The sequence below is a fragment of the Mus pahari genome, chromosome 12 (assembly GCF_900095145.1).
Source record: "Mus pahari chromosome 12, PAHARI_EIJ_v1.1, whole genome shotgun sequence".
NCBI classification, from domain to species: Eukaryota; Metazoa; Chordata; class Mammalia; order Rodentia; family Muridae; genus Mus; species Mus pahari.
Window position 1 is genome coordinate 52,625,955 of NC_034601.1, and position 71,919 is coordinate 52,697,873.

The following is a 71,919-nucleotide window of genomic DNA, read 5'->3' on the forward strand; positions in this document are numbered from 1 at the left end:
TAACTCCAGCTGTGTCAAGTTGACACAAAGCTACCCAGTACAGAGGTTTTCTTCTTTCATTTTGCAACTAAAACTCAGTTAAGTTCAGAAATAACCTCAGAAAAACAAGCAGATGTTCTTACCAGTGGTTCTCAACCTTCCTAGCCCTTCAACCATATAATATAGTTCCTCATGCTGGGTGACACTCAACCATAAAATTATTTTCATTGTCTCTTCATAACTGTGATCTTGCTCCTGCGATGTATCATAATGTAAATATCTGTGTTCTCCAATGGTTTTAGAAAAGGCCACACATTGAGAACCCACTGGCTTAGACATTTTCAGTGATGAAACTCTTGAGCATAAAGAGTAGATATGTCCTAAAATGTACCTTTAATTTCATAACCTAGGATATCAGTTAGATTGGCAAAATGATGAAAGTTGACATTTCTCCAGCAATGTTTGATAAGACTTATCACTGTGTTCTTTATTTATGACCCTGTTGTGAAAAGACATTTAATGTAAACATGAATTGAGACATTTTTCAGGCTAGGCAGACAATTTCTGAAAGAATGTCAAGTTTTCTGATGAATACCTTTAAGGAAAAATAAACACAAGAATATGTGTTATCTTTTTATAGGTGAAAAGGACAAATAATTTGATACTTTATATTTAATAACAATTCTTAACACTAAAGCTTTAGATACTTAATAATTAAACTTTTAATACTAAAAGACAATAAAATTTTAGTTACAATAGTTCAAAACCTATGTTCATTCGATTCTGAAATATCAGCTGTCAGAATAAATACCAGCATAGAGAATGAACATTAACTTTTCTGTCATCCCTGAGAATGCTAGAATGAGAGCAATCTGTAATTCTTATTTTTAAATGTATGCAAGAACTCTGTTGTGCAAAAGAGAATCAAATGCTAATTAAAATTACAACTTATTCTATACATATCCTCTAAGACTCAAAATTCTTAATATCTTCAAGTTGTTGATATTTTCAATTTCAGATCACACAGAATAAATTTGAAGAAAATACTAATAGCCTTGTGAATTTGGATATAGATAGATAGATAGATAGATAGATAGATAGATAGATAGATAGATACATAGATACATAGATGCATAGATACATACATAGATACATACATAGATGCATAGATAGATACATAGATACATAAATAGATACATAGATACATAGGTAGATACATAGATAGATACATAGATAGAGACATAGATAGATAGATAGATAGATAGATAGATAGATAGATAGATAGATAGATAGATAGATAGATGATAGATAGATAGATGATAGATAGATAGATGATAGATAGATAGATAGATAGATGATAGATAGATAGATAGATAGATAGATAGATAGATAGATAGATAGATAGATAGATAGATAGATAGATAGATAGATATGGAAATTTATCTCATAGGTTTCACCTTTCTATTAGTTAATACAAACTTCCTAACAGTTCTGTCCCTTCTACCATGAATTATTAATAGAGCCGTCAGCAAGGGAGCATCAATTTCTATGCCTGGGACAATTTGGGAGTTTTTTGTTGTTGGTTTTCTCTGACAGAAGAAAATTTAACTTCATAACACTGAAAATTATGAAAATATCTGCACTCTCACCCAGTTCCTGCAAAACACTGGAAAACTGGAACCTTGCTCATTTTCTGGAAGTACCATGCAAAGCACAAAAATGGCAGTGTTATTTGTGTGCAGATTTTCCTCAAAACCTCCAAACTGGAAACAAACAGTATGTTTTTCTTTCAACTACAATGAACCCACACTTTAAATAAATAATGTTGAAATTCCCCTGAATATTTCCAAGAGGATGATGTCAGCTTTGTTCTACTGGGCATTGCCTACAATCATTAAATCATCCACACAAAGTTACAAATAGCAGTAGGCATTGTGTCCTCAGATGCTCTATAGAGACCTGTTTTGCAGTTATGTTGAGCAGAGTTTAGAGTGAATTTAGTTTCCTTCCTGTTATTTTCCCATAATTTTGCATGATCTGAATTACCTAATTAACTTTATTTTCATGTGAAAATCCCAAAGGCACTTGACATTTAACAAGTTCAAACCTGAGGTGGTCTTTTTCTCCCCTATTCCCAAACCTGATTTTTCTCCAGTATTCCTAGGAAACCAACTCTTCTAGATTGTATCAACTGAAGATTATTTGGCATCCATAGATTTCTTTCCTTCTCCACTACGAAGCTCAAAACTTAACTCAGAAATTATTCATCACTAGCTTGGAGTTATATAACTTCCGAGCCATTCTATCTTAGAACAGAGCCATCAAATTCAATTTTCACACTGACTTAAAAGTGATCTTAAAATGGGCTACTACCAGAAGATGGCCTAATCGGCCATCATTGGGAAGAGAGGCCCCTTGGTCTTACAAACTTTATGTGACCCAGCACAAGGCAAGGCCTGGGCCAAGTAGTGGGAGTGGGTGGGTAGGGGAGTAGGGGCAGGGGAGGGGGGGTATAGGGAACTTTCGGGATAGCATTTGAAATGTAAATAAAGAAAATAAAAAAAATTTAAAAAAAAAAAAAAAAGAACATACAGGATGGGCAAAAGTCATTAGTTAGGGGACTAGGGTACCTGAAATGCCTCATTAGCATGGGGAAGTATTTCAGGAATCTCAGGTGCTGGCTGAACAGGTTCTTATCAGGAGAAAGGAAATTGTTCTTATAATCTAATTGAGGCTACATGCCATTTCTCAGGTAGAAGCATATGTGGAGACTTAGAATTCTCTAGACAAGGTCAGAGAAGGCAAAGTCCTGATATTGAAAACCCAATTATGTGCTGAGCACCAAAAGGTGATTGGGTCAATGGTAGAATGTCTAGGTCAAACCATCAGTAAAGCTAATTTCCTTAATGTATTACTAGAAGGTACAGAGAGCTTTGTGTATTGGAGCACTGTCGTGACTAGGTGATTAAGGGACAACATAGAAAAGAAGTAACATTGACCTATGAAGGGTGTCCTCAAAGATGTCCACAATTGCCCACCACAGACACTAAATACATAGAACAGTACAGACAGTAAATCCAGATGCATGCCTTCCAGGCCTGAGATTCCATTCATAATAAAGGAGGCTGGAAACACCCCTGTTTGATTAAGCAGCAGCACAATAATGCTGGCATCATCTAAAGTGGTTAATGAAGTTAGGGTTTTTATTTGTATGACAGTCCCACCTTCCAAGATTAAGATAAATGAGAAAGATAAATAAAAAAAAAAAAATGGGCTACTACCTTTCACTGCCACTCCAAATACAAACTCTCCTCTTAGGATTTAAGATTCCTCATTGTTTGTAACATAACAGCTAATTATTACTATTCTTACTTATTCTAGACCCCAGGCTGAGACATAGACACAATAAATAACTGAACAGAGTTAAACGGGTGTTGACAGTGTGTCAGTGTGCCTGTATACCATTTTACTGTAACATCAAATGCTTCACAGTTCTTCTGTAATGTCTTAGTGATCTGAAAGAAGCTCAGTTATGGTTTTATGTCAAGTGCAATGACTGTGTTCTTAATTGGAAGAAAATTCAAGCCCACCTGAGGATACAGAGTCCTGGAGGGTTTTGATTTGACCACTCAACCATTTTCCCAACTTGGCTCTCTTCAGTGTCTATTCTCTCAACTGGATAAAGCCAGAAAGACACACTTGACGACATGTTTTGCACATTAAATGAGTATTAGCTAAAAACTTAACTAGCATATGTTACTCTCAATTCAAAACCAAACAATTTGATCACATTTAATTGCAAAGGAAGGCCATATTTGTGAAAGCAAAAATGTGGATACTAATTAGATGATAGGGTTTTTTTTTTCCCCTGTGGCATCTTCTCTAGCTTTACCTGTTATCAAGTTTTCTCACTTACAATACACTCTCAAACCCTCTTCAAAAGAAATAAATCCCATTTCCATCCAGTACTTAGATGTAAAAAAGTCTAAAAGATCCAGATAAAACTATTCTCTCTCTCTCTCAAAAAAAAAAAAAAAAAAAAAAAAAAAATGAGTGGTAGTCATTATTTAGATACCAAGTACATGACAGTTGCCGTGCTGGTAATCATTGTGGTTCATAGTCATTACAGGTGAATAGGGCTATTGATTGCTTCTCTACTTTGGAAATTCTCACAGCACATTAAAGTACTATTTATTAAAAAAGTATCTACTCAACAGGGAGGGTCCTTTAAACCAGATTCATTTCAATTCCTTTGTGTCCTATGTCCAAAGGGTATAGTGCAACAATAGTGATGTACTTTTAATTAATTTCTGAGAGGCAATCAAGGGCAGCATAAATAGCCTATATTGTTTTGGGATTCTTTTGGAGTGCCCTGACAACTAGAAAGGGTGATTCTAACTTCTAAGGTCATGGATCTTAGAGGAGAACCAACTACTGTCAGTTTCCTAAGTCAGTATAATTCCTAGCTGCATTCTAAATACCTATCTCTATACCAACAGATAGATGTATCTTCTTTGCCTCATCAAATAAGCTTTTCTTTACAACAGATGGAGGCTGTAGCAAAAACCCATAACTGGTCAAAATGCAGGGGAAAATGTCTGAGATGTCCAATCCCAATTGATATTCTACAATCCCTACACTTAAGGCTTGGGAACATCACCGAAGAAGGAATAAAAGGATTTTAATAGGCAGAAGACCAGGAATTCTGCTGTGGTATTTTTGTTCTCTATATATGACAAGGAAGATACACTCTTGAAATCTCAGCTTAAACAAGTCCCAAATGATGACAACACCAGTTGACCTGCCAAAATGGATGGCTTTCATGAGGCTCCACACCTAGATGAAGGTGTCCAGGTAATAAGTGCTGAAAGAGGGAGGCTCTTCTCTAGGACAATTATCCAGTAACAAATGATCAATAAAATTATATTCATACAAGCAATAGTCAAAGAAGTCATTAGGTTTTATTTTTATATTTATTTTCATACATATATATGCAATAATACTGAAAGAAAAAAGAGACCATTATTTGAAAGAGAAGGTCATGGGAGAGGTTGGAGAGAGGAAAATGAGGGGGGAATGATATAATTACATCTTAATTAAAAATAAAATAAAATTTTAAAGAATGTTCTCACAAACCTGGTAAATTATTTTTTATTTATATAACACTTCCTTTGAATTATGAAGATTTCATTTGAGGATATGAAAAATTTGCATTCACTTCCATAAGTCAAGAAGCAAGTGTTTCATTCACACCTAACATCCAAAGCATGAAAGCAAATGTTTATGAAAATTTAGACAATATTTTATTTGTTCTTTATATAAAAGATATGTATCCTGACCCAGGAACCCATGGAATGAGACTGGCTAGAAATACAAAAGTAAGTAGCTTATCACTAACTCTTCATAAACGATATTCTGGCAGAGATAGAGAACTAAGCAGTCATCATTATTGACACTGTCATATATCATAGACACAGAATTCAGGACACTTGAGTACCTTCACTCAGTCTGTGAATGATGACTGTAGTTTGATGAATGGGTGACTACATACAAACATTAAAAACCTTTGGAGAATATTACACATTTCTTAGAGAAAAGAAACCAGAATTTCAATATGACAAACAACACTGGGTAGAGACCACAAAAATGGAATCAGTACCTTGACAATAATTGTGCTCTGGTATGCATTTTAGTACTAAACATAAAAGCAAATATGTAGAAAGAAAAACAATAAATACCCAGAAATAAACACATGAAAAATGTATTTGAATATGTTACTGAATATTAATTAGTACTTTAAAGAAAGAGTTCCTTCTAGTGGCTACAGTGTAAATAAGCATGAATGACATTATGCTGTAGAAATTAAGACAGAATGGAAAGGAAACTATTACATGATCTATTACAAACAGATTCTTTGGAATAAAAAGATGCAAATACACAGACATAAAAAATGCAACTTTCCACAAAAAAACAGGTAAAGAAAAAGTGGAAAATAGTGAGGGAAAGCAATAAGATAGCAAGTGTGTAGGACAGGCATGCTTACAGATGGAATGCAAAGTATAAATCCTTAAGCTAATGAAATTGTATGATAATTATGGTTTTGTTTTAACAGTATGTTCTTAGTTTTTCTTGTAAAAAGCATATGAAGGATGGTAGACATGTTAATTATGTTAATATTCTTTTAGATAGTTAATACTTTCTGTTTATCTGAATGCCATAGCATTGTATAATAAATCTTAAATGTATACTATAAATTTTATTTTAAAAAATACAAGTTGCCTAGCTTTGCCCAGATGGAGCTAAATATTGTCTATTGACATTCTGCTTTCATATATATATAAAACCTTTGGAGAATCCAAAGTCCAACTTAGTAAAAATAAATGACTTTATTGGAGAGAAGGTCAGGGTTTACAGGAGTATGTGTGAATTTAAAATAACAGCATCCCAAACAACAACAACAAAAAAAAAAACAACCCATCTCGGTGACAATTTGATGGAAGTAGTAGTATATTGGGGTTCCACTTTTAGTTAATCTTACACTATCTATCTACTCCAGCATATCTCACACCTGCATGAACCTGAGATGCAAACAGGAGCCGTGAGCATAATCCTAGACAAGGATCTGCTGACCTTCCCTCACTTCCTCCCACTAGAGTCTTCATAAGGTCCTTGCCATTACTATAGAATGAACTGCTGCTATGTTGGTTTGCTTATTTTGTTACAAATGGCAAAAGGAATTAGGCATTCTGTTGGTCACTACAGCAATCTCTCTTCCTTGATGACAATAATCATGCAAATATAAGAGATTTTTTTTTCAATGCATCGAGTGGCAGAAACACTTGGAAGTATACAAGTCATTAGAGAAGTTAGCATTAATACAATGAGGAGAATAATAGTCAAAGAATTTTTTAAAAATCTACAGCAGAGATTCTCAAGTAAAATCAAGATCTGGTTCCTTTCTCCATCCTTCACCAAGAGTGACAAACGAGTCTCAGGCTCCAACTAAACTACTCAAAAATTCCTACTATTTGAGATTTGAACATAGCAAGGTACGGTTTGTAATTATAGAGTTTGAGTATTACAGTTCATTATCTTTAGTCACTTGAATAATCATTCATAAGCTACTATGTAACTAATCTAGCATCCTTACAAATAACATTAGGAATGTATTACCTTGGTTCTTCAAGCCAGTAAGCTAATCTAAAACTGTAAAATAAACTCCAGATTCCTAATATAAATTAACAATTTCCATAATACTCAAGGAGATAGTATAAGAATCATTTTCCTCTGTGGTCTATCTTAAAAGATCGGGACATTTTGGTATATTGCCTACATAAGTGTGCTGATGCTTGTATAGTTTTCTCAGAATATAAACATGCTTATAAATGAGCGCTCCTATTTAGTTTGCTAAATCACCTCAAATTCCTTTCAGTTTGCAATGTGATTGGATTTTAGGACAAAAGCTTCTGCTCTATCAGCATCATCAAGCAAGGCTCAGCAGCAGTCCCAAGACATCAATGAAGACTTGAGTAACAGTGATGGCCAAAGAGAGAAAATTAAATCCATGTGGCCATTCTAAGGACTCAGGAACTATAAATTCATCTTTAGAGCACTAACATGAGCTTTGAATTTAAATAGAAAAAAGTTGAGACAAAGTATAAGAGGTATACATAATTAGTTATGCTACTCAAGATGTGGGCACATTCATCATTGTCATAGTTCTAGTCATACAAGGTGATGGGAAGTCCCTATGACTCAAAGAGAAAATGTGGATCTCAAAGATTATTTCTGATACCCCAGAGTCCAGCTTTTCCCTCACAGATAATTTTCTTGTGAAACTTTGCTTTCTCTGGAATCCAAGGTGACTGTATAATTTGAAAGAGCTTATCTCTCAGTACTTCCATACTAAAGGGAATGAAATGTGCTAGATAGACAGCCATGGTTTACATGCCTTCAGACTTATGAAGGTATCCGACCCATAGTACAAGAGATACACATAGAACTAAGGCTCAAGTGTCAGAGTTTTCCCTGCCTTTGGTTGCCCTATGACCTCAAATAAGTGGGTCAAGAGATATACATGATTAGATATTCCATTGGGTTGTCACGTCCATCTTCAATATAATAGTTTTCATCTCCAAGTTATATGCATTCTTGTTCTTGTTCCAAGAAGATGACCCAGGACAGAGTCACAATAAGTTCAAAGCAAATACTTTTGAAGATGTTAAAATATCCTTTGTGTAAACCTTGCATTAAACTACTCATTGTACAGACAAATTGATACAGGTGATGAAATATATGAGTGGGGTGATTCGTCCTCAGTGGCCAAAGTGTGATTTACCCAAACCACAATGTCAGAAATATCATCAAAGATGCTCCCAGGTGACTATGCAGCAGGACTATTTGATTATCTGCAGATAGCTCCTATTCAATTACCATCAATTACCATCCTGCACAAGAGAGAGAAAGAGAGAGAGAGAGAGAGAGAGAGAGAGAGAGAGAGAGAGAGAGAGAGAGATTCAGATTCACCACTGCATTTTCTTGGTGGATAATATATTTAACCTGCTGAAATTCTGATGAGATCACCATGCCCCAAATAGTATTAAGACATTTTTTTTCCTTCTGGGGAATCGGAATGATACTTCAAACAATGAAATGATTTCACAACATGAGTTTTGTTTCACAAATCAATGGGGTGACATTATTTAATGGATTTGTTATTATTGTTTTTTTCATACCATTTGAGGAAAAGCCAATTTCATCAGCAGCATTCTAAATTTGGAATTGGCATTTTTAACCTAAATCAAAGGTGTGGTATGATCTAACATGGTGACTCTTTCCCATATTACAGCCATTCGTAATATTTAAGTGAATCCTCATACAGTTAATAATGTAAAACCCTTATCCTTATTAGTAAAAGTTTATGTTCATATAGTTCTTATAACCCTAAAACAGACACATACTGTAAAACATTGATGCATTTATTATTCTAAATGCCTTCTCCAAAAACAAAACCTGTGACCCTCCACTGGATAAGGACATGTGCCTTGTTCCTAGTTATCTCGTGACTAGCCTGTATCTGTAAGCTAAAAACACACATCCTACATCAAGTGCATGTAAGCACATAAGTCACTTAAAACTCAAGTTAAACTGGAGAAACATTCCCTGGAAGCAGATGACCTCAGACATTTTACAGCTTCTTAATGTGATAGAATAAGACCACTGCCAGTCTATTTGTGTGCTGCCATTATAGGTTGTATTAAATTCTGATGAAATTGAATACATCACACCTTACTGCTCGTGTACAAATGGCTAGAGAATAAGTGAAATGTTCCTTAATGAGCCTACGTTAATGAGGAGACTGATATAGTTTTACTTTGTCCTGTTAAGAAGATATTTATTTACCCTCAAAGCTTTTGAACTCAGGACAGAATTAACAAGTTCTCACCAGTTATATTGTGCATCAATTCTCATCTACAAAAGATTTCTCTTTGACATTAATAATGTCTATTGTATTCTTTAGGATTTATCCTATAACTAACTTGTGAAATTAAGTAGGAATTGGCTCATCAGAATTATAGAAATTATAGAAGGTTCTTCTACACTTTTAATCATTACTGATTCTATATACCAGGAGAGGAGGAAGGGGCTGTGATTGGAATGTAGAATGAATTAAAAAAAATTATTAAAATCTTTTTCCTCGGCCAAATGTTCTCTAATCCCAATTTCTAAAGAAATCTTTCCTTCCATTCAAACCTGGTATTGTAAGCCACTTGTTCCTTAGTTCTCCAGTAAACTCCTAAATGTGACGTGAAACTATCCATATTACACATAAAAGCTTAATATCATCAATACAGCACACAACTTTGTCTAACGCAGCATCATTGCACAGGAGAAACTCTTAAAACTTGCTGTTGTATTGTTGGATTGGGACCAACAGCTCTCAATATGCAGATACTAAACAGATATCAGTCCAAATGGAACCACCAATACTTGATTTTTTTTTTTATTTCCAGGAAACCTCCTTAGAAGCCCCTGCAGTATTTGCTATCCATTTTAAAACTCTGGAACACATTTGTGTGTTAGATATTGATTCCTCAAAGCTATCAGAAATATTGTAAACACGAGTTTCTGAAAATAACCCTGTTGATATGGATACTTTCCTCTACATTTATAAAACTGATACTAATATCTTTGTTTTCATAGTATTACAAGATAAGTGCAGCACACTCTTAAAGTTCAACAGATAGGCACATCAGAGTAGTTAAGACACAGACAAACCCCAAACCGAGGTCCTGGATAAGAACTTAAGTCATCAACCCCATAGTTCACCATTTACTGAATGAGAGCTTATACATGATTATGAACAATAACATATGCTTCATACATCCCAACTCTAGTATTGATGATTTATCATAGGAGATAATGCCTATAATTTCTAAAATATTAATAATCATTTAAGTGATTATTAGCCCTCTTAGTTCATTTTCTAATAGGAAAGGTAAATATGAATCATGGAAAACTATGAATATAATGTTAGATTTTTTTAAATTTTTAAAAATACTCATAGTACATGTTTAAAACATTATTTTTGCACCATCTATCTTTTCTCCGTTCTGTTTTTTTTTCTTTTACGTTTAAAATTAAAATATAATCCTATCATTTGTCTCCCTTCCTCCCTCTGAACCTTCCTATAAACCCTTCCTTGTTCTCACTCAGATCCATGCCCTCTGTTTTCATTAATTGATATTAATGGGAAGATTATTTCATGCATGCTCAGCATTCCTTATTCGCTATGATTCTTTTCTATATTGTAGTTTTCATTATTTATTTACATTTCAAATGTTAACCAGCTTCCCAGTGTCCCCTCCGCAAACCCTCTATTTCCTCCCATAACCCATGCTTCTATGTGTGTGCTTCCCCACCCACCCACTCCCTCCTCACCGCCGTAGCACTCCCCTATGCTGGGGCATAGAGCCTTCACAGGACCAAGGGCCTCTCCTCCCACTGATGCCAGATAAGGCCATCCTCGGATACATATGCAGAAGGAGCCATGGGTCGCTCCATGTGTACTCTTTGGTTGGATGTTTAGTGCTCGGAAGCTGTGGGTGGGGGGTGGGGGCAGTCTGGTTGTTTTGTTTGAGGCCTCGTGAGCTTTCCTACATCCACTTTCCAATGACTGTTGTCCTTGTTTGGCGCCTGTTGGACAGATATATTGCTAAGACTTTCTGAGTGTAGCTTCTGATGCTATTAGGAGACACACTCTCAGAGCAGACTCCCTGACATTCTGGCTCTTATCCTTTTTTGATCCCCCTCTTCTACAATGTTCTCCAAGCCTTAGATCTGGGTCTATTCTATATCAGCTGGTTGCCACAGCTGCATTTTGATTGATGGTGGTTTTCTGTAGTGGTCTCTGTCTTTTGCAAAAAGAAGTTCATGGGAGTTGAAGAATACAGTTACCTGTGGGTATGCTGGAAAACATTTAGAGTTTAGTTAGGTATTATGCTGAGTTAATAAAGCGGTAGTTGTAGGTTCTTCCTCAAGAACCATGACTTCACTAGCCCTATGTATTTAGCTAGGATTCCAGGGTCATGCATGGCTTTCCTATCGTTGAGCATGCCGTAAGTCCAATTAGAAAATGTTTGGTACTGTTCAGGTATTCGTGCTGCTATTGCCTCCTTAGAGTTACTGTACAGTGTTGGTCATTGTGTGGTTCGTAGATATCATTCCTAGGTAGACTTACACTTTGCTTTCTAATCCTTTTAAAGCTTACATGGTGCCTTCTGGAATCATGAGTTCCTGTTCTCAGGGAGGAAGCTTTCAGGTCAGTTCTAGCTCAGGCATGAGGTCTTCAGTGACAGGGGCTTGCCTTCTTTGTCTTGGGTGCAAGCAAGGCCAACAACAATAGCCTAAAATGTTTTGGAAATTGTTTAGGACACTATGACCAACAACTACTATCAAGGCTTCTTTCTCATGCCTGGTGTTGAGGATTTTGTTGGATGGTATTTGGTTCTTGGAGCAATCATTAAAAGCCCAGACATAAAGTATTTATTTAAACTCTACATGTATAGTTATACACAGACTGAACAAGTTTCCAACCTCATCAATAGTGAATGAGGGTTCCCTTTGTGCCACGCTTCCTCCAGAACTTATTATTGGTTCTCTGATCCTATTCTCAATTTACCTGGAAAGTCAGTTACATCTAAAACATTAGAATAATCTCAGTGGAATATATTTTTATTTTATTGTTATTAATTTGTAATACTTTTGTTTTCAAAAGAAATAAAACATGTGGAAACAAATGTTATAATAGGTTCCCTAGTAGTGACTTCATAATTTTTGCATACTATCTGGAGACTGGCTATTCTACTGGGATTCTTTTAGTGGCATTGAGGAAATTTCAGAACTAATATCACAGGTAGCATTTAAGATGTGAAAAAGAATTCAATCCAAACTTCTCCTAAGAAAAAAATACCATGAAGAGAACAATTGTCTATGCTATCTTTTTCCTTCACTTTAAGAGTTCTTCATGATGATTTATGTCTCTCTACATCCATACATCTCCTTATAGGAACTAGGTGAGGATACAGTACTTTTTGATGTAATTATATTTTTGAGAAGAGTGTTTTAGTGCTAAAAGATTGTTTTACAAAGTACCAATATACAAGAAATATATTTGTTAAGGTGATTTTCCTACAAAATTATAATATGAAAAAAAAAGCAGTAGTGATTGGAAAAATACCCTGAAACATCTTGTCTGATCCTCTTAATCTTTATGACTACAAATGTAGATATTTGCAGATCATAAATTTGAGCTCAACTGAATTCATAAAGAACTCTTAACACTAGTCTTTCAGCTATGCTGTTATTGGCATCAGTGAAAAAGAAAAACAGAGGTTTATAGATTGCTGAGGTTATGCGTCTAGGTGAGTTCAACACTTTGCAGAAAAAAATAAAATTTAAAAAAAAATTCATTAACTAGAGAAAACAAATAACCAAGTAATTCAGAGGTGCCATTGAGACTAAAAGATTTTGAAATTCTAACTATATAAATAAATGCTTCTGTAAGAATTATTGACCCAATATGCTGAATATTTTATTAAGTAAATGTATTCTGATACTAATATTGCAATCTTCCAGTATCTGAAAGAGGTTTTCCAGCTGCCGAGATCACAGAAGTGTGTGACACCTGAGGTGACTCAGTTCTGCACTTACCTGGTTCATGGTTTGGATAGTATTACTAGAAATATGCAGAAGGGACGAAATCACTATCTAAAGAGGCAGCTTCATTGCTGAATTTTTGGAAGATATTAAATGAGGATAAATCCCCAAATGTCTTTTGAGACTTGGTGTAGAATACAGAATATTTATTAGACTCACTGTCAGCTTCTCTGTTTAGTTAACAGGCTACCATACCCAGTCAGACTCCAAAGTTGTTTTTCATATTCTCAATAAAAATGAAAAAGAATAATTTCTACAGTATAACTTCTTTGTTTCAGAAATGACTTTGGTAAACATATATGTTTTTACCATCTCAAGGTTACTTTTTTTCAGCCTTTTATTCTCAATAATTTGAATATCTGAAGTATAGTTTATGTTAATAATCATGCGATGTGTCTATGACTAAGTGACAAACTATGAAGCCAGTTTGGATTCCCTTTCCTCAACCCAAGTTTAAACACAATCTATCCTAAATCTTTTATCTTCCAGTTTGTGAAACTTTCAAATGCTTTTTGAGAGTTCATTTGTCTTTGTTTGTCTTTGTCATAGACATTGCATACTAATTTGATTCATTGTATTCAGATCTAATTTTCTATATAAAAAAAACCTTACTATTTGAACATGTAAATGGAATCCAGATAATGAAAACACTGAGGATTCTTTCTACTGTGGCTATTTCCTTTCTATTATAATATTTTACTGATATTTATATATAATATACAATTACATAATCATTATGTATTTACATAATTTCCCCTTGCTCTCCAACACTTCCCATATACTCCCTACTGTGCTCTCTTTCAAATTCATAGCCTTTTTCTTTAATTGTTGTTATGCACATATATGTGTATACACACACAGACATATATCTATATATATGTTCATATATATATATTCCTAGTTACATAAAAATAATCTTCTCAGTCTACATTCTGTTACTTATATGCATATATTTTCAGGGCTGACCATTTAGTATTGAATAAACAATGGGGGTGCTCTTCCCTATGGAAGACATTTGCCCACTTAGCATTTCTTATTTGCACAAGATTATTTGTTGCAGATTGTGGGGTTTTTTTTGCAGTGTTATATTCTAATTTTGATAATCCCCCTTATAATAACTATTACAGGAGCAACTGGAGAGTGGCTACATTCTCTTTAGGTGTGTATGTAATTAATCTACTAAAAGATATCGTCAGCTACATATTTTTGAACTGGCAAGTGTAATGAGAGATCTTATATTGATATTTAGCATGCAAACAAATCACTAGTATTTATGTGAGTGTGTGTGTTGCCTCTTAAAACACTTATTGTAATATATTAGTTGTATCACCTCATTATCACTCCTGAGATAAGAATGACAGTGTCGTAATGCAGAAAATACTAAGTAATTACTTTCTTAAAGGAACTAATTACTGCTCAGAGTAATTGTATTGGGAAAATTTAAAGTATTTATTTGACATAAGAGATTGATTTATCTTTTAAATTATGCTTTTGTTTGTCTTTTAAAACTAAAGTCCTTTCTGCGTATTCTGTTCAGTATAGAGTACATAAGAAGTGGTTTAAAATTGATTAAGCATTTTTGGATTTTTATCAGTGTTCTTTAAAGTGACTGTGGTATATAATGCATTAAATAACTTTGACTCTTAATTGTGTATAAAGCATTACAGTTATTTATGCAACTTAGAGTGACTGACTATATTGTAAGGCCTTATTGGTATCTTTAGGGTATTCCCTAGTATTTCTCATGAAAACATATCATTAAAATTCTCTATATGTCAGCCAGGTGTGGTGGCGCACGCCTTTGACACCAGCACTCAGGAGGCAGAGGCAGTCAGATTTCCGATTTCTAGGCCAGCCTGGTCTACAAAGTGAGTTCCAGGACAGCCAGAGCTATACAGAGAAACCCTGTCTCTCGAAAAAAAAAAAAATCTCTATATTTCAAAATCATTTTTAAAATCTTTGTATGTCAGATGTATTTGTGAAAACAAAAATATCCCATACTCATACGTTGTTGAAAATCAGGGTCAACACCACAGAGTAAACTAAGGCAAGGCATAGAGTCGGTGACTGGGAGCCCGTCCTGATAGTAGCTGAAGGGGACCACTGGTGATGTCAGCCAGCAAATAGAGAAAAAAAAAAGAGGGGAAGAAAATCACACACACACACACACACACACACACACACACACACACACACACACACTGTGGATGAAGCAAGACAAGCTTCAACAACTTCACACATATGCATACATACATACATACATATATACATACATACATACACATTCACACATTGGGTGGATGGAGCAAAGCTCCAACCAACTTTATGTATTGTACATATATACACATATACGCATTCAGTGGATGGAGGAAACTCCAATGAGCTGCCTCCAAAGTATTTATTTTTTCTTTTAGCCTTTTTATGTATCTAAAATAAAGTTTTCTACATAAGAAAGGGATTACCTATATAAGAAAAAGAATATGTAGCCACAAATTATATATTCTCTAAAACAAAGTTATTATTCACAAAAACATATTCTTCAAAAAGAGATTAAAATCATTACCTAAAGGGAAAGCACAACAGGATTATTAATTATGTATTTTTCTCTTGAAACTCATACCTAAGTAAACATTTACCATCTATCTTTCTCTCCACAAGCTCATCATAACCCAAAAGCAATAACTGTTTTGTCATTGATTAACAAAGTTTAAACAAACCATTCTATTGTAGCAAGTTTTTTCCCCTATGCTTAGCTGATGACAATTTGTATTTACCAAGAAACAGATTATCATATATCTTATATCTTATTTTCGAGGTCTTGATATGTTAAATTGGTTAATCATCTATTTTCTACTTTTATATTCATAATAGAATTATTTACTCTTTAATCATAACCCTATTTTTCATGATGGACACCAAATCCTATGGCCACATCCCTAGATCAAAAGATTCAGAAACTCAGACCAATCCTAGAATGAATGTTTTCTTTGATCATTAACATGTCCCAAACCTATTTTTCTTTTCCAGGTACAAATATGCATTTTAATGCATGAAAGCTCACTGTTTCCCCTTTGCAACATATGCAGCCCTCGCTACAAGTAAAGGGGCACATTCTATTCTTAATTCTAACTTTGTTATAACATAAGCCATCTCCTTAAATGCTCTATCAGTAACCCTAACTTCCTAAAAACTATTTAAATCAAATCAAGAATTATGTTAAATTATTATTTCATCTAAACAGTATTACTTTTATGAAAATTCATCTTCATATTGAATCTACAGTAAAAGCTCCTACTGCATGTTGTTTGCCAATAAAGTTTGATTAATGAGCATGTGAGAAAGAAGATGTGATACTGACATCAATCGTATCTTGCTTGAAACTTGGTAATATTTTCATCTAAATCTCCTTCCAGTGAGAAGCCTGAGGTGATGTTATGGAGGTGAACAGGACCCTCGTGACCGAGTTTATTCTCAGAGGAATAACAGATCTTCCAGAGCTGCAAGTTCCACTGTTCTTGTTGTTCTTCTTTGTCTATGTCACTACCATGGTGGGCAACCTTGGCTTGATCATTCTCATCTGGAAGGATTCCCATCTTCACACACCCATGTACTATTTCCTTGGAAGTTTAGCTTTTGCTGACGCCTGCACTTCATCCTCAGTGACTCCCAGAATGCTTATCAACATGTTAGATAATGGTAAAATGATTTCCCTCTCTGAATGCATGGCCCAATATTATGGTTTTGGATTCAGTGCAACCACAGAATGTTTCCTCCTGGTAGCAATGGCCTATGACCGCTATGTGGCCATATGCAATCCTCTGCTCTATCTTGTAGTGATGTCCAACAGAGTGTGCACTTGCCTGATAAGTGGCTCATATATAATTGGTTTTCTGCATCCACTTGTTCATGTAGGCTTATTATTTAGGTTAACCTTCTGCAAATCCAATATAATAGATCATTTTTACTGTGAGATCCTGCCACTCTATACAATTTCTTGCACTGANCCATCNATTAACGCATTTGTGGTCTTCATTTTTNCTGCTGTGATACAAGCTGTTACCTTCATGAGTATTGCAGTCTCNTATGCCCATGTCCTCTTTTCCATCCTGAAAACAAAGTCTGAGAGGGGCAGAAGAAAAGCCTTCTCCACCTGCAGTGCCCACCTGCTCTCGGTGTCTCTGTTCTACGGGACTCTCTTCTTCATGTACGTGAGCCCTGGGTCCGGGCCAAGTAAATATAAGAATAAGATGTATTCTCTGTTTTACACCATTGTGATTCCTCTACTAAACCCCTTCATTTACAGCTTAAGAAACAAGGAAGTTTTAGGGGCTCTGAGAAAAATCATAAAGCCATAAATATTTTTCAGAAAAAAATGGTGTTTTTTTTAAATACATCAAAATTTCTGATCTTGTTATCAAATATGTGATATAATGCTAAATAATACAATATAATCTTTATTCTCTGCAATTGTAATAGAAATATTATAGATTTATAAATACTTAATGGACACTTTAAAGGTAGATTTCACCTATAGGTTATTTTTAATCCATACAGATAGATAAAGAGTAAATCAGCCAATTAAATCTCCTTGTAACACAAACTCTAGTGTTTACAGATAAACTTCATATGTAAAATGTATAAATTTTAATAGTGCTTTGAATTTATATTCCCTAAATAAATCCTATGTTTATACAAATCCTTTGTTTAAAATATATTTATCCTCTACAAAATATGTTTTACAACTTTAAATGCATTTTATTTCATGGTTCAAAGTGACAAATAATCTGTCATAATAATGTGACAGTTCGTCTGTCATAATAATAGAAAACTTGGATTCCATATTTGGTGCTCAGATATTCTCAGTTTTAAGTGAAATGCTTTTTTCATGTGATAACTGCACAGTGTTCACAAAATGTGTGTATGTGAGTGTGTTGTGTAACAAACTATATTTCAAACCTCTTTTCAGTAATTCATATAATGACTATATATATGACATATATATATATATATAAAATGACATATATATGACTATATCATATATAACTATATCATATCATTCTATGATCAGTATGTAAACTTAAAATAATATTGATCTTAATAATAACCTTAAACCAAATGTGAGAAAGTATACTTTCTTAAGAATTTAAACTGTTTATTTCATGTGACTATATGTTCATGCATGCATATGTATATTCGTGTGTGTGTGCGTGTGTATGTGTGAGAGGGGTGGTGCCTGCTGTGTATGTGTGTATGCATGCATACATGCCCCTAACCAACAACTCAAAAGGAAGTATCCCACACCTTGCACTGGTCTTTTTTACTGGCAACTCTTCTGGAAGTAGCACTATCCCACATGCAGGGTAATTCCACTTAAACTTATGTGTGTGCATGTGTGTATATATATATATATATATATGCGTGAATATGTATATGTGTGTGCTATTACAAGATTTTACTACATGGCTATTTCAAATGTTCTCTGAGCTTTGACAGGAGGGATTTGATGGAGATTTCCAAATTAGACTCTTTCTCTGCATAATATCCACTTGTGTGTCTATTCCCACAAGTAGATGGGAATCTGCTGCCAGAGGAAGCCTCTCTGATGATAACTGGATAAGGCGCTAGTCTATCAGTATAGCAAAGTATCATTAAGAATCATTTTAATTGTTTGGTTTTTGTTCCTGTCTTTTGTTTTGGGTTTTGTTTTTTTTTTGGTTTTGGTTTTCTTGGTTTTGGTTTTCTAGTTTGGTGTTGATTTCTTTGTTGTTGGTTTGTTCATTTGTCAGTCATGTTTGTTCTTCAGGCTATCTAATCTCTGGTTCTTGGTTACCCAAACAGTGTCAAGTATTGGTTTTATCCCCTGGAGTGGCCCTTAAGTCAAATAAAACTTTGGTTGGCAACTCCCACAAGTTCTCTGCCACCATTACCCTAGCATATTTTACAGACAGAATAAATTATAGGTCAAGGGTTTTGTGGCTGGGTTGACGTCCAGGTTGTTTTAGGTAACCTACAGAGTGCCTTTCTGCACTAAACATGCTAGAATGTAGAAATGAAGGATCCATGTAGACATCAGCTCAACTTATCCATGTTCTTTGAGTTTGTGGATGTTGTCTGCAGCAATGTGGTCTGACTGTCAGTTTCCAGACAACAAACCTTTGCTTAGCACAAGCCTGGGTTGTTTGGGGATCTTCATGTGAACTCCGTTGGCTAGCAACGTAATTGAATGCCACCCAGTCCTGCCACTGTAAACTTTGCCTGATTTTGAGAAATGGACAGTTGAATTTCTATATCCCCTGTTATAAATCCTCAGCAGGATAACCTTCATAGCTTCCAGGGAATCTCCACTGTACCAGGTTTCTACAACACACACCAAATTCACAACTCTAAAATCTCTCCCACACATTCTCCCTCCATCCCATCATCCCCATGAACACCTAATAACACTCACTCCTATTGCCATGTGATAAAATAAAATCTAATCTATTTCACTATCTCAGGGAGATCCATGCCTCCCCCATTAGAGACTTCTTCTTTGCCTAACCACTTGGGTTCTACAGATTGAGAATTTGTTATAATTTACTTGATGGATAATATTACTGTATAAATGATACAAATCATGTTTGTAATTCTGGGTCTCGGTTACTTCACTAAGGAAAATTTCTTTCAAGTCCTATCAACCTGTGTGGAGGAATTTTAATCCAGCAAGATGACTGTTCTGGTAAGGGGTCCTTCTAGGTCTGAGTAATACAGCTGGAATGCCAAACATTTAATCTCTCTGACTAGAATAAGACACTCTTTTGTTACACACCTTTAATCCTAAATAATGATGTCTTATTGAGGGGCAGACAAAGTGACAAATCAGAGAAAGATTTGACAGAATAAGTCAGAGATAGGCGACAACAAACTCTTTTGAGAACAAACAAGAAAGGAAGGCTGTGTAAGAACATTACAGAGTGAGTCAGGAGTAGAGTGCAGTTCAGTGAGTGCAGTGCTGTTGAGTTCAGGTAATGTGCTGAAGTTCTGTTGAATTCAGTTCAGTGCAGTTCAGTTAAATGCAGTTGAGTTTAGGCAGTTCTGTTCCGTTCCATTCAGTTTATGCAGTCAGTGCATTCAGTAAAGTTTAGTTTGTGGAATTCAGAGGCAGTTTTTTTTTCAAAGCAGAGCAATTCAGTGAGAAGTCAATAGAAGCCTGTTTGAATCAGTCAGCTTGGAGAAAAGTTTTGCATCAGAACAGCTCTCAGTTGAACCATCTAGGCAGAGTTCAGAAAGAACTAGAAAGGATGGGATTATTCAAGAGTAAGCCTCTGAAAAAATAATTACATCTAGTGGGAGAAAGCAAAATTTACAACTTGCCTGCAAATTTCATAATATCATTTTTAACAGCTGCATGATACTATATTGTTGAAATATAACATATTTTCTTCTTTCATTCTTCTATTGAGGAAGATCTAGGTTCTTCCAGTTTTTGGACTATAATGAATAAAGTCTCAATGAACATGGCTGAGGAAGTGACCTTGTAGTAGTGTGGTTGAATCTTGAAGTAGAACAATTCCAAATTTTCTAAAGAAACACTATATTTATTTAGTAGCTGTACAAGTTTGCATACCCCCAGCACTGGAGGAGTATTTCCTTGTTCTATGTCCTTACCTACATGAGCTGTCACATGTGTTAGTGATCTTAGGCATTCTGACAGGTGTAGAATGGAGTTTCAAAGTAGTTCTGATTGGCATTTCTCTGATGGCTAAGAATGGTAGCATTTCTTAAAAGTTTCTCAGCCATTTGAGATTCCTCTATTAAGAATTCTATATTTAGATCTGCACATAATTTTTCAATTGAATTGTTTGTTTTTAATCTAGTTTTTTAATTATTTACATATTTTCAATATTGATTCACTAGTGGATGTGGAGTTGTTAAAAAAATTTCCCCATTCCAAGAACTGCCTTTTTGTCCAAATGATTGCATCCTTTGCTTTACAGAAGCTTTTTAGTTTCATGAGGTTCTATTTATTAGTTGGTGAACTTGGTGGCTCCACTACTGCTATTTGTTGAGAAAGTGATCACTGGTGCTAATGTATTCTTTGCCTTCTATTTTATCAGGTGCAGTGTATCTGGTTTTATGTTGACATCTTTGATCAATCTTGGACTTGAGTTTTGTATAGGGTAATAAATAGGGATCTATTTGCATTCTTCTACATGCAGGTATCCAGTTTGACCAGCACCATTCGTTGAAGATGCTGTCTTTTTTTGCAATGTGTATTTATAGTTATATATATTCAGGTGTCCATAGGTTATGTGGATTTGTTTGTTTTATATTTAGTTCCACTAATGTGTCTGGTTTTTTTCCAATATGTGTGGTTTCATTACTATAGCACTGTACTACAACTCGAAATAGAAAATGGTGGGATTCTAGCAGCTCCTTTATCCTTCAGGATTATTTTAGCCATCCTGGGTTTTCAACTTTGCATATAAAGTGGAGAACTGTCCTTTAAAAATCTGTAAAGAATTGTGTTGACCAACCAGAGAACATGCATGGGATGAACCTACACTCTCTACACACATTTAAAAGATGTGCAACTTGGTCTTCACATAGAAACCCCAACAACATAGGTAGGGGCTGTCTCTGACTCTGTTGCCTGAATTTGGATTCATTTTCACAAACTCGACGACCTTGCCTAGATTCAATAGGAGATGTGCCTAGTCTTGCTGCAACTTGATATTTCAAGGTGGTAGATATCTATGGGAGGCCTGCCTTCTCTTAGGCAAAAAAATTTGGTAGATTTTCTTTGTTGAACTATCCCTACATCTTTGGGATGAAGTCTATTTTAATTATGAAGAATCATCTTTTTTGCTGTGTTCTTTGATTTGGTTTGTGAGTATTTTTGAGTATTTTTACATCAATGTTCATGAGGGAAATTTGTCTCTAATTCTCTTTGTTGGCACTTTATGTGGTTGGGGTCTCAGGGTAACTGTGGCCTCATAAAGTGAATTATGCAGTGTTCTTTCTGTTCCTATTTTGATGAATCATCTTGCCAAGAAACGAAAGTGCTAGCTCAGGAGTCCCTAGGCCTGAAGTGAGGCCAGGGCTGTGGGATTCTCTGACTCTTGGACATCCAGGCATCACTGAGAGTTGCAGAAGAGCAGAGAACTGACTTCATAGTCATCAGGGAAATGCAAACCAAAATGACCCTGAGATTCTACCTTATATCAATCACAATGGCTAAGATCAAAACCTCAAGGGGCAGCACATGCGGGAAAGAATGTAGAGCGAGGAGAACACTCCTACATCCCTGGTGAGAGTGAAAACTTGTACAACCAGTCTGGAAATTAATTTGGTAGTTTCTCAGAAATTTGGGATAATTCTACCTCAAGACTCAGCTATACCACACCTGGGCATATACACAAAAGATGTCCAACAATCCCACAAAGACATTTGTTCAACTATTTTCATAACAGTTTATTTATAATAGCCTGAAACCTGCAAATAACCTAGATGTCCCTTAAATGAAAAATGGATAAAGAAAATGTGGTTCATTTATACAATGGAATACAACTTGGCTATTAAAAACAAGAACTTGATGAATTTACAGGCAAATGGATAAAACTTGAAAATATCATCCTGAGGGAGACAGCCCAGACCCAGAAGGACATTCATGGTATGTAGTTACTTATAAGTGGGTTTTAGAAAAAAAAAAAAAAAAGCCATGGTACAGTCCTCAGATCGAAAGAAACCAGGTATCAAGGATAGCCAAAGGGAGTATCGTTAAATCGTTCTCAAAAAGGGAACCAAACTAGACATCAGAGGTTGATGGAGGGAAGGATCCAGATGGGAGAGGTATAGGGATATTAGGTGTAGGGAGAGCAGGAGAGAGAGAGAGAAATTGGAAATTGGCAGTGGGGTGACCATCTGTAAGAGTCAGAGAACTGAAATGAGGTGGACGGGAGACCTATGGGAATGACTCTAGGTGAAACTACTAGCAGTGGATATGGATCCTGAAGTGCCACTTTCTGCACTAGGCAGCACTCCCAGTGGAGGGATAGGACAGCAACCCACCCANAAAACCTTTGACCCAAAATGTGTATTGCCTATGAGATGTGCAGGGACAAATATAGAGCAGAGATGTAGGGAGTGACCAACCAATGACTGGCCCAGATTGAGACCCATCCCATGGCCAAGAGCCAGTCCCTGACACTGAAGGATACTCTGTTATGCTTGCAGACAGCATAACTGGCCTCTGAAGAACTCCATCCAACAATTGGTCAAATCAGATGCAGAGACCCACCACCAAGTATAATATGGAGCTCAGGGAGTCTTGTGAAAGAGCTGGAGGAAGGTTTGGGGGTCCAGAAGAGGATAGACATGCCATGCGAAGACCAACAGAGTCAACTAACCTGGACCTTTGTGGGCTCCCAGAGACTGAACCACCAACCAAGGATGAGCTAGATCTAGCGCCCCCTGTCCCTGCACATTTATACCAGATATGTGGTTTGTTCTTCATGTGTGTACCCCAAGAACTGGAGCAAGGGCTGTCCCTGAGTCTGGTGCCTGCCTGTGGATTCTGTTTCCCTAACTGATCTACGTTTTCTGGCCTTTGTGAGAGAAGATGAGCCTAGTCCTTCATTGATTTCGTGTGCCATGGGGAGAAGGGGTGATACACAGGAGGACTCCACCTTCTCAGAGGAGAATGGGAGTTAGGGGGAGAAACTGTGGGAGGGGAAGCCTGGGAGGATAGGGGAGCTGATATTGTTATTTAAAGTGAATAATTTAATTAATTGGAAAAAAAGGGAATACTCAGTATTCTGAGTGGAGTATCCCAGACCCAAAAGACAAATGCTACATGTTCTGTACTAGAGAGAAAGCAGACAACTCCTGCCCCAAATCTAGTGTCAGACAAAGCAAAGGCAGCACAAGAATAAACCCAGAATGTCTACTTTTCAAGACTGCTTTAAATAAAAAACAAAAGTAGGTATTGGCTTTAGCTGTCTTGAGTGACCACAAAAAGAAAATAAGAAAAAAAAATAATAATAGATTTTTATTGTGACATACTTTCAAAGTATGACATATTTTCAAACTCTTTTTCTACCTGACATATAAATTGCCTGCAGCTGATTTATCCTCTCATCTGCACTAAATCAATATGACCGAGAAAATAGGCACTGCACAGTTCCCTACTGAGTGAGTAGTAAGTACGTACAGGGTTTTATAAGACAGCAGGTGTAGACAGGTAACAGAGTCATATATGAACATTTATCAATTGCATGAGATGAGTCCGTATGACTTACAAATTTATTGAAAAGCAAAGGCTCTTAGACTAGGTACAACATTTGTTTTAAAATAAAGGATAGTTTTATAAAATTTACAATTTTTCTATATATGCTCCAATAATTTTTAATACATCTTAACATTTATTTTTATTTATGGGGGCTACACACTATGGTGTTCATGAGTGGGGGTGTGAGAGTAAAGCCTGCTGGAGACATTTCTTGTCTTCCAACTTGTGGGTCCTGGGGCCGCTATTCAGTCTGCCATATTTGGAGTAGGCATCTCATTGCTGATGTGTCTAGAAAGCTCTCCATTGATTTTTTTTTATTTGTTTGGTTTTAAATAAATTAATAAGTTGCAGCATTTTCAGTAGGTGTGACAGAAATATTTAGCTCATTAAGACTACTCATAAATCTCAAAACATAATCATTTCAGATGCTTCATTGTTCACTCTTTGGCATGATTACACACATTTTCTAAACAGAAGATTTGGAACAAACATTCCTCAAGAATGAGGAGGTGAAATAGGTTTGTAATACAAGGATTTATGTATAAGTTTAATAAAATAACATTAACAGAGTTTTAAAATATCTGAAAACTGGGGGTGGGGGAGTTTATCATTGCACTAAAGAAAGAAATTAATGAGTATATATCAAACCTTGGGTGGGGGTAGAGAGATGACAAAGTTGTCAAAGTACTTGCTGCTTTTTCAGAGGATCAGAGCGCCATTCCAAGAACCCCACTCAGCCATGCTCAGCCATGCAGCTACCTGGAATTCCAACTCTATTTAGTTTCTTCTCTCTCTCTCTCTCTCTCTCTCTCTCTCTCTCTCTCTCTCTCTCTTTCTTCTCTCTCTCTCTCTCTCTCTCTCTCTCTCTCTCTCTCTCTCTCTCTCTCTCTCTCTCTCTCTCTCTCTCTCTCTCCTCTTCTCCTTTCTTTCCCACTGTCCCTTCCCCACTCTCTCTCTCTCTCTCTTAAACTCTCTCACACACAGGATCTCCCTATAGCTCTCTGCAGTGACTGTGGAGGTGGGAGGAGTATATCTTTCAGGTAAATAGAGACCTTTAGAACTTTAAATAATATGGAACCAAGAGTGTTAGAATGTATGAAGCTGGAAAGCAAGAGTTTCCTTGTATTATTCTTGAAAAAAGATTCTTCTCTCAATTAAGATGTGTAGACCACACTGTCGCCTTCCTTTCTTCCTCCTAGCTACTACCTTCTGAAAATTGTAGGCCTACAAAAATGACATCCAAACACAACAAAACAAGACACAATAAGACACGGCAAAATCCCTAATTTATAGAATGGAAAAAGTCACCCAATAGGAGAAACAGAATTGCAACAGTAGGTAAAAGAGACAGAGACAAGGTGTCTATGGACTATAAAAGTAATTTAAAGTAAAAATATATAAAGCAGCATATAGTCATGAATGACTTAATAGCTTAATATTTAAATAAAAATTACATGATTAGACTGCTGCATGTATTCTAACAATAGGCAAGATTTCTATTGTGTTCAAAAAATATAATCTAAAATTATGATGCACAGCAAAAGACAAAAAGATATTTTAAAAGTGAAAATTTCAGAAGATAGTCAATCATTTTATGAGTTTCTTCAGAGCACCCAAAACTTCCTTGTTTCTTAAGCTGTAAATAAATGGGTTTAGCAGAGGAATCACAACTGTGTAGAACAGAGAATACATTTTATCCTTTTGTTTACCTGATCCAGACCCAGGGCTCACATACATGAAGAGGAGGGTACCATAGAACAAAGAGACAGAGAGCAGGTGGGCACTGCAGGTGAAGAAAGCTTTTCTTCTACCCTTCTCAGACTTCATGTTCAGTACAGCAAATAGAACACGAGCATAAGAGACTACGATGGTCACAGAGGTACTAATTTGTATGGAAGAAGCAAAAATAAAAGCCACCAATCCATTAAGAGATGGATCTGTGCAAGAAATTGCATAGAGTGGCATGATTTCACAATAGAAATGATCAATAACATTAGATCTACAGAATGTTAATCTGAATAATAATCCCACATGAACTATAGGATTTAGAACACCAATTATATATGATAAACTGATTAACACAGTACAGACTCTTTTGGACATCACCACTAGATAGAGCAGAGGGTTGCATATGGCTACATAGCGGTCATAGGCCATAGCTACCAGGAGGAAAATTTCAGTTGTTGCACTGAAACAAAAAAAATAAAATTGGGCAAAACACTCACCCATGGATATCATGTCATTCTTATTTAAAAATTTCATAAGCATCTTTGGTGTCACAGAGGATGATGTGCAGGCATCAGCAAAGGCCAAATTTCCAAGGAAAAGGTACATGGGTGTGTGAAGATGAGGGTCCTTCCAGATGAGAAAGATCAAGCCAAGGTTGCCCACCATCGTGGTGACATAGATGAGGAAGAACACCAGGAAGAGGGGAACTTGCAGGTCTGGACGATCTGTTATTCCTCTGAGAACAAATTCAGTCAGCAGGGTGCTGTTTCCTTCCATGACATCCCCTCAGGATGATCACTGCAAAGAGAGATGAGACAAAGAAACATAACCAAGATTATGAGAATAGTACCAGATCATAGTCCACTTTCACACATGTCAGATGCTCCTTAATAAACAAGAAAGAACAAAGTGAACTGTTTCTGCTTTCAAAGCTTTCCTGAAATAGGAAAGAATTTATCAACAATTATGATGTACATTTTATAACATGCAATTAGCTGAAAAGTAACTGAGTAGATCAGAAACATCAATTCACTTGACCTTATAATTTAATATATAGAGAGATTATGTTTAACTTAAATACATTTATAATTTATATTTTTATATAAAATTTAGAATGGCAAAAAGGGAAAATAAACTGTATACGGAAACATTTTTTAAACAAGCCCAAGCTGAAAAGGTCTCATTGTATAATGTACTGCTTTACTATAATGACATTTTCATTCTCATTTAAAATGGATTTTGAACATGCTAATATGCTCTAGTTCTATCTCCTCCCCTGATGGTTCCTTTCACCTTCTCAAAAGACATCATTCTATTTTCAGGTCACATATATCTTTCAAATATTCTTATAGGGGAGGAAAATGGACTGTCATTTATATATTAGTTATATTGACATATCTTTCATTCTAAATCATAAACAAGTCAGGTGATAGAACTATCTTTTCTCTTTCTATCCTTTTCAAATATGTTGCCTGATTATACATATGTAATAACAAACACAATTTTGAATAAATCTTTTCATGTTTTTTCAACAAAATCATATAAAAAAACACTAATTCAATTCTTTATGGAATTAAACACACCTGAATTAAAATATTATAATTTTTGCTTTTTACAAAGAACTGAATACTCATATGTTAACTCATAATGTAACACTCACATTTATTTTAAAAGAGAACACATACACACAGAGATATATAAGCTTCTTTACATATTAACAAAATATCTAAGAAAAATAATTTAAACATGTCAAGGTGGAAAATTGTCCAGTGAATTAAGAATGTGTTTAGTATCTTAGTTATTCATAGTTTAAAAGAGATTTTAACAATTCCACAGTGTCTCCTGAGCTTCTAGTTGTTTGAGAAAAATTTGAAATTAAAGGTGCTGTGGAATATCACGGGGCACAGGAACACGGAATGAATGGTCAATGTCCCCATTATCTGCATTCTGCATAAGTTATAAAAACTATACTTCTGTAAAAAAAAAACAATTAGGTAAAACTTGCTTAGGTTAAAACTAATTTACAATGCTCACAGATATAACAGGCAAGGCAGAAATTTTAACCAAGCCCTGTATACCCATGTATAGACTGTCACCAGACATAGCAGTGGTTACAGATCCTTTGCAATACAGCAGGAGAGCAGTCAAGTAAGGACCAACCACATTTCTGTAATAATAAATGTGCCTAGTCTGGGCTAAATGTAGTTTGAACACTTGTATCACTACATTGATGGCCTAAAATTGGAGCTGATCAATTAGAAATACAAAGTTTCATTCTCTAATCTTGCAGTGAATAGAAATGATCATAGTCTTAAAACAAAGACTGCCCAATGGGTTTCCAACCAACATACCTGTTTAATTTTTTTCAAATCTTAATATGTAATTATGCATAGAATAAGTAACTGCTCCATGACCATATCTCTGATAGTAATAAATTAATTTTCTCAAATCATCTGCTTCATTTCTGTAAAAAGCATGTAAATGAGGAATCTATAAAGGAATAGGCAAGGAATCATCTTGAGGCAATAAAATATGTAAAAGAGCTGAAATATTATATTGAAAGAGGCAGAGGGTATTTCATGCTTCTTCATTTCAACTAAATAAAAAAATATCTGTGAAATTTGTTCTCCGTCCTTTCTGAGAATAGGAAACAGGAGATTTGCTTAGAGTTTTATTAGATGATGAAACAGTAGCAGAGCAGCATATAAACTGTGGAAAAATATTAAATGTTCCACTGTCTTATATAAAAACCATTATATAACATTTGTTTTATATTTTCCAAGCATTTAACATGAAACAGATATTGTTGTGGGGGGCTCTTCCTCTCTTCATATTCCCAGGATGCCCAAAGAATTCATTAACCAGTTGAGTAAGCAGGCATAAATGCCACAGGAAGCCACACATCCCTTTGATCCCAGGAACCAACAAGTCATCTTGACTATGAACATTCTCAAAGTAAAAGTCAGAAAGGGGCATCTCACTTACTAAGAATGCCAGCATAGAGGTTAACCACATGAACTCTTACAAATTCACACGATTGAGCTCAAATCTTTAATGAATAAACACATAGCTGTGAGGGAAAAGGAATTAGAAAAAGTGGACAAAATAACAAAATATTTTACTTACATTTTCAGGACTTCCTGTGCCCCACTCACTAGATAATTCCCCTAAAATATACTTAGAGAATATCATTTTCATGCAGTTATTAACATATTATGACCTACTTTTGGTAATGAAGTGGGTGAAAATATTATTTTTCTCACCAAGTTCCTATGAAAATCTCTGCAAGCATGGATTCTAGGAAGTGTAAATCTCCATGAAGATACTCAAGTTTTAGCAACACGAGTGTCCAAAACAACTGTCTGCCTAGCGCCAATATTCCTTAACAAAGTAGTTTGTAGTGGATATTTATTTATCATCTTCAATCCTATTTTTAAAATTCGATTCTTAAACTCCCTTAATGCTACCAAAAATTCCCTATAGGGTGAAGCCCATCTACTGGGCATTGTTTATTATCCAGCTAATTATTACTAACACACTTATTGCAACTGGTTTTACATAGGTTCACTTGCTTTCTAAAACCAAAATATTAAAGGTCAGTAACAAATAAAAGTATTTATTTACTCCAGTGATATTATTCCATATTTTTATGTAATTGGCTTACCATCTTTATTAAATTTTGATTAAATTATCAAATATTTTTTGCATTTTTATTTTAAGCTAGCATTTGATAATTCAGATTCAATAAATGGTAGACTAAATTATTTCACACACTTCCTCCATTGAGAAGAAATTTTACTGAACTCTGATATTGCCAATATAAATCCATTTTTCATATATAATACAACAACTTTAATGTGACTTACTGTAACCAAATAATCAAAAAAATTTTAAGGCAATGAAAGTACATAAAATCTTAAAGAGAACAGATTGCTTCAGTCTTACTGATTACTGGTAAATATTGACAACACTTTCTTGAAAACATCTTTTACCTTCTACCCATTCATATCCTTCCATTTATGTATATAGTGTTAGTATACACTGTTAAAAACAAAATGATGTGAATTTTCATATACTTTCTTAACTAAATATACCACATATTTTCTAATCTGTAACTTGAAAATTGTGAATTTATTTTTTTCTGGTTATAAAAGTTTTGTGAAAATATTGCTGCATCAAAAACACAGGGAGGAAACTTTGGAGGAAAAAGAACAGACAAATTGACTGGAAGAACCAGAAGATCAGGGAGTATGTTGTGAGGTTGTATCTCCTAGGAAATTCAGGAGCAATGTCCATAAAGTCTCAGCAACACTGCCAACAAATTGGGAGCTGAGTATGAATGACACTAATAAGCATGCCAAACTGAATGAAGAAAAGCCCATGAGAACTCAGCCCTCCATAAGGAACTAGAGGAACCTGACAAAAGCTGAGAGAAGTGGTCTTCCCCAGGGAAGAGCACAACAATTGGTTATCCAGTATCAAATGGTCAGCCCTGAAAACATGCAAGTAATGTTATACAAGCTGGATGTGTGTGTGTGTGTGTGTGTGTGTGTAACCATATATTATTTATATCAATATATTATTGGTATATTTATATATTCCAATAATACATTGCATATTATATACTATATGTATATATATGTATGTGTGTGTATGTGTGTATTATGTATGTATATAAGCAAAAGTAATTTTGAAAAGAAAAACGATGACATGAATTTGAAGGTGAATACACAGGGGTGTGTGGGAGTGTTTGAATGGAGGAGAGAAAAGAGAAAAATATTTTATTCAAATATAGTCTCAAAAAAGTTCTATGGATATGCCTAATTTAAGAGTTGAAAAACATTGTAACAAAACATATTTACATTGTTAAGGCTGTTGTCTTATACTTTTTGCCATGACATTATGGGTATATTGTGATACATTACATATATCACAGCAAGTCACCCATGTTGTTTTTTATTCAGGCCAAAAATAGCAAACATATTTATATAGATACATATAATAGCATATCTACATCGACATAAGAATATCACAAATGTTCATGACCCACATGTATTTGGAAAAACTGTAACATTTTTAAGAATTACCTTAAACACTAATACCTTAAATGTCACCTAAAGTTGGAATATTGTGGTTGCATCTGCTTATGACTACAAAGTGATGCTTTGACATATGTATGCAGTACTTCATGATCAGCCATCATTACCATACTGGGAAGGCATCACAGAATGTCCCATTATCCCCTGAAACCTTCTTCCCTCAACAACTATTTCCTCGGTCCATCAACTCTCAAGCCGCTGAAAATTACATATTTACACTTCTATGTGTCTCATTGTGTTAGATTCTAAGAGAAGTTAAGTTGTACTTGGCCTTCTGGACCTGGGCAATTTCATTTGGCATATCTTCCTGATTCATCCATTTTTAATGGCATAGTTACATCTTTTGAATAGTATAATTTATTTGTCTATTTAGTTTTATATTAAAAATTTATGTATTTATCTTTTCATAGACTCAGCTCGTTTAATTTGTCAATCTACCCATAAGTGGGCATGTGGAATACTTTAATACATTAGACATTATGGAAGATACTGCAGTGGACATGAGGATGTAGTCATTTCTTTAGTACACTGATACTGTAGGTCTACTTGTCTTGGGAGGCCGTTCCATCCTGTTTGGAACATACAGGCTTTGAGATTCTACCGCTAAGATGTTGACCAAACAAATATTCCTGATCTTTATTTCCTTACGTGCAAAGTAAAGTAACTAGTATGTTCCTACTAGATTTTCCAAAGAATTAAATGAAAGGAAAGTTCTTGTCATTGGTTTCAGATGATAAAGACACGTAATGGTGACTTGAATTGTATTGGTAGTTGTTTTATTTATTCTTAAATGAACCAGCCCATCTGAGTTGAGGGGGAAAAGATGTGTGCTGTTCACTGGAAGTTTAAGTACACAAAGAAACATTTATATCACCTTTAATTTGGCTTATAGAACAGAAAGTCTTTTACATAGAGTCAAAAAAAAGGAAAAACACAAGCAGTGGTAGTGCATTTTAAAGAGTCCATTTCCCTTTTTAATGAAAATTGTACTATAATATTTCACAGCTGAGTGCATCAAAATGCAATATTAAGCCACAGACATTTCCTTCCTAGCTACTGTGCCACTAAACATCTGGTCACTCTAAGACTCTCTGATCTGGGCAGTAATCACAAATTACCTTTTACAAGTTGGCGTTTGTGACTTTTCTTTTTTAAAAGCCTCTTTTTTACTATGAAGAGTGTCTTGGTTACATTCCTGTTGTTGTAACAGAATACCCTCAGTCCATCAAGTTCAGAGAAAGGACTGTTTGGGGTTCATAGTTCCACAGTGAAACAGTTCTTCATTCCAGGTAGGTCAAAGGAGTGTTACGGTAAGCACATGACATCCACAGTCAGGAAATACAAGAGAAGTTAGGGCAAGACTAAAGGTGCAAATGCCTGTTCCCAGTGATTGGCTTTATCCAACAAATCTGCACCTCTAACAAGCTACACAATATTTCCAAAACCCAACACTAGCCAGGTCCAAATGTTCAAACCTATGACCCCATGGTGAACATTTCCCACTTAAACCAAAGCCTTCCACCCCTGGTCTCCCTGTACAGATGGTCACCTCTTAATGCAGAGGGCACATACTCTAACTTCGATGACCCCATTGTCTAAATCAGGGACAGCACTAGTCAAAAATCCAAAATCTCAAGACAGATTCTCAACTAACGGTGTAACCAAAATAACCTCTTAGTTATGACAATCCCTAGTGTAATCTAAAGAACAAATTATCTGCTTCTATCAGGCAGTGATAGAGAAATAAGTTCTCCTTGTTCAAAATATCAGTCTGATTCATACACTCTCCTTACCGTAGTCATATTTCACATCCCCTTTTTTATTTTTATTGGATATTCATTATTTACATTTCAAATGTTATCCCCATTCATGGTCTCCCCCCAAAAAACCCTATCCCATCCCCTAGCCTCCTATTTCTATGAGGTTGTTCCCCCACCCTCATAGAATCCACCCACTGACTCCTGACTCTACACTCTCTCATTTACACCACTTTTTGCTCTGTTATTTCTGTCTCTATAAAAAGATGATAGAAAGATAGATAGATAGATAGATAGATAGATAGATAGATAGATAGATAGATGATAAATAGATATATAAATAGAGAGATATAAATATATAGTCATATATATATATATATATATATATATACACAAACACAAATGGGAACAATCAGAAATAATTATATAGAGTGATACATATATATGAGATATTGAGATATTTAGTTGAATGCAAACAATTAGAAACAACCACAACATAATGTGAATGTTATCTTAACTTACATTTTGTATTATGGAACATGTTAGGCCATTGCTTTATAACTTAGTCTCAATCCTGCTTTTAGAGATGCTACCAGATTTTTTTGCCCTAAAAGACCTCTAGGCCATCCTTCGTCACCTCTGAAACATCGTGAGGCAGGCTTATTAGTTTAGTGTATTTTCTCTACCTCCTGAGATTGGAAACTATCATAAGAACGGCCCAGTATGCTCTGCTTACAGCACCTGAGGGCATCTCTTGCCCAAAGTTTCAAAATATTCCATATTTCTGCTGTGGGTAAATTCCAAATGCCTAGGAAACACAAGGTCAAATAATCACACGAAGAACACCACCTGGTGCCTGAGATTGCATTTTATATTAAAAACAAGAGAGTATTGTAATATAGATCTTAAGGCCAATAGCTTAATAATTTAATGAAGTAAATTCCGTGGTATGTATTTCAAAAGAATGAAAAACTCGGATTTGCTTTTAAGATCTTCTTAACTATTTTATAAACATATTACTAAGACAGCCATTCACAGACTAAGTTTGTATTTTTTATTTAACAATATGTGAAATTTCAATTCTGGGCAAAATACAAAATCAAATATTATGATGAAATTCAAAAGAGAGGAAAAGGATGGAAAAGGCCTTGAAATATTCAGAAATTATTTATTATTTAATCACTTTTCTCAAAGCACATAAAACTTCCTTGTTTCTTAAGCTGTAAATAAAGGGGTTTAGCAGAGGAATCACAACTGTGTAGAACAGAGAATACATTTTATCCTGGTTTTCACCTGGTGCAGACCCATGACTCACATACATGAAGAGGAGAGTGCCATAGAACAAAGAGACAGAGAGCAGGTGGGCACTGCAGGTGAAGAAAGCTTTTCTTCTACCCTTCTCAGACTTCATGTGCAGGACAGCAAATAGGACACGCGCATAAGAGACTACAATAGTCACAGAGGTACTGATTTGTATGGAAGAAGCAAAAATAAAAATTACCAATGCATTGAGAGATGCATCTGTGCAAGAAATTGTATAGAGTGGCAAGATTTCACAGTAGAAATGATCAATAACGTTAGATTTACAGAATGTTAATCTGAATAATAATCCCACATGAACCATAGGATTTAGAACACCAATTATATATGATAAACTGATTAACACAGTGCAGACTCTTTTGGACATCACCACTAGATAGAGCAGAGGGTTGCATATGGCTACATAGCGGTCATAGGCCATTGCTACCAGGAGGAAAATCTCAGCAGTTGCACTGAAACAAAAAAAATAATATTGGGCAAAACACTCACCCATGGATATTATGTCATTCTTATTTAAAAATTTCATAAGCATCTTTGGTGTCACAGAGGATGACGTGCAGGCATCAGCAAAGGCCAAATTTCCAAGGAAAAGGTACATGGGTGTGTGAAGATGAGGGTCCTTCCAGATGAGAAAGATCAAGCCAAGGTTGCCCACCATGGTGGTGACATAGATGAGGAAGAACACCAGGAAGAGGGGGACTTGCAGGTCTGGACGATCTGTTATTCCTCTGAGGACAAATTCAGTCAGAAGGGTGCTGTTTCCTTCCATGACATCCCCTCAGGATGATCACTGCAAAGAGAGATGAGACAAAGAAAACATAACCAAGATTATGAGAACAGTACTAGATCATAGTCCACTTTCACACATGTCAGATGCTCCTTAATAAACAAGAAAGAACAAAGTGAACTGTTTCTGCTTTCAAAGGTTTCCTGAAATAGATAACAATTTATCAACAATTTTGATGTACATTTTATAATATGCAATTATCTGAAAACTAAACACACTTATATTTCATATTTTTAAACAAAATTTAGAATGGTAAAAATGGAAAATACAGTTTGTACCAAATAAAACCAAGCTCAAGATGAAAAGTCTCATTGTATAAATTGTTGCTTTACATAACAATATTTTCATTTTCATTTAAAATGGATTTTGAACATGCTGACACTCTCCAGCTCTGTAATGATAAATATGCACAATTGCGGCCTTAAGGGAGTTTGTGCACTTCAATCACTGCATTGATGACCTAAAATTAGAACTGATCATCTAGAAATATCAGTTTTGAATATTCACATGAATAGATATAGCCATGGAGTCTCAATGCAAGTACAGCCAAATGTGTTTCCTACCAACATACACTTTTACCTTTTTTAAATCTTAATAGCCAGTTCTTTTTAGAGTTAGCTAACGCCTCCATACCTACATTTGTGATTTCAATAAACTATTTTTCTCAAATGATTTGCTTTATTATTTTAAAAGGAGTGAAAACTAAAACTTTTTGCCAAAAATAGGCAACAACTCATCTTGTAACAAAATGCATAGAAGAATTCAAATATTGTAAAGAAAGGAGCACAGGTTATCTTTTGTTTCTTCATTTCAACTTAATAAAAAAAAAAAAAAACTATTCTGTGAAATGAGCTCACTTCCGTCTTTATTGGGAATAGGAAAGAGGAGATTTGCTTAGAGTTTTATTGGCTTGTAAAACATTAGCAAGGAAGCAGGTAAGCCCTGTCATAATTACTAGCTGTTCCACGGTCTTCTATCTTCCAAGCATTTAACATGTAGCAGATGCTGTTGTGGTCAACTCTCCCTCTCTAAATATTCCCTGGGAACCCCTTGACTCCATTAACCAGATGAATAAGCAGGCATAGGTCATCGGAAGCCACGCTGTCCTGTGATCCCAGGAGCCACCAATTCATCTTGATTATGAAAATATCCAAAGTAACAGTCACAAAGAGAAATTTTACTAAATAAGCATCGCAGCACAGAGGTTCATCGCATGGACTCTTACACATTCACATGACTGAGTTCAAATCTTTGGTCTATAAATACATGGGTGTGAATCACCTGGCTCTAGAGAAAACTAACTGCATAACAAAATATTTCATTTAGCTTTTTAGGATTCCTGTGTGTCCTACTTGTTAGATAATTTTCTTAAAAAGATATTTACACTCATCATTCTCATGCAGTTATTGGCATATTAGGACAAATTTGGGGTAATGAAGTGGTTGAACTATATAAAAGAACAGTATTATTTTTCTCACCAAATTCCTATGAAAATTTCTGCAGGCATGTATACAGCAAGAACTCCATGACAATACTCAAAGTTCAAGAAAAAAGAGGGTCCATAGTAATTGTCCTTCTCATGTCCATGTAATTACCAAAAGAAATTTCTAAGAGGTTTATTTACTTCAATCTTATTTTTAAAGTCAATGTTAAAACTCCCTCAGTGCAAACAAAAACTCCCTATAGAATAAAGAAAATCTGCTGAGCATTGTTTATTATTCAGCTAATTATTACTAACAAACATATTATGATGGCCCTGCATAGTCTTGCATGCTTTCTAAAACCCAAATGTTAACTGTCACTTGTCAATAAATATTTACTACACTGCCATTCTCTAGATATTTTAGATGCAACTGACTCAATACTATTTTATGTTTAGGAAAATATTTTTGTTAGTATGTATATTGCATATTAGTATGGATATTACTTCCTTGAAAACTATCAAGTGTTTGCATAGAATTTTATGAATTAAGCAAGTATTTATTAATTCAGATTTGTTTCATACCATTCTCCCACTGAAAATACATTTTATTGAACCATATAATATTTCCAGTATGAATGCATTTCTCACATGTTAAATCAGCAAACTTAATGTGACTCACTGTAATCAAATATCACAAAATGATTAAGGTAATGGAAAAATGAAAATATCCAAAATATATAAAAAATATATAAAATATATAAAATATAAAAAATATATAAAAACTTAAAAAGAACAAATTGCTTCTGTGTCACTGATTACTGGTGAATACTGACAGCATTTCCATGCAAGCATCCAAGACCTCCATCCACTCATCTCTTTCCATTTGTGTATATAGTATTAATATATACTGGTAAAATCAAAAATGATATAGATATACATATACATTCTTAACAAAATAAGTGACATATTTTCTAATCTCTTAACTTGACAATTCACAGGCTTATTTCTCCTGGTTATAATAGTTTTGTGAAAATAATTCCACACCTAAGTCTCAGAGAACACTGGCTAAAGCAGGGCAGACAGGCTGATTGTAAGAGCCAGCAGGGCAGACAGGCTGATTGTAAGAACCAGCAGGGCAGACGACAGACTGATTGTAAGAGCCAGAAGGTCAGGGGGTTTGCTGTGAGGTTTTGTCTTCTAGGAAATTCAGGAGCAACACCCATAAAGTTTCAGCAACAATTGCTAGCCAAATGTGAGCAGAGTCAGAATGACATCAACAAACATGTCAAACTGCACGGAGAAAAGAGACCTCAGCCCTCCACAAAGAACTATAAGAAACTGAGGAAGGCTGAGAACAGAAGTGGCCTTCCCCAGGGATGAGCACACCAATTGGGTGTCCAGTGTCAAATGGTCAGCCCTGAACACATGCAAAATAGGGAATTTATATGGACTGGACAGTTTCATATAACAATTTTAATATATTGTATTTATATATTTACGTGCATGCAATAGTAATTTTTGAATATAGATGCCATGATTTTGAAGGAAAGTAGAGATGGGTATGTAGAAATGTTTAAAAGGAGGAAAGAGAAAAATACTGTAATTAAATTAAGTCTCCAAAAAGTCCTATTAATATCTCTTGTCTTAAAGTCTAAAATTAAAAACATTGCACTGTGTGTGTGTACATGTGTGTACATTTGTGTGTGTACGTGTGTGTTTTGTGTATGTGTGTGTGTGTGTGCATGTTTTTATGGATGTTGTCTTACAATTTTGCCATGAGACTATGGTTGTGTTGTGACCATTTGCATTACATTACATATCCAGAAGCAAAAATGTTGCTTTCTTATAAAAGCCACAGAAAACCAATATACTATGTTTGTATATATACACATCACCACATACCTATATCTACATAAACAAAGCACAAAATACCCTGACGTACATGATCTGAAAAAGCTATAACTTGCCCTAAATTTCTGAAAATCCAAAAATTATGGTTGCATGTATTTAATGAGTACAAATTGGTGTTTTGAAAAATGCATGCAGGACTTCATGATTAGCCATTGTCACCACATTATGAATCCATCACAAAATGTCTTCTTAAACCACTGAAACCTTCTTCCTTTAGCAGACATTTCCTTAATCTGTCAACTATTCAGGCTCTAATAATTATGCACCTACTCTGGTTTATGGGTCATATTGTTTTAGACTCTGCATTTATGTGAGACTACGCAGTGCTGAGCCTTCTAAACCTGGGTAATTTCATTTAGCATATCATTCACATTCATCCACATTTTTTTTCAAACAGTATAATTTTATTAAATATTTTCTTCATTTACATTTCAAATGCTATTCCGAATGCCCCCTATACCCTCCCCCCACCCTGCTCCCCTGCCCACTCATTCCCACTTCTTGGCCCTGGCGTTCCCCTCTATGGGGCATATAAAGTTTGCAAGACCAAGGGGCCTCTCTTCCCAACGATGGCTGACTAGGCCATCTTCTGCTANATATGCAGCTAGAGACACGAGNTCTGGGGGTANTGATTAGTTCATATTGTTGTTNCNCCTATAGGGTTGCAGANCCCTTCAGTTCCTTGGGTAATTTATCTAGCTCCTCCATTGGGGTCTCTGTGTTCTATCCTATAGATGACTGTGGGCATCCACTTCTGTATTTGCCAGGCACTGGCATAGCCTCACAAGAGATAGCTATATCAGTGTCCTTTCAGCAAGTTATTGCTGGCATAAGCAATAGTGTCTGCGTTTGGTGGCTGATTATGGGATGGACCCCCGGGTAGTGTTGTCTCCCTTCAGCCTCAAAGCAGGCTTTTGCAGACCCCTAAGCGCAGGGCCACCTGGGATGGTACCTTCCAACCTGTCAGGCCAGGCCGGTTCTTTGTTTACACTTGCCACTGCTCTTCAAAGCAGTCACCACTGCCTGCTGAGAAGACTTTTAGATGTTCCAGAGACACCATCCAGATGATCTGCCTACAGGCTCTCACCTGAACATGCGCCAAGAATGGGTGGTGGGGGATGACCTTCCCCTGCTGTATAAACTCTGAACTTTATTAAACTTGTGGGCTTTGATCAGAACACTTTTTGTCTTAGCCACATTTTCTTTCTCGCCGTCTTTTCCCCTTACAGCCCCAGCTCGCCTTTCAGGCTGGACCCAGTTCAAGTGTGGCCGCAGGCGACCCTCTCAGGGTAGGGCAGTCTCTGGATTGTCCATCCTTTCATCTTAGCTCCAAACTCTGCAACTTCTTTCATGAGTATTTTATTCCTTATTTTGGGGAGGAATGAAGTATGCATGTGTTGGTCTTCCTTCTTCTTGATTTTCTTGTTTTGGAGATTGTATTCTAGGTTTCTAGGCTAATATCCACTTATCAGTGAGTGCATATCAAGTGAGTTCACCTCTTAATACAAAGAACATTCAATATAACTTTAATGACTCCATTGTCTTAGTAAGTTCAAGCACTGGTCAAAGGTCAAAATTTCAACTAATAACAGATGTAAGGTAATACCTTAATTGTGACACCCCTCTAATAAAAATCAAAAGAACAAAATACATACCTCTATCAGACAGTGATACAAACTAACCATTCCCACTCCAAAGGAACAAATAGGAGCATAGCAAGGAAAGATTGGACCAACGCAAGATCTAGCTAGGCAACACCACATCCTACAGTTCTAAGTCCAGCAATTAAGATTACTGTAGGAATCATCTCAGATGCAAAGGGCTTACAAGGCCTGACCCCTGCAACTCTCCTGTCCACAGCACACATAATCTCTCTGCTGTGCCAACTCGATTCTGTGTGCAGCTTTCCTCAGCAGACAGCTTAGGGTTCTGGCACCTCCAAAGCCCTCAGATCACCAATGCTTTGCCTTCATGCTTCACACCAGGTTCTCTGAGAACCTCTTTGCATGGATCTAAAGCTGCCACACATTGTCTAGCCACAGCTGCCTGCCATGACTTCTTCTCAGCCTTGGACCTTACATTCCTTCAAAGGTAATACCACACGGCCAATACCTTGAAGTTCTGCTGGCAGATTAGATGTATTCTGTACACATTGGCACCACAGATATATTAGCTTCTTTGTTTCTGAGGAAACACCCTGCTAGGTATTGCTTTCCAGGATCAAGAAACTATTTCTTTATTCTCAGGTTAAGTTCTCTGGTTTCAAATATATTTGTATTTTCACAGGTTGGAGTCTTTGATGTGGGTTTTTTCTACCCTTGAGGCACCTTTCTTACTGTCCCAGTGTAGAGGACCAGGGTTCACTTCAATGGAATGAATTCCTTACTTACAGATGCTTTATACTCAACATCTCCTTATACAAAACTTCAATCTTATGCACGCACTTTCCTTACCATAGCCACACTTTAATATCTCTTTTTACTCAACTATTGATCTCTCTCCAGATCTCCAGCTCACTGTCCCTGCCCCCTTTCTCTGTAGATGTAAATGAGAAGTCAGAAATAACCACAGCTCCACGTGAATTGTGCCCTAACTCAAAAAAGAAAAGAAAAAAGTTCATTTAATTTTAAGTACTTTTTGTTTGAGAAATTTTTTTTCCTTTTTATTAGATATTTTCTTCATTTACATATCAATTGCTATCCCGAATGTCCCTTATACCCTCCCCCCACCCTGCTCCCCTACCCACCCATTCCCACTTCTTGGCCCTGGCGTTCCCCTCTATGGGGCTGAAAGGGAAAATTATATAGATTCAAGGTTTGGAAATGTAAAATTAAAAGAGTAAGTTTCAAATTTCAAAGACTCAGGGCTGAACACTATGAAAAACAAGTCCAGGCAAGTCCAGGAAAGTTCAGGCATGATAGGTCCCGCCCTGCCGCTAGGACTAAAGATAAAAGAAAAGAATGCAGGAACTAGCCCGAGCTATCTAGGCTGACTCTTTAGCCATCTGACAGGAAGACGCCTCCCTTAGCTTACTAAGAGTCATACATTAACCAGACATCCTGCTGACCCCAATAAACCTCAGGCCCTTTGGAACTTCCTGCTGCCCTAAGCCTGCACTACTATTCTGCTGACTTGTAAACACCTTGTTGTGTTTAAATGAGCCAATCATATGTAACTGCGCCAATTCTCCCCATCCCCCAACCCTTACCCTATAAAAACACCTAGCTTTTGGGTTTCAGGGTCCATGCCTCTGCCTCCTGTGTGAGATGTGCATCAACCCGGGACCCCGCCATTAAACTGCCTCATGCGTTTGCATCAAGACGGTCTGTCTATTGTGTTTTTTGGGACACCCTGACTCCCATAACCTGAGGACCCGAGAGGGGGTCTTATAGGGCATATAAAGTTTGCAAGACCAACGGGCTTCTCTTCCCAATGATGGCTGAATATGCCATCTTCTGCTACATATGCAGATAGAGACACGAGCTCTGGGAGTACTGGTTAGTTCATATTGTTGTTCCACCTATAGGGTTGCAGACCCCTTCAGCTCCTTGGGTACTTTCTCTTGCTCCTCCAATGGGAGCCGTGTGGTCCATCCAATAGCTGACTGTGTGAATCCACTTCTGTGTTTCTGTGTTTGTGTTTGAGAACTTTTGATGAACGTAAATAAAATATTTATCCCTTTCATATTAATCTTGTCTCCAGAAATACCCCATTTAGGTGCTTGAGTAGTATTCCTTGTCAAATGTTGCATAAGTAATATACTTATATATTGGTAATATAATCACAAATTATTTAAACTATTTATACATGCTTTTCTCAAGAATTATTTTAAAGAGAAAAATGGATTGTAAACAAATTCTTTACACAACACAACCTAAGATTGTTTTTAATGAAAGTAAATTCAAAGATATTTAATATAGATCTTAAGAATAAAAGTTTGTCAATCTAACAAAGAAATTAATGACTTCCAAGTAACTTTCCAAGTGAGTATTAATTTTAAAACAACAAAAAACTGGATTAGATCTTAAGGTCTTTGATAAATATTTTATAACCATACTACTAAGACTGTCATTCACAATATAAATTTATATATTTTATTTAATAATATGCAAATTTACAATTATGGGCATTATACAGGATTAAACAATACTATGCACCTCAAGTAAGAGGAAAGGTTATAGAAAGGACTTGGACATACTCGGAAAATGGTTAACATTTTATGAATTTTTTCAGAGCACCCAAAACTTCCTTGTTTCTTAAGCTGTAAATAAATGGGTTTAGGAGAGGAATTACAACTGTGTAGAACAGAGAATATATTTTATCCTTTTGTTTACCTGATCCAGACCCAGGGCTCACATACATGAAGAGGAGGGTACCATAGAACAAAGAGACAGAGAGCAGGTGGGCGCTGCAGGTGAAGAAAGCTTTTCTTCTGCCCCTCTCAGACTTCATGTTCAGTACAGCAAATAGAACACGGGCATAAGAAACTATGATAGTCACAGAGGTACTGATTTGTATGGAAGAAGCACAAACAAAAACGACCAATGAATTAAGAGACGGATCTGTGCAAGAAATTGTATATAGTTGCAAGATTTCACAGTAGAAATGGTCAATTATATTGGATTTACAGAAAGTTAATCTAAATAATAATCCTATATTAAGTCCACAGTTTACAAAACCAATTATATATGACATACTGATTAACACAGTGCAGAGTCTTTTGGACATCACCACTAGATAGAGCAGAGGGTTGCATATGGCTACATAGCGGTCATAGGCCATCGCTACCAGGAGGAAAATTTCAGTAGTTGCACTGATACAAAAAAAATAATATTGGGCAAAACACTCACCCACAGACATCATGTCATTCTTATTTAAAATTTTCATAAGCATTTTTGGGGTCACTGTGGTTGAAATACAAGCATCAGCAAAGGCTAAATTTCCAAGGAAAAGGTACATGGGTGTGTGAAGATGAGGGTCCTTCCAGATGAGAAAGATTAAGCCAAGGTTGCCTACCATGGTGGTGACATAGATGAAGAAGAACACCAGGAAGAGGGGGACTTGCAGGTCTGGACGATCTGTTATTCCTCTGAGAACAAATTCTGTCAGCAGGGTGCTGTTCCCCTCCATGATCCTCTCTCAGAATGTTCTCTGCAAAGAGAGATGAGACAGAATATCTGAACAAAACTAGCTGAGATTCTACTCTCCTGAACTTGTGATTTGTTCCTTAATCAAGAAATGTGTAATGTTTCTGCGTGTAAAGTCATACTGGAAACACAGAGTATTTTCTGACTTTTGATAGATTAAATTTTAACTTGCAATTATCTGAAAATTAAATGAATAGGAAATTGAAGCCAGTTTGTTTGGCTTTCTCCAAGTTACTCTTAGTTACCACAAATGATGCACATATGTATGACAGATATGTTATAAAGGGAATTTAAAATAGCCAAGTGTATAGTACAATTTATGCTGAAATATATTTTAAAAGACTAGTTGAATATGAAAAGTCTCTTTTCCAATTTCTCATCAACTTTTTCAAGTATTTTGATATTATGTTCACTATACAAGGTAATCATTTACCTAATGGCATTTCAATTCATGAGTAAAAAGTCCTTTGAACATATGCATTTCCCAGGAGGACCCTTGACTTTTCTTCCTCTTTCCTCTAGTCGTCATTTCCTATGAAAATTTTCCATTTCTACTTTAATTATATAATTTTCAAATACTTTATCTAAGCCCAAAAGTGATTATGTTTTTGTTATTATATCCATTATTCTTTTATCCAAAGACATTCTCAGGTAAGAAGGTGAAAATAGAAATCTTACTTATGCTGTTTTCTTTCACGTTTTATTATGTTACCAGATATACCTTCACTGAAACAATCACAGAATTAATGACTACTGTATTTTTTTCTTGATGAAATATATGACTGAAATTACCAAAGTGCAGATGAGATAGAAGTTATAAAAGAAAAGATATAATTGTTAGAGTTTTCAGTATCTGAATTCTACTTAAATGGCAAATTATAATTTTCATATAGGAAATTAAGTGAGGGAAAATTTAACAAATTGTTAATTACTATAGATATAATTGGGAAGGCAGAAAATTTCAACATTTCTGGTGCCCACAAATGTAATAAATTAGGAAAGAGAGAACGGATGGTGGAGAAAACCAGAAGTAGGAAATTCAAATCAACACCACCGTCGTGCATTTCTGTAATGACAAATTATGCATATTTCTGGATATGATGCTGTTTTATACCTTGACTTCACTGTGTTGATGATTTAAAATGAAGTTGGGTAGTAGGAAAAACACACTTATATGACTAAGAATTTTATTAATAAGGCTATATTCTTTTAGTAGAATCTGATCAATCAAGTAGCTTTATTACCAACTTGAACTTTTATGTTTATTGTCATCATCAACTCTTTATACAAATAGATAGTGACATCATCTTCAAATACATGACTCCAAACAACTAATTTCTTAAACATATGTCAAATTAAATGTGAAAGGGGAAAGTATGTATGGAAAATATAATTTAAAACAATAGAAACATGGAGAACTGAAATATTTTGTAGAAAGGTGTGTAAGGTTTTTGTTCTACAAAATAGCAAAACTTCCTGTGAAGTGTGTTCTCTATATTTATTGAGAGTAAGAAAAAGAAAAACTACTTGTAATTTTATTAGGCATGAATACACATTAACAGAGCAACTAGTGTCTGTGTACTAATTATTAACTATTCCATAATCAGGTGTCACAAACAAAATTTTCACTACACAAAACTTCCAAAAATTATTGATTCCTCTTATTGTGATTGTATTGATGTTTGTTTTTGTGTTTCTATGTACATATTTTAAGGGGAAGAGAGACTAAATAATGTTTATATGTCTGATATTCATGAAATATCTCAGTCTTTCAGAAACCCTATATAGTCTACTACTGTGAAATAGCCTGTAGGATTGAATTCTGATTATCATGATCCATCATATCAGAAACAGTCATTTTGATTCATTAAATACTCAAAATGTGGGGTTCTCAAAGCTCAGATTGTGGAATATTCTTCTCCAAATCTCTTCCAAATGCATGAGAACTACTTGCATCATTAAAATTGATTGTGTGGAAATTGCACGAAAACTTGCAGTGAAAATAATGTATTTGTTTTGGCTTTCTGTGACTGCTACATCGAAAAGTATTTTAAAACACCCTAAGTATATTAGCTGACCTCTCTGAAAGTCAGGAGTCCAAAGTCTGCATCACTGGATACCATTCAGGACTGCGAGTCAGCTGCAATACCTTTACAAACTCAGGGAAAATCCCTCTCTTTGCCTTCTAGCCTCTAATGGCTGTTGCCATTCTTTGGTTTCTACTCTTACATTTGCTTCAACTTTCTTGGGATCTTCTCTATGTTTCTTCCCGTGATCTTCTCTATGTTTCTTCTGTTATTGTTTCTATTAATATTTTGATGTTATAATTAATCAACATTTCTCTCTTCCCTGTCCTCCCTTCAAACCCTCTCATATACCCATCTCCACTCTCTTTCAAATTCATGGCTTCTTTTACAATTGTAATTGCATGTATACTTGCATATGAATATGCATACATATTGCTAAATATTATCTTTTCACTCTGGATATTATTTGCATGTACATTTCAGGGATGGCCGTTTGGCTCTGAGCATCAGATTGCTATGTTCTTCCCTGAGGAGGACCATCCCTCCCACCTACAGCTTTCCTCGCTTGTCTCCCACCACCAGCTTTCCTCGGTTGTCTATACTTTCTGTGTAGCTTGAGGCCATGTAGATTTTTCTCTGTGCCTACTTTTTAAGAGATAGAAAGAGAAAACCATAATCAAAAATACACTATATTAAAAAATTAGATAAAAATGAAAAACAAACTGATAAGCCCAATGTAACAAATGTAGCAAACTCTTCTTTGCTTCATATTATAAAATACTACATAAACCTAGAACCAGCAGAGGAATCAGGAACAGACAGCTTAAAAAGTCAAATGATCCTATGATCCTCAGGTTGTGTAAAGTGTAACTGACACTGGAACACTTACAAAGTAAAATTCAGATAGGATAACTTACTTTATAAAATATTAAATACTAGTTTTATAACACTATCTTAATAAAGGATGTGTACCAAATTTTCAGATTCTTGATTTCCTCAGAATTACTATTACACAGACACAAGAAGCTTGTTTTCGGGCTCAGGAAATGTGTTGGGTTTTCTAAGATGTATTGCCCCAATAGCCTGTAAGAATAGGATTCTTCACTATTATTAATGAGAAGCATAGCATAGAGAATGACCACAGGAAGTCTTACAAATTTATGTGATTGATCTCATATCTTTAGTCCATAAACAGATAGTTGTAAACCCATAGATATTTAGAGACAGTGCACAAATATTTCATTTAGATTTTTAGGAATGCTTTATATCCTATTTCTTAGCTAGGTCGCCTAAAAGTATTTTTATATAAACTGACATATTACGAGAAACTGTTGATATAGAAATGATTAAATGTTTAAAATGACAGTAAAATAAAATATTATTTCTGAACCAGTAACTATGAGAAGGTATATAGACATAGATGCCACAAAATCTACATCTTCATGAAGACACTTACACTGCAGGAACAAGGGTATTAGTGACAACTGTCCTTCTCACACCAGTTTTCTCTAAGGAATGCAGTTTGGAGGGAGTGATATTTATTTCTTCCCTTCTTTAATACACTTTCTGTATAAAACCTCTCTCAATGACATGAAAAATTCCCCAAAGGATAAAGCCAATCTGTTGGGCTTTGTTCACTAATAAGCAACCAAAACTAACAGATGATTGTAACTGCTCTTACATAAGATTTTTTCTCTCACAATAAAAACTTGTAAGCCAATTAAAGAAATGCGAAATGTTTACTCCACTGAGATTCTTCAGGTAATATAACTGGTTTTCTATCAAAACTTGAACCTGAGCAACAAACAATAAACATAATAGAAAAATATGTATGTGAATATACATTATATGAGAATATGTATGTTAATTTTCTTTCTCACAGTTATCAAATAGTCTCAATAGTATTTGCTACATTGAACCAATGTTCTGAGAATTCAGCATCTATCAATAGGTTAGTAGCTTGAATCACACCTATGTCATTGAGGATATATTTTATTCTATCTGATGTACATATGGAATCATTTCTTATATATAAAACTAACAAACTTAGTGCTGTTCACTCAAATCATATCTGAAAATTAGTAAAGAAAATAAAAGTGTACAATATCAGAAAATAAATGCTATAATCCCCCTCATCACTGATGAATACAGGTAATATTTGAATACATGAAACTTACATCTACCCATTCATCTGCTTCCATTTGTATATTATTATTACCATCATTATTGTTGTTGATGTTGTTGTTACACCATTAAAATCAAAATGAAATATAACACAAAAAATGTATGAGCTTTAAAGGGAAATGGGGAGGACTAGAGAAGTTTGGTTCCCAGCACTCACAATGTAGAATAGAGGCGCCTGTAACTCCAGTTCTAGAGGACCAAACACGCTCTTCTGAACTCCAATGGCTCCTGCATGCATGTGATGCACATCCAAACAGCCAGGCAAACTTATATACACATAGAATATTTTATTTTATTTTATTAATTAAAACTGAATGAAGAAATCCTATGGACTAGTTGCTATTTTATTTTTAGAAATACAATTTTTGAAAAAGAAGTTTGAAAGTAGATATCCTTCATGTGAGAAGACTCTTGCTCTCAGAAGATAAGAGTTATTAAATATATGTCTTTGTGTTGGCCACAGGTTACTTCTTTGTTCAATATTGGCCAGAAGAGACCAGCACAGACTATGTTCTTCATTACCCATGAGAGTTAGACCTTAAGATCTTATTGCTAAAGACAGCACACATTTTAATCACAGAACACAGATAAATTATTCTTGAACTGACAGGGAAAATCCCTCACTATTGGCTAGTTTTCTTCACACTCAAAGGCGCTAATAAGAATCCTAGAGGAGAACACAATTAATTATATTACCTGGCTGTTAACCATTTAAACTATAATAGCATCCTTGTAGGCAAAATCTGACCACAGTTGCAATTGTGGCACAGCTGTATGAGAGTAACCCACTGCTTCCCTACTGGTTTTTAGACCTACTCCATTAAGGAAATTACATCTGACATTTTCAATCTGAGAAGGAAATATGACTGGGGAGGTCATAAGTCCTTTAGGAGAACCTACTAATGATCATTTTTGCTACTAATGATTGGTGTCAAACTGCCAGGAAAACTGTCCTGTTTATACTCATATACCTAAATACTGCTCTCGGCGTTGATCAGAAAAACTTAAGTTTGCAGTGGGGAACAGTTAATACACAGACATCTAACTAGTCAATGCTCTGGGAACAAATTACTGTTAATTTCTCAGCCTTAAATGCAATATTTAAAGCATCCTTCCTAGGCTCACAGCATTACACAAAGAGAAGCCAAAGATTGGAAGAGCTGTAGGATAGAAGGAGTGATACAAATTGCTGTCTTGTAGAAATGGCATAGCTCTTACATGCATGCATAAAAACTAGTAATGGCAACCTACACAAAACCTACCCATGTGGGTTCATCAAAAACTCCATCATGAATGGAGGAATGGATCATGTGACCTCACTGCCAGTGGAACTACAGACATTTAAATGTTAAAGAGGGAAATATTGTCAAATTCTCCAGTAGTGTTGTCACTCATATATTGTTCTTGTTCAAGTGAACTCTGATATATCCTCATATAGGTAATCCTAATTCAGTGGAATACCCTATCCCTCACATAAAAGGCACAGAGTGTCAACTTGGGAAGAAGATATTTAATGAGAGACAGAGGAATATGAGAGGATAATGAGATCTATTTTGAACATTAATATTATATATTAAATCTGTGGATTTATAAAAAAATTAGAAAAAATAAATGCTAAATTTATAAGTAAATTAGAAAAAAATAATGCAACTTAGAGAAAGAGAAGCCATCATGATCATTTGGAAAGGGAGAGTATAAACTTGTTCAACATTCATGGATGGCAGAGCATGAATTTCTCATAAAGCTAAAATAAATAAATAAAATAAAAAGAAAATTAAATACAAAATGAAAAATATTGTAAGACACAGCTATATCCTTCCTGGGCATATAACCAAATAGCTATATTCTCTGATACAGATACCTGAACACAAGCTCTGTATGTTATACATCCTTGATGATCTTAGTTTTGAACTTTTTGTTTGTGTGATTAAACATGAGAGAGTATCCTTAAAGGGAGGAAAGCAAGAGAGGAAGATTAGGATGTGGGGAATGTAGGTAAAGTCTAGTTTGGGACAGTAAAGCACAGTATATAAAAATAGGAGCTAACAGGAGTGAGAAGATACAGGGCAATGAGGAAGCAGAGATGTGTGAAGGTTCTAGGAGGGCAAATCAAAACTATAGATGCATGAAAAATCTGTATAAAGGAATGAGGTAAGAAGAAAGTATCCAGAGGGGAAAAATGGGGATAAGAGGGTGTGAAGGGGAGTGTGTGTGTGTGTGTGTGTGTGTGTGTGTGTGTCTGTGTGTCTGTGTGTCTGTGTGTGTGTGTGTGTGTGTACATTTTTTCCAAAAACAAAGCTACAAAGACTGATAGAAAAGTCACAATGTAAGGAAAAAAATATTTACCAAAAACAATGATCAACCTCTGTCAGATGAAGAAACGTTCAACATTTTCTGATATTGATTGTTTAGAAGAATCAGTGTTACTGCTAGTATTGTTTTTTAGGCTCTATCAAATACAGTGTGACATGTGTAATATACAACTCTTATATAAAAACCTAAAGATATCCCTGTCGTACACAGATTATGTAATCTCATTTCAGGAAATCTGAGAGAATGAATTAAGATGATTTTAAATGATAGGTTTTAGTTAAATTAACAAAGAAACTTACAAATTTGAAAGCAAACAATATTAGTAATTTAAATAATTATAATAGAAGAAATTTAAACTGAGGTACTCTGTCTTTCTGATTAATTCTGCTGCCAGAATCCATAGGTGTTTTAAGGAGAATCTCATTGTCAATATGACAGGGAACAGTGGATGATACATATAACTACATGTGGGGCAAATATGTATAAATCAGAAAAAAATAATCAGTAGAGGCAAGAGGGAATCTATACGCATGACACATTGAGTTTTTCTTTCAATAATTTAAAGACATATGTCAAGTTGAGGAAAACTTACTAATCTATAAAGACAATAATTTTGTAGATAATTCATGCTATCTTTTGACTGTGAACAAGCTCTGTTACTGAAAGCACTATACACTGCCCCAGAAGAGGGAGACAACAGAGTGAAACCAGGCTAGAAGCTTTCTCCCTGATGAGCAGCCCTATCCTTCATAGTACCAGAAGATGCTATTCAGGCTACAGGGAGAGAAAACTCATCAATAGCTCAAACACCTGACAGGCAATCTGTGCCCAGTGATTCAGTATCAGCACAACTATTAGGGTCAAATTATTGCTAACTGATTGGCTCTTATAAGCACTGCAAGGAAAGAGGTCTATACCCGGAACTGTAAGCCACCTGACCAAAATCACCTAGCTGGTGAGTTCACAAGTACTGTGGTGTAAACTTTACTAATTTACGAAATGGACAGCTATTATTAGCCACAGACTAGTGTATCTTTCAGCCTACAGGAGCTTCTTAACTATGGAGGACAATGGTTAATACAGAGTCTCAAACAAAAAAAAAAAAAAAAGAGCTTGAAAATGAAATAGAACATAGGTGACATGACAGATTGGAGGGGAAGACAGAGGCGTCAAAATGGTGTAAACATTCTGTTCATGAGTGAAATTCTTTTTTAAAAAAACAATTATTTCGACAACTGGCCCAAATTTTGAAAATGAGAAACTGTTGAGTCCTCAGCTGTGAATAGTCCAAATATAATTGCTTCTTCCAAGTCCTAAGGAACATGCTAGAAGAGTGGAGAGAGGAGTGTAACAGCCAGAGAAGGGGGGGGTCAGTAAAACCCTGTCTTCTGTATTCGACACGGCCATTGAAATTATGCACCAACAGCAGTGGAGTACACCCGCATAGACAAAGGCAGGAAAGTAGGGTGGGGGACACGTTGGCAGTAAGAATAGAATCAGCAGGTGTATGGGAGGAGGATGACAGGGAACAGTGGATGATACATATGACTACATGTGGGGCAAATGTGTATAAATCAGGAAAAAAATATAATCAGTAGAGGCAAGAGAGAATCTATACACATGACACGTGGAGTTTTTCTTTCAATAATTCAAAGACATATGTCAAGTCAAGGAAAACTTACTAATCTATAAAGACAATAATTTTGTAGATGGTTCATGCTATCTTTTGACTGTGAACTAGAAAACAATTTTTATTATATCTTTCCTTGAAGATGTCATTATTTTGTAATAATAATACAAATAATAACACAAGACAGCCATTTTTAGTCTATGCTCTACTGCTTTATTCACAATATGCAAATACAATCCCTATTACATCCAAAGTACAGGGCCAAATGTTATGATGCACTTAGAAAGAGAGAATCTGGTGATAAGAAAACATCTTCAAGTTTTTAGAAAATAATCATCCTTCTCTGAGTTTTCTCAAGGCTCCTATGACTTCTTTGTTTCTTAGGCTGTAAATGAAGGGGTTTAGCAGAGGAATGATAATGGTATAGAACAGTGAATACATTTTACCCTCATAATTATCTGTGTCAGAGCCAGAGAGTACATATATGATGAAGAGAGTGCCATAGAACAAAGACACAGATGACAAGTGGGAACTGCAAGTAGAGAAGGCTTTGCTTCTGCCCCTCTCAGACTTTGTTCTCAGGATGGCAAAGAGGACACGGACATAGGAGACTATTATACTCATAAAGGTACTCACTTGTATTAAAATAGCCATAATGAAAGCTACCAGTACATTGATAGATGGGTCAGTGCAAGAAATTCTATAGAGTGGCAGGATTTCACAGTAGAAATGATCTATTACATTGGAACTACAAAACGTTAACCTAAATAACAATCCTACATGAAGTAAGCCATGTAGAAATCCAAGTAGATAGGATACACTTATGAACTGAATACAGAGTCTGTTGGACATCACCACTACATAGACCAGAGGGTTGCATATGGCTACATAGCGGTCATAGGCCATCGCTACCAGGATGAAACATTCTGCAGTTGCACTTAAACAGAAAAAATAAAATTGAGCAAAACACTCACCCATGGATATCATGTCCTTCTTATTTAAAAATTTCATGAGCACCTTTGGTGTCACAGAGGATGACGTACAGGCATCAGCAAAGGCCAAATTTCCAAGGAAAAGGTACATGGGTGTGTGAAGATTAGGGTCCTTCCAGATGAGAAAGATCAAGCCAAGGTTGCCCACCATGGTGGTAACATAGATGAGAAAGAACACCAGGAACAGAGGGACTTGCAGCTCTGGACGATCTGTTATTCCTCTGAGAACAAATTCAGTCAGGTGGGTCCTGTTCAGCTCCATCACACCCCCTCAGGCTGCTCACTACAAGCAGAGAGGAGATTATTGTAAATGTAACCAAGACTCAGTAAGAATGGGACCAGATTGAGTCTACTTTAATATGTCCCATGTGCTCCACAATCCACAGTTAGGATAGTGTTCTGTTCCTTCTCTTTAAACATACCAGAAACAGTGAATATTTTGTGCATAGTTTTAGTGTATAAGCTTTCAACATCTAATTACCTCAAAATAAATAATGAGATCATAAACATTAATTTACCTGATCTCATGCATATCTGAAACTATCATAAAGTGTGTGAGTATGTGTGTGAGAGATTATATATATATAATTTAGAATTACAAAGTACATAATATGTTTTGTAATAAAATGACACAAGAGGAGGGAATTGAAGACAGTATCACCACATCGCATTTCTGTAATGCTAAAGTTATGCAGAATCCTGGATATAATGTGGTCTGCATATACACAGCACTGCACTGGTAAGCTAAAATGAGGACTGCTCAACTGTAACTAGAAGGCTTTGATGTCGAAACAATAACCAGGATTAGTTATGGGTGATAATAAGACCAGACAAATGGCTTTGCACCAATGCACACACTTCATATTTCATTACCTTATTCATTCTTTATGAATTTAACTGAAGACCTCATCCTCAAACCTGTGATTACCTGAAAGTAATTTTTCCAGGAATGATCATTATGAACCAAAAGACATATGGAAAGCTATTCAAGTATAGTAAATGAAAAAGCATATAAACTAAACCTGCCACAGGGATTTCGTTTCATTTAAAGAAACTATTCTGGGAAGTGTTTTCTTCTCCATCTTTACTGGGAATAGAAAAAAAAGAAAGTCTGTGGTTTTATTGGGCATGTAAACAGATTAATGGAAGCTTGTGTGTTTGGAGCAAGTTCAAACATTAGATCTTCATGAGTTTTAAGACTGTAAGTTTTCTCTGTTCAAAACCGCACTGGTGTAGCTGATCCTCTCAGTGTAGCAGACCCCTCCTTTCTTCCTGTTTGCAGGAAAGCCCTGTGAGCCAATCAGGTGAGGAAGCAGGATCATACTGCACAGATAGCATACACCTCTGAGTAATTTAAAAGTCACCTAGACTCCAGGATATTTTTAAGTAAAAGTTACCTATAAATTAATTTAATATTTAGCAGGTTGGCTTTACTTTAACTAAGGGCATATAACCCAAATTTTCAGAACACTTGGGTCCCAATTTCATCTATGATTTACATAAACATAAACAAGTCTATGACATTTGGTTCAAGGTTTCACATAATATACCAGGTTTTCTACAATATAACACTCCTCAGAACTCAATTAGAGTGAATTCCCCATTGTTATTACTAAGAAGCATAGTGTATAGGTTACCTGCAAGGACCTCACGAAACCTCATGGTGGTGATCCAGTCTTTTGGTCCACAAACAGGTAACAGTTATTTCATAGTGACGAAGCTCTTTTGTTTGCAACTGCTTTGTGTTCTATTCATTAGATAACCCCCCTAGAAAGGTATCTCCACATGTATTTTCAAATATATTTAAATAAGCCTTCATATTTGCTTTGGGTATCGTTTAGCTTTTTAGAAAAGAAAGTAAAATAAAACATTGTTTTCTCACCCATGGATGCAAGAAAAGGATTTCATGAAGAACACTTTAAGTGAAGGAACAGGGGACAAAAACTTGGTTTTTCCATGACAATTTTTCTTTAGGAAACACAGTTTGGAGGAACTGGTATTTATTTCTTCCCATCTTCAATTCTGTTTGGCAAATAAACACTGACACTCCCGAAATGCTAGCAAAAACTCCCAGTAGAATAAAGCCAATCTGCTGGGCATTCTTCACTAATCATCAGATCAAGCTAATAAAGCTATTGTAACTTTCTCTACTTATATTTTCTTTCTTGTAAAGACTAAAGTAATAGGTCAATTTTAAGTCAAATGGACTCCATTGATTTTTTTAATGATATAACATATTTTCTATCTAAATTTGTCTCTCTAAGAAACAAGCATACTGTCCTGCATTGGAAAACTATTTCTATCAGTGCATATATATTATATAAGAATATGTATACCAGGCATATTTCTAATAACTATCAAATATTCTGATAGCATTTGCTACTTTTAACCACTTTTATGAGAACTCATCTTTTAGCAATGAGACAGGAGACTGTTCCACACCCTTTGTATGGGGAGAGAAATTCTTACTGAATGATGTCATTGCAATGTGCATCATTTCTCACATATGAAATCCACAAATTTATGGAGTTCACTCTAATTAGATTTTGCCACTAATGTATTTTCAAATATATTTAGAAAAGTCTTTGTTTTGTTTTTGTTTTGTTTTGTTGTTTTTTTTGTTTTTTGGATTTTGGGGTTGTTTTTTTTTGGTTTTTTTGTTTTGTTTTGTTTTATTGCTGATGTTGTTGTTGTTGTTGTTGTTGTTGTTGTTGTTTTGGTTTTTTGGGGTTATTTTTGAGACAGGGTTTCTCTGTGTAGCCCTGACTGTCCTGGAATTCACTTTGTAGACCAGGCTGGCCTCGAACTCAGAAATCCGCCTGCCTCTGCCTCCCAAGTGCTGGGATTAAAGGCGTGTGCCACCACCGCCCAGCGAAAAGTCTTTGTTTTTGATACATGCATAAAATATTAAAGGCAATAAAATGATGTAAAAGCACAAGGAAAACAAATTGCTTCAATCTCGATGATATCTGGGAATACACATAGTATCTATGTATTTCCTGCCTTCTAAGTATTCATATGGTTACACTTGCATATAAAGTATTAGTAACAGTATACTGTTAAAATGAATTTGACGACCTTTCCTTCAATCTCTGTTTCCTGTCTTTCCACCCTACCTAGGGATCCATCCCATCTGCAAACACCAAACCCTGACACTGTTGCTGATGCCAAGAAGTGCTTGCTGACAGGAGCCTCATATTAGCTGTTCTCTGAGAGGCTTTCCCAGCACCAGACTAATACATATGCAGATACTCACAGCCAACCATCTGACTGAGCCCAGGGACCCCAATGGAAGAGCTAGGGTAAGGAATGAAGGAGCTGAAGGGGATTACACCCCCATAGGAAAAAACAGTATCAACTTACTGGAGTTAAATGTTGTACATTATGAGAGTTAAGGATCCAGTTTCATTCTGTGCAGACCTATCTAACTTGCCCAGTAGCGTTTGCTGAAAATGCTGCCATTTTTCTAATGTGTATTGTTATCCTCTGTCAAAATCCAATTGGCTATTTGGGTCTTCAATTCTATTTCCTTGGTCAACATGTCTGCTTTTACCCAAGTCCCACGTCATTTTTATTTCTAGAGTTCTGTGGGATAACTTGAAATCAAGGATGGTTATATCTCTGACAGTTTTTTATTTTATTTTTCAAGATTACTCTGGCTATCCTGGGTCCCTTATATTTCTATATGGGTTTTAAGATTGGTCTTTCAATTTCTATGAAAAAATGTCACTGGAAACTTTATCTGGCTTGCATTGAATACAAAAATTGATTTTAGTAGGATGAATATTTTCACATTAATCCACTAGTCAGTGAGTGGTGGGGGATGTCCTTCCAGCTGGTATCTTCTTCAATGTCACAAGTTTTCATTGTTCAAATCTCTCACTTTTTGGGTTAGATTCAAAACAGGGCTTGTTTGTTTATTTGTTTCAGGCCTTTGTGAAGGAGTCTATTTCCCTGATTTCATTCTCAGTGTATTGATGTTGGTATATAAAAGAAAGTTCTGTGTGCTAATCTTGTATCTATCCCGTTACTTTACTGAATGTTTTTAACAACTGTATAAGTTTTCTAGTGCAATCTCAATGGTCTTTTACACACAATACTATCTGCAAACAAGAATACTTAAAGTTTTTCATTTCTTGTTTGTATCCTTTTATCTCCTTCTCTTGTCTTATTGATATAGGTAAGACTTTGAACATGATCTTAAACAGAAGTATAGAGAATACATATCCTTTCTTTGAACATGATTTTACTGAAAATGCTGTGAGTTTTTTTTTTTAATCTGTTTACCATGATGTTGACAATGAGTTTGTTGCATATTACCTTCACTAGGTTGAGATGTTGAGGTGTGGGTGTGTTGGTGAGCAGGGGGAGTGGGGAGAAGATAGGGGGGTTTCTGTGGGGAAACCAGGAAAGGGGATAACATTTGAAATGTAAATAAAGAACGTATCTAATAAAAGAGAGAAAAGAAAAAAACATTCATTCTAGGTCAGGTCCAAGGATGAAGCCTTGGTACAGGTGTACGCTAAGATAATGGCGGTGTGAAACTGTTGTTCTGAACTTATAATGACCTCACAAAATAAAACACTGCGTTGAACTTAAAAAAAAAAAAAAAAAAAAAAAAAGTTTTCCTTATAAGAGTTTCCTTGGTCACAGCAGTAAAACCCTAACTAAGACATTAGTTCTTTGAGAATTTCATACAATTTGTTTTGATCATATTCACCCCTCCAGATAAATCCCTCTTCCCTATTCTCCCAATTTTGTGTTCTCTCTTGTTTCATTATTAAGCACAGTTTATGCTGGCCACATATCCTTGGTCGTGTGGTTTTTAACTGGAGTATAACTAAGTCACAATTAAAGAGAACTGACTTTCCCTTTATCAGCATCTATGAACTACCCATAGATTCTTATCTAGGGGTGGGACTTTATGTCTTCCTCCCCACTATCACCCTCCATACTGTATTTGGTCAGTCGTGAGCTTGCTTGAGACTTATGTATGCTGTCATGATTGCTGTTTGTTTATATGTGCATTGTGTCCGGGGAACACTGTTTCCTTGTATTCATCCAGGAATTCTGGTCCTTGGAGTTTTCTAACGCCTTTGCCACAATATTCCCTTGGGAGGATGGTGGATGATATAGATGCTCTGTTTAGGATTTAGAGTCCCACAGTCTCTTAGTCTGTACACTTTGATCTAGTGTAGGTCTCTATGTTAATCACCACGACCTGTAAATAAAAGCTTCTCTGTAGAGGATTGAGTGATATGTTAATCTATGGGTATAATGATAAGTCCCTAGGAGTCAGATTAATATCATGTCTGCCTATCAGAATAATACTAAACCGGGCGTGGTGGTGCACACCTTTAATCCCAGCACTCGAGAGGCAGAGGCAGGTGGATTTCTGAGTTCAAGGCCAGCCTGGTCTACAAAGTGAGTTCCAGGACAGCCAGGGCTATACAGAGAAACCCTGTCTTGAAAAACCAAATAATAACAATAACAATAATAATAATAATAAAAGTTCTTCCATACAGCCTACAATTTGTCTACTCACAATTTATTGGAAAAACACAGTAAAGCCAAGTACAGTTTTCCTCTTGAGAAATAGGATTTAAATCTAATCAGAAAGTGTTTGGTTACTCTCATGATGTTTTTGCCACTATCACACCAATGTGCATGCCTTGTAAAGCCAGTCATTATGTAACTTTCAGGGTTCACAGTTGATTGCATTCCTCCCTTAGTAGCATGCACAGCACCTTCTAGCTCTATGAAAGCTATGCAGTAAGAATGAAGCTTTCCAGGTCAGTGCCAGTTTGATACCTCCATGTTCTGTGGTTTGAGTATATGATGTCTTCAGTAACAAGATCTCACTGCCATGTTTTGGAAGACAGCCAGTAGCATTTCCAGTAGTCTGCAATATTGGGTGGTCTACAGGACTTAACTGGCCAACACTTCCAATATTCACAATAGTCATAAAATGGAATCGGCCTGGGTGTCTCTCAACCGATGAATAGCAATAAAAATAGGTAAGACATTCCTGGCGCTGGGTTTTTATTTGTTAGCCTGGGGTGTCTAGTGGGAGCATTAATACCCATTATAGGATAATTTTCTATAATTTATTATCCTATGATCATAATTTCTAAATATGTTTAGTTTTGTTCAATTCTAACCATATTCCTTCCTCTCTTTGCCTTCCCATCCCCCCACTCTAATTAAACCTCACTTTTCCGTTAATCAAACTTAACCCTCTATACCACTGTTTTATGTTTCCCTCCCATAAAAGTCACCCTATCCAAGGTCTCTTGTTAACTCCCTGATTTCTATGAGTGTTCCAAATGAAATGTATGAATCTATAGATTCAAAGCTAAACATCCACAAATGAGAGAAAACACGCACGGTTTATCTCTCTAGGTCTGGGTTTTCGTATATTCTTGAATTCAGTTTTCAAGTAATTTATTGAGAATTTTTAATCTCTGTTCATGAGGACGATTGACCTATAATTCGAGTTTTTTTCATGGCTTTTTGTCAGGTTTTTTGGTCTGGTTTGCATACCAGGGTAATAATGACTTTGCAAAAATAACTTTTGAAGTGACCCTTCCTTGTATGTGTTATAAAATAATTTGAGAAATATTGGTCAGTTATTTTATGAAGGTATTATATAGTTCTGAGTTGAATCTATCAAACTAAACTTTTAAGTGAAAAAATGGTGGTGTGGATGCTAGGCCTGAGTAATACTTATTCACAATTGATGGGAATGAAAATTGGCACTACCACCTTGGAAATGAGTGTGTAAGTTCTTCAAAAAAATTAGAACTAAATCTACCATATTCTCCAGCTGCATAGTTTCTTGTCATATCTCAAAGGGACCCAATGGTCTGCTACAGATGTGTTCGCTCCCCTTTATTCATTGCTACTCTACTCACAAACATCAGGGAACAGAATCCTCCCAGGTGTCTACCAACTGATGAATGAATAACGAAAGTTTAGTTCATAGAAAAATGGACTATTTATTATTCAGCTGTACAGGGAAATATTTAAAGGACTCAAATAGTTCTATTATAAAGAGCTTCACAACTCTACCTTTAAGCCTAGACCACTTTCCAAATTTCTTTTTTCAAGAAACATGGTGACCAAGTAATCCAGTGTACAAACTACTAAGATAATTGTTAACTACACCACTTCATTTACCAACTTCTTTAGATTTTCTATCCTACAGACTAAATACAAACCTATTTCTTATCTTTCCATTGTATTCTACCATGGTTTGAGTGTAAAATGTCCCCCAGAGGCTCATGTGTTTGCACACTGGGTTTGCAACTAGCATTAGTGTTTAGAGAAGGTGTAGAACTTTTTGGATATGATGGTACTAACTGAATAAAGGATACATAGGGGTGGACCTTTGAAGGTCATTCCCATCTCTTTTGGCAATGAGCTTTCTGCCTCATGTTCATCCACCATGATATGAGGAGCTGCCTTATGCTTCTGTGAGCATGAACTGAACCATACCAAGTCCCATGCCTTCTGTGCCATGAACCATGAGCAAAACTAATCCTTCCTCCTTCAAGTTGCAATCTACTTTTGAGGAAATAAATTGTCAGTGTAGATAATTATTTGTTGGGGCTCTTTCCTGTGTTTGTAAGGTAATATAACATACACTGCTTTGAGTCTGATTTATTTTACTTTTCTAATGTTTTAGATGCCACTGTGCACCCTTAGTTTAATCAATTAACTGCATAAGAGCTTTGTGATATTTGGATGCTTCAGCAGCGATATCAGACGTCAGATGGCAGCTTTGTGGCTTTCTCCATCTGACTCAGAATGAGATGAGTCAGTGTAACAAAGGAGAGATTATTTCTAAGAAGCAAGAGAGAGAAGAGTACTGAGATTTAGGACAACTTAAAGCTCAGAGAAACAGAAAGGAGACACAGAAAAGCTGTAAACAGTCCACATTTTTACCCTGGGCTCTTAGAACATAGGTAGGGGAACATCAAAGCCACGGTTACAAGATATGACAGGGTAACTCTGGTGGCAAGAAACTGGCAGTCTCTAATGCAGGAGAAACTAACCGTTCTCACAAAGCTAAAATCCATTGCAAAGATTACTCATGACAGGAACTTCTTCCTAATGGCCTATCAGCATGGGGAAAGAAATCCATCATATTAATTCTGTATGTTTCAGAAACTATAACCAATCACCAACTTAAGAAGGGCCAATCCATTAAAACTAAGACTGTCTTAAGACCTAAAAACAAAGAGCTACTGGGGCTGGAGAGATTGCTCAGAAGTTAAGAGCACTAACCACACTTTCAGAGGGCCTGAGTTCAAGTTCTACAATCATGGTGGTTCATAACCATCTGTAGTGCTCCCATCCTAGAGGATCCAATGCTCTCTTCTGGCTTTCTCAGGCACCAAGCACACATATGGTACCCAAACATACAGACAGACAAAACATCCACACACATAAAATAATAAGCTTTAAAAAATAAAAAGTAAAAAAGAACTATAATAAATGAGAGTATCTAGGGACACCCTGCCTCGGTGTGTAGAGTGGAAGAGAGTCGCATGGATATTAGCTCGGAAGTGTTTATTAGCAGTAAGGAGCTTGAGTGACGGAAGGCCCTTTGCTCAGTGGCTGCGGTTTGAGGTGAATTGTGTGCCATGTTGCCTATGGATTGCTGCAGAAGCTCATAGTTCTGAGCCTGTAGCAAAAGAGGTTCTCAGTCTCCAAGGTTATTCTTATTGTGAAGTGTGTTTGCTGCTTGCTGCAAGTTCCAGCTCTGGGCCCACATCCAGCAAACTGTTCTATTTCTACATCTTTCTCCTACCCACAGGGTTATCTACAGCTAGGCGCTGAAAAGTGCTGAGATGGGCAGGCGACGTGCCAGGTTCCCTCATGTCTCTATTTCCTGTGCAAAATGTCAGTGCTCTGTTGGCTGTACTCTCTGAGCCACGTGAGCCACCCCCCCACACTTGACTTGGAGGCTTGCCATCCCTGTGGTGTGACCTTTGAGGTCGTGGGCATGGATCCAGTGACGAGACTACAATTCATCACAGCAATCAACTATTGTCACAGTGCAAAGAATGTAAGTTTCTGAAGTTACTGCAGCTGTGGTACTGACAAGACTTCCTCAACCAAAGTGACCCTCAGCTAGGAGAGAGTACCAATATGCATGACAGGAACATGGACTCCAGACACAGCCCACTACCCCTAAGAAGACCTGGCCGAGTCTAACGTTATAGAATCTAAAATAAACCATGACTATTTAATCACATTTTCTTTTATTCTATTACTACATTTTTTTAATATTTTAAGGTTTGGTTTTGTTTTTTTGGTTTTTTGGGGGGGTTTTTTGTTTTTTTTTTTTTTGGTTTTTTTTTTGTTTTGTTTTGTTTTTGGTCTTTATCCTGTTCTTGCCTTTACCAAATGTTTGCATATTTCCTTCACTTGTTTTGTTACTTTAAAGTATTTTCTCTAGGATTTCACATATGAATTCATTATATGTCATTTCCACCCCAACATCTCCCCTTCATCCAAATCCTACCATGGCCCCCCAACTCCCACTTAAATGCATAATATATACATAGATACACACACAAGCACACACACACACACACATGTATTTATGTATATGTGTATGTATACATACATGTATGTATACATACACACTCATCTCTTAGTGTTATTCAGATACATAAATGGTTACAAATACATGCTTGGGGTTGGGTAACCTACCAGGGGCTCATCTCTAGAGAAAACTGAATCTCCCTCCCAGTTACCTGCGGCTCTTCTAGTGGTAGGCACTTGAGAAATCATTGTTGAAATTTCCACTTTCCATATTTGCATGTCAAGTGGCGTGGCCATCACACAGGTCTTGATAAGTCAACCATATTGTTGGGATTTCATCATGCAGCATCTTGCCATGTCTACAGACACTATCTAACTGCAGGTTTCCTGGCCATCTTTCTGCTTCATCTGCCAAGATGTACCCTGAGCCTTGGGTTTAGAGTTGCACTTTAGATGTGCAGGCTGGGACTGTTCTCCACAGTCAGTTCTCTGCATTTTAACCAATTCTGCATCTCTACAGTGGCCTCTGTATGTTGCACAGAACATCCTCCTCGACAAGGTGAAGAGCTACATTTACTTGTGAGTAAAAGGATGGGTCTATAGAACACAGCTACAAGCCATACTGATTTAGGAACTGGCAGTAGTGAGTTCTTTCCTCTGGTCTGTGACCTCTCCATCTTTGGGTAGTTGGTTAGGTGGATAGCCCCAGGCTGGAGTTCTCACATTCCTTATTTTATAATCAATGCTTTTATTAATCACTCCATTTGTTTACATTGCAAATGATATAGCCCTTCCTGGTTCCCCTCTACAAACCCCTTCCCGACTCTGCTCTCTCCTTCTCCCCTTTGCCTATATGAGGGTACTCCCCACCCACCACCCACCTACCCCACCACTCCAGCATCCCCCTACACTGGGACATCAAACCTCCATAAGACCCAGGGCCTCCTCTCCCATTAATGTCAGACAAGGCCATCCTCTGCTACATATATATCTGGAGCCATGGATTTCTCCAGGTACACTCCTTTGTTGGTGGTCTAGACTCTGGGAGAACTGGGTGGTCCGGACAGCCAATGTTGTTCTTCCTATGGGGTTGCAATCCCTCTCCACTCCTCCAGTCTCTCAGCCAGCTCACCAACGAGGTCTCTGAGTTGCGTCTCTTGGCAACAGTGCCCAGGTTTGGTGCTGGCAGACAGGATGAATCCCCACGTCACAATCAAATTCTTATCTCTTGATCTGCCTCACATTCTTTCCCACTCTGTCTTTTACTTTAGTCATGCTTGTTCTTTCTTTTTATGCTTCCCCTTTTCATCAATTGTTTTATTCCTATTACCTTTATGTTTATTTTGATAATTTAGGAATTTCACATCATGAAACCTGAGCACACTCACTTCCAAGTCCTCCCAGGTTCAACACCCCTCCATGTGATTACCCACACACACACAAAAAAGAAAGAATAAGAAAAAGAAAAATAAGTCCAATTTGTACTGCTCATATACTCACTGGAGCATGCTCAAACTCCAAGTGGCCCAACCCTTAAAGAAAACAGAGTCTTTCCCCACCCACGCTCTCCACCCAAAGCCATGAATTGTGGAGAGCTACACTTCGGCATCCTTATCACAATTTTTAAAGTTTTCTTCGATGGCTTTCTGTCTAAGCCATTACTTCTTTTGGAGGGGGATAAGGAATAAGGAGTTGGGGGGATCTCTCTTTCTCAACTGTGAACACGCAGTCATCAATACCATGTGAAAAGTATCTTCTGTGTCCTTTACAGTGAGTAGGAGCACAGGTCATGGATTTACACATGGTTTCTGGAAACAAGATGTATTTATTAAGACAATTCTCATGCAAATGAGAAGAGATAACCATCTGTCTTAGTTTGGGCATCATTGCTGTGAAGAAACATACCATGACCCAAGCAACTCTTATACAACAAACACGTCGTTGGAGCTGGCTTATAGTTTCAGAGATTCAGTCCATTATCATCATGGCAAAAAGTATGGCAGTATGCAGGCAAACTTGGTGCAAGAGGAGCAAATGTTGTAGAACACTTTTATAAAGTCAAAATATAAAAGCAGATCACATACTTCCAGCATCACAGGATATATACAATACCATTCCAAAACATTATAGTGAGCACATACTGGACAAAGCAAGAACAAAAATCAGCTGGGCAAACTCAAACTCTACATCTCTGTCTGATGTCCAACTCCTTTAAGCTTTGTTGACTGCAACACAATTCCTTCTCTTGGGCTAGTTTAACTCACTGTAAGCAACTTTCTTGGGCAGCTATGCCACAGCTCTGTCATCTCTAAAATCTTGGGGTCTCCAAGGCAACTTCAACTTCACAGTTTCTTGTTCCAATGTCTGGGGTCCACAAATGATCTTCTAGGCTCCTCCAAAGCACTTGGATCACTGCTCCAGCTCTTCCCTCTGTAGCACTCTAGGCTCTGGTTTACTCCACTCCACTGCTGTTGCCATTCTTGGTGGTCATCCCATGGTACTAGTATCTCTTATATACTGGGATCTCCCATTGCAACTTGGCAGCCCTTTTACCAATTGCCTTTCACAGGCTGTCTTCACAGTGCTAAGCCTCAGCTGCTCTCCACGACCGGTTCATGCCTTCAAAACGAGTACCACCTGGATGATGCTTATACATTACCAAGTCCAGCTGCCAGCATGAGGTACATCTCAGCTCTCTTCAGAACACAGTTTCTTTGTGCTTTCAAAAAACACTTCCCAGAATATTTCGCCTCGGTGTTCTGGTCTCTTCTTAATCATTGCCAATTTCTTAGCTCCAGCTAACCAGCATCAATTGTCCCAGTAATCTCTTGTATTCTTCACTCTAAATCCAGTGCTACATGGCCAAAGCTGCCAAATTCTGGTGCTTGCAGGAGCTGGAACGTGCCCCCTTTGTTCTATTATATCTTTTTTTTAATATTTTATTTTTATAAGTACACTGTAGCTTTCCTCAGACACACCAGAAGAGAGCATGAGATCCCATTACAGATAGTTGTGAGCCACCATGTGGTTGCTGGGAACTGAACTCAGGACCTCTGGGAGAACAGTCAGTGCTCTCAACCTCTGAGCCATCTCTCCAGCCCCCTGTTCTATTATATCTTTACCAGATTTCTGTTTTCAATGATTTCATTCACTGCCTAAGATTGGCTGTCCTGGAACTTGTTCTGTAGACTGACTTTGAACTCAGAAATCTGTTTGCTTCTGTCTCCTGGGATTAAATATATGTACCATGATGATCCCTGTACCTAAGCATTTCTTTCATTTCTTTTCACAAGATCTTTATATAGCCACTGTGACTCAAGATCTGGATCATGTGTGAACCCTCATTTCTGGATTGCAGTTCATTCCAGGAATAATCTCATAGTATCACTTCCCATGGGCCAAGCATATTCAAACCATCACACTATGTCAAGAGATGTCCAATTAGAACACAGAGCAAGACGTGAAAAAGTAATTCAGCATGGCCCCTCCCAAAGCTCATAGTTCTTCAATTACTGAATCAAAACTGACTGATATGAGTAACAGCCACAAAAGCAATTCAAGTGTCTGGATTAGGGTGGGGTGTGTCGGTGTGTGTCTGTGTGTGTGTGTCTGTGTGTATGTCTCTGTGTGTGTATCTGTGTGTGTGTCTCTGTGTGTGTGTCTGTGTGTATGTGTGTGTCTGTGTGTGTGTGTCTGTGTGTGTGTCTCTGTGTATGTGTCTGTGTGTATGTGTGTGTCTGTGTGTTTGTGTGTGTGTCTGTGTGTGTGTGTCTGTGTGTGTGTCTGTATCTGTGTGTCTGGGTCTGTGTGTGTGTCTGTGTGTCTGTGTGTATGTGTGTTCTGTGTGTGTGTCTTCTGTGTGTGTGTCTGTGTGTGTGTCTGTGTGTGTGTTCTGTGTGTGTGTCTGTGTGTGTGTCTATGTCTGTGTGTCTGTGTGTGTGTGTGTCTATGTCTGTGTGTATGTCTGTGTCTCTGTGTGTGTTTGTGTGTGTTCACATGTTTGTCCCTTTGTATGTAGGTATGTGTACATGTGTGAATGAATTTGTGTAGAGACGAGAGGTAAACTTCAGGTGTTGATCTTCAGGTGACTTCTTTTTCTTTTTGAGATAGAGTCTCTCACCAACTTGAAATTTGCTAAGCAGGATAAACTGGTCAGCTGGTAAATCCCAGGAATCCATCTATCCCTGGCTCTCCGGCTGACTTTTCATGTGGATTCTGGAGATGATCTAAGGTCGTCAAACTTGTGCTGCAAGAACTTTACCTACTAAACTATCTCCCTGGGTGCAAAAGTTAAATTTTAAATTTATACATTTTAAATTATAAAATTTTAAATTTCATAATGTCCTTAAATTAAAAAAAATTATAGTGGCCTTAATAACAATTCAAATAAAATGATGAATGAATTAAAAGGGTCAATTCAAGACTTCTTAGGGATACTTAAGAGGTGAACAAGGGGTTGGGAAGACAGTTCAGTCAGTAAAGTGCTTGCATTGCAAACAAGGACCAAAACATTTTTATAAACAGGCATGATGATAGGTGGTGTGTGCTTTTAATCCAACACTATGAAGACAGAGGCAGGCAAATCTGTGAGGTTCACTGGTCAGACAGCTAGCACACTTGGCAAGTGGCAAACCAGTGAAAGACTGTCTCAAAAATTAAATCATGTGTATAGGATGATTGACTTCTGACATCCACATGCTTACACAAACACATATGAGTGAACCAGGACACACATGCACACAAACAAGCATGTGCCTGCACACACATTAATGCACATATAAACTAATATGCACTAGCTTGTATGCATATGTTTAAAAAATAAATAAAAATAAGTGAAAATTTCAGCAGAAAGATAGCTATTCTGAAAATAAGTTGAAAATTTTTAAAAATGGAAATGTCAATAAATCAAAATTTAAGAGGGAGGGAATATGGGATGAGGAATAGTCAGAGGGCAAACCAGGGAGGAAATAACACTGGACTGCACAAAAAGATTAAATAATAATAATAATATAATAATAATAATAATAATAATAATAATAATAAATTTAAAACTCAATGGAAAAAACAATAGACTAGATCATATGGAAGAACAAATAGCAGTGGGTGATGATAAGATTCAGGAATTACTAAATTCATGATGGTAATAAACTAATTAACTGCAATAAGTAAGAGACCAAATTTATGAATCTGTTGTGTTGAAGATGAAACTGAGATACAAATAAAAGAGAGAGAAGATTATTCAATAAAATTTAAAGAAAAATGGTTCCCATGTAAGAAACAGTCACACAACTACATATGGATTTAGAATTCCAAACCAACAAGCAGGACCACAAAATAACCACCCATGTCACCTCATAGTTCAAATCAAATACTACAAAAGACATGACCCTGAATGCTACAAGAGAAAGTATAATGTTAATTATACAACCAAACCTATAAGCATGAAGGCAGACTGGCATCTCAGCAGAAACCCTAACGGACAAAAGAATCTGGACTGATGGATTTCAAGCCCTCATACAAACAACTGCCAACCAAGATGACTCTCTTAGGCAACGTTATCCTTTAAAAGCAAAAGTGAGGCGAAGAACTTGCAGATAAGGGTAAACCGAATACACCCTGACCACGAAGCCAGCGTTACAGAAGATACCTAAGGAATATGAGACGAGAGAGGAAAGAGCTGTGTTGCCAATCACAGGAGTTCAGCAAAGAATAAATTCTCAATAGAAGGTGCTGCAGAACTTTGGGGAGTGTTCAACCAATGACTGGTTCAACTCGAGGCCCATGAGATGAGAAGGAGCCCATTCCTGACACTGCCTGGATAGCCAAGAACCAGAGGCTGGACAGCCCAGAGACCTAGATACAACCAAACATGACTGGGGAGAAAATTCAATGAAATGATTACTAATGGTATGCTGCTATACTAATAGATCTGTGCCAAGGCCAATTGTCATCAGGGGGACATCATTCAGCAACTGGTGGGAGCAAATTTAGAGACCCACAGCCAAACACTAGGTGGAGCCAGAGAACCCCCACAACTGGGATGGGGCAGGGCCGTGCAGGAGCAGAGAGGGCGAGGCCACCAAGAGAACACAGCCCACAGAATCATCTAAGCGAGGTTCATAGAGGTTCGCAGGGTCTGCGTGGATCTGACCTAAGTCCATATATGTTATGGCTGTGCAACTTAGTCTTCTTGTGGTACTCCTAGCACTAGGAATGGGGATGTGTCTCCGACTCTTTTGCCTCCTTTAAAAATCTTTTCCTCCCACTGGATCGCCTTGTCCAGCCCTGATGAAGGTTTGTGCCTAGTCTTGTAACTTGTTATACCATGTTCAGTTGATAGTCCTGGATGGTCTGCTCTTCTTTTGAAGGGAAACAGAGGGGGAGTAGAATTGGGGGAGAGGGGAAGTGGCCAGGGAGGGACTGGGAAGAGTGAAGGGAGGAGAAACTGCAGTCGGGATATAATATATGAGAGAAGAAAAAATTATAAAATGAAATAGAAGAGTAGATGAATGAAAGGTAGGAAAGACACAGAGACCTGCCTGCCACCACACAGGAGGAGGATGGCAGCCAGAGACCCGCCTGCCACAGCACAGCTTGGGCAGGCTGTAGGTGGGCACAGAGGTCTGCCTGTTGCAACGCAACCCAATGTGGGAGGGGAAAGACAGACATCCAGAGACCAGCCTCCGCCCAGCCACACTGATTAGCTGAAGACAACTAGAGTCCCACGTAGCACAGGAAGGGGAAGGTCTGTATAGTCTGCTTGCAGCGGGAGCCACTACAATGTGCAAGCGTGTGGAAGACCGATGGGAGAGAAAGAGAAACGGAACGATTTGAGCATTATGAAGAGAGATGGAACTGGAGTTTGAGGGTGAAGAGGAACAGCCCTGCCACCTGAGAACATGGTGAGGTCCCTGCCTGTGCTGCTGCTAAGGGCCATCCACACCATGCAGCCCCAGGAGGTGTCCAAGGGCTATGCAGAACAGGCCCCGCCTCTCACCAGCTATAGCACATGGTAGAGCAGAGTGAGGAAGCCCTTACCTGGGCAGCACAGTAGAGCTGGCTCTGGCGGAAGGTGAGCTGGCCCTCAGGGCATGAGAGGAGGAAAGCTGATTCTGCTCCCCTGTTCGAGTCAGCATTTGGTGGGGTGCCTGGGACAGAGCTGGAGAGCTCGCTCTGCTGATGTGGATAAGGGAAAGTCGTCAGCTACCACCCAAGCCCACAGCCAGGGATTTCAGTTGACCCACCCCAAAATCGAAATCATCTGTGAGCTCTTGGAGCGTATGAAGAAGCCTCAGGATCACCCAGAACCTTCCTCAGCCCCAAGAGCCCTGCCTCGTCGTTTTGACAGAAAGCTCGTGCTTCCAATGTGTTCGTAGATATTTCTTGGTACTTACAAATAAAATTATTTTCTTCGTATTGGAGGAGGTAGAACCTTAAGACTATGCTTACTGTTCAACATGAGAAATAAGTATATTTAATCATCTTTCTACCTTAGTAACACAATTTAGGTGTTGTTGTTGTTGTTGTTGTTGTTGTTGCTTAAACAGTTTGACTACTTTTCATTAATCCTCTCTTTCCCTCTCCCCTGTGTTGACTGGTGCGTTAAGTTTTGTTCATTTTGAGGGGTTTAAGACATAGCTTAAGAAAAACCGTGATGCGGGTGAGAATGTGTGTGCTATGTTTCCATCTGGTGGCAATACTGCGCTATTACACCATAATGAATATCATAATGAATTATGATATAGACATAATCTTGTACTACAGACTGTGCTCCCACTCTTCCTGTGCTGATTCTAGCAATGTGAGAGAGGAGTGAAAGAACTACACTCCGTAAGAACTGCACAATACTAGGAAATAGAACTGTTGGTTGAGAGCAAAGATTTAAGGGGAGAGGGAAAGCCCGTGTCATTGAAAATTCTATTTCTGCCATGCCATTAGGTTTCCAAGTGAATTTAATTCCCAACATGAGTTGGCTGCTCACTGTACATTTGGTTCTCCCTAAGCCCAGGTCGAACATCTGTAGTTTCAAGCAACTACTGTTCCGAACTGATCCCCAAACATTGTGCCTGTGCGGATCATAAGACAGCCTGTTTCCATGATCTTCAAAATACTACTGTGTGGCAACAACTCACAGAGTCTTCATTGTACTGGAACTCCTAATAATATAGATAGGATTCAAAGTATACAGGAGTAGCTGGTGCGATGATTCCATAGGTAAGGGCACCTGTTGCCAAACCTGAGACCCTGAGTCTGAGTCGCGGGACCCATAGGCAGAGAGGGAAAACTGACCTCCAAAAGTTTTCTTCTTAGCTGCCCATGCGCGCGCGCACACACACACACACACACACACACACACACACGAGAGAGAGAGAGAGAGAGAGAGAGAGAGAGAGAGAGAGAGAGAGAGATTGAGCATGTGAAGAACAAATGAATAAATCTAATAAATGTTTTATCTTGGTGTATGACTAGATTGCATGCAGATGCATCATCTCATATGAGACTTCCTCCTTAGGCTCCTGAAACGAAACCTCCATTAACACCGTGGGATGACTGGATAAATAGAGAGGAGGTGAGGGGTTGGTATGGACTAAATGACCTCCAGAAATCAGTTTGGATCAACATTCTATGAGTATAATTTCCAGATCAATATATTTAGCTCACGTGACATCTTACAAGCACACTTGGAAGTTTCTGGAGCATTGGAAATATTATCATTCTTGCCGCTGCAGTCTCTGTTGATTGTATTGGATTCAACTCCAAAAAGAGGTTGGCTCTCCTCATACTGTCCTTTGTGGGCTAATGATAGCTACAGACCCAAGAAGAATCAGAGGGCACAGCTGCGCTACCCAAGTTCACACGTGGGTCCTCGCCAGAGAGTCGAGCAAACATCATCCGAATGGAAGAAAAATGAACAGGAAGCAGCTTATGCAAGGGACAACCACAGCTACTACAAGCTTCCACAGAAACCGTGATGTACTGTTTCCTGGGGGTCACCGCATTCTCATGTTGACAGATGTGCTTCTTCTTCTTCTTCTTCTTTTTTTTTTTTCTTAAGATGCTTACTAGGATTGCAAAGGGAAACAGCAAAGGGATAAGGTCAACAAGCTGCCTCAGCACCATGGGACAGATGCTTCGTTGTAATTGCCTGAAAACTGTAAGACCTCTTATGAACCAACCGTTTCCACTTTAAGCTGCTGGCTTGTTTTTATTTTTAGTGCAGACCATTTCTGACTTAAAACTCATCACCAAAAAAATCATAAACTCTTTTTTTTTTGCATCACTTTTAAATATTATGAGTAGTTGGGGGGGGCAAAGTAGGGGCGGGGTGGGGACAGAGGTCAGAGAGTGGGGGGGGGATGCAATAAAGAGTCCAGATGAGTTCTCATCATCGATTTTGAAGAGACAAACTCAGTGTGAGAACATCCGCAAATTGCTTGGGATAGACTTGTGAATTTAGTACACAGTTAGTACGTACTGTCACTTAGTATGAACTCCTCCTCCTCCTCTTCCTCCTCCTACTCCTCCTCCTCCTCTTCCTCCTCCTCTTCCTCCTCCTCCTCTTCCTCCTCCTCCTCCTTCC

General features: G+C 36.8%; 5 protein-coding genes across 5 annotated transcripts; 1 reads left to right on the forward strand and 4 right to left on the reverse strand.

Annotated features, from left to right (window-relative positions):
- Positions 1-16,631: 16,631 nt before the first annotated feature.
- On the forward strand, positions 16,632-17,552 carry LOC110329774 (olfactory receptor 5AC1-like). The gene has a single exon (XM_021209640.1). It carries the CDS (start codon positions 16,632-16,634, stop codon positions 17,550-17,552), a length of 921 nt encoding a protein of 306 aa, XP_021065299.1.
- Positions 17,553-26,053: 8,501 nt separating this feature from the next.
- Positions 26,054-26,971, reverse strand: LOC110329751 (olfactory receptor 5AC1-like). Its single transcript, XM_021209598.1, has one exon. It carries the CDS (start codon positions 26,969-26,971, stop codon positions 26,054-26,056), a length of 918 nt encoding a protein of 305 aa, XP_021065257.1.
- Positions 26,972-34,181: 7,210 nt separating this feature from the next.
- Positions 34,182-35,158, reverse strand: LOC110329796 (olfactory receptor 5AC1-like). The gene has a single exon (XM_021209667.1). It carries the CDS (start codon positions 35,137-35,139, stop codon positions 34,222-34,224), a length of 918 nt encoding a protein of 305 aa, XP_021065326.1. The 5' UTR covers positions 35,140-35,158; the 3' UTR covers positions 34,182-34,221.
- A 7,491-nt stretch (positions 35,159-42,649) lies between these two features.
- LOC110329820 (olfactory receptor 5AC1-like) lies at positions 42,650-43,642 on the reverse strand. The gene has a single exon (XM_021209709.1). The coding sequence runs from the start codon at positions 43,619-43,621 to the stop codon at positions 42,701-42,703; it is 921 nt and encodes a 306-aa protein (XP_021065368.1). The 5' UTR covers positions 43,622-43,642; the 3' UTR covers positions 42,650-42,700.
- Positions 43,643-52,125: 8,483 nt separating this feature from the next.
- Positions 52,126-53,046, reverse strand: LOC110329441 (olfactory receptor 5AC1-like). The gene has a single exon (XM_021209039.1). The coding sequence runs from the start codon at positions 53,044-53,046 to the stop codon at positions 52,126-52,128; it is 921 nt and encodes a 306-aa protein (XP_021064698.1).
- Positions 53,047-71,919: the final 18,873 nt, after the last annotated feature.

Coding starts and splice junctions, on each gene's coding strand:
- LOC110329441 (XM_021209039.1), bottom strand. CDS start 53,046: ATGGAGCTGAACAGGACCCACCTGACTGAATTTGTTCTCAGAGGAATA.
- LOC110329796 (XM_021209667.1), bottom strand. CDS start 35,139: ATGGAAGGAAACAGCACCCTTCTGACTGAATTTGTCCTCAGAGGAATA.
- LOC110329820 (XM_021209709.1), bottom strand. CDS start 43,621: ATGGAGGGGAACAGCACCCTGCTGACAGAATTTGTTCTCAGAGGAATA.
- LOC110329751 (XM_021209598.1), bottom strand. CDS start 26,971: ATGGAAGGAAACAGCACCCTGCTGACTGAATTTGTTCTCAGAGGAATA.